General features: G+C 34.1%; 5 protein-coding genes across 11 annotated transcripts in view; 1 reads left to right on the top strand and 4 right to left on the bottom strand.

Moving 5' to 3' along the window:
* Window positions 1–1,807: 1,807 nt before the first annotated feature.
* On the bottom strand, window positions 1,808–4,714 carry LOC108474536 (probable protein phosphatase 2C 42). Of its 2 annotated transcripts, none has more exons than XM_017776489.2 (4): window positions 3,803–4,714; window positions 2,955–3,325; window positions 2,518–2,754; window positions 1,808–2,258 (listed from the first exon to the last, which is right to left on the bottom strand). In XM_017776489.2, the coding sequence occupies exons 1-4, from the start codon at window positions 4,131–4,133 to the stop codon at window positions 2,046–2,048; spliced, it is 1,152 nt and encodes a 383-aa protein (XP_017631978.1). In that variant the 5' UTR covers window positions 4,134–4,714; the 3' UTR covers window positions 1,808–2,045. The 2 variants fall into 2 exon arrangements, with proteins under 2 accessions (XP_017631978.1, XP_052881881.1); XM_053025921.1 differs by having other exon boundaries at window positions 2,955–3,342; window positions 3,803–3,931.
* Window positions 4,715–31,214: 26,500 nt separating this feature from the next.
* On the top strand, window positions 31,215–33,385 carry LOC108476247 (uncharacterized). The gene is made up of 4 exons (XM_017778398.2): window positions 31,215–31,496; window positions 31,590–31,645; window positions 32,914–32,980; window positions 33,071–33,385. Exons 1-4 carry the CDS (start codon window positions 31,368–31,370, stop codon window positions 33,149–33,151), a joined length of 333 nt encoding a protein of 110 aa, XP_017633887.1. The 5' UTR covers window positions 31,215–31,367; the 3' UTR covers window positions 33,152–33,385.
* LOC108476245 (uncharacterized) lies at window positions 33,376–38,628 on the bottom strand. Of its 6 annotated transcripts, none has more exons than XM_017778395.2 (13): window positions 38,512–38,628; window positions 38,013–38,426; window positions 37,401–37,818; window positions 36,721–37,315; window positions 36,495–36,535; window positions 35,792–35,892; window positions 35,570–35,648; window positions 35,301–35,399; window positions 34,889–34,957; window positions 34,741–34,790; window positions 34,527–34,608; window positions 34,235–34,329; window positions 33,376–33,905 (listed from the first exon to the last, which is right to left on the bottom strand). In XM_017778395.2, exons 2-13 carry the CDS (start codon window positions 38,408–38,410, stop codon window positions 33,779–33,781), a joined length of 2,154 nt encoding a protein of 717 aa, XP_017633884.1. In that variant the 5' UTR covers window positions 38,411–38,426; window positions 38,512–38,628; the 3' UTR covers window positions 33,376–33,778. The 6 variants fall into 6 exon arrangements, 5 of the variants coding, with proteins under 5 accessions (XP_017633884.1, XP_017633885.1, XP_052881882.1 ...); XM_017778396.2 differs by having other exon boundaries at window positions 33,376–33,662; window positions 33,758–33,905; window positions 38,013–38,619; XM_053025922.1 differs by having other exon boundaries at window positions 38,013–38,622.
* Window positions 38,629–56,619: 17,991 nt separating this feature from the next.
* LOC108475265 (uncharacterized) lies at window positions 56,620–58,962 on the bottom strand. The gene is made up of 2 exons (XM_017777239.1): window positions 58,427–58,962; window positions 56,620–58,360 (listed from the first exon to the last, which is right to left on the bottom strand). Exons 1-2 carry the CDS (start codon window positions 58,960–58,962, stop codon window positions 56,620–56,622), a joined length of 2,277 nt encoding a protein of 758 aa, XP_017632728.1.
* Window positions 58,963–69,144: 10,182 nt separating this feature from the next.
* The window catches only part of LOC108475264 (uncharacterized), a 5,120-nt gene continuing 2,175 nt past the window's right edge, over window positions 69,145–72,089 (bottom strand). The window contains exons 5-13 of the mRNA XM_017777238.1: window positions 71,425–71,493; window positions 71,189–71,289; window positions 70,969–71,047; window positions 70,698–70,796; window positions 70,266–70,334; window positions 70,117–70,166; window positions 69,903–69,984; window positions 69,601–69,695; window positions 69,145–69,271 (exon numbers count right to left, since the gene is read on the bottom strand). Of these exons, the coding sequence (XP_017632727.1) occupies window positions 69,145–69,271; window positions 69,601–69,695; window positions 69,903–69,984; window positions 70,117–70,166; window positions 70,266–70,334; window positions 70,698–70,796; window positions 70,969–71,047; window positions 71,189–71,289; window positions 71,425–71,493 (771 nt within the window). The remainder of the gene's footprint in view (window positions 69,272–69,600; window positions 69,696–69,902; window positions 69,985–70,116; window positions 70,167–70,265; window positions 70,335–70,697; window positions 70,797–70,968; window positions 71,048–71,188; window positions 71,290–71,424; window positions 71,494–72,089) is intronic.

The raw sequence follows: 72,089 nt of genomic DNA on the forward strand, positions 1-72,089 counted from the left end.
CAGATAAAAGTTGTCTGACAAATCCTTCTCAAGTTTTAATTTCAGTAAGATGATCTAAATTTGCATTTCCTAGCACAATAAGATGGATAACAACATGGTGGAGGTTTTGTAACAATCAAAATAATATGGAAAGTAACTACACAAGCTTGGGTCCTCCTATACTGAGAGCTTTTCCTGCTAATGCGGCTGCAATTGTCACCTGAGAGCTAGCCATGAAGCTCTCGGAATCAAGAACAACTGAGGAAGCTAATAATTAATTCATGGCTTCTAATTCATCTATTTTATATTTATTTTTAATATTTTTTTACTTTTTAGAATTATTGTTAAAAAACCTTTTAAAAAAAATAAAATGATATTTTCACTATAATTCAAGGACTAAATTAATAATTAATCATTAAAATTAATATTTCAAGTCATCACTTAATCGAAAAATTTAAAGTAAGGGCTAATTTGTAATTTGCCCAAATTTTCAGCCTAATACCTTATCCCTTTACTTTTTCTTCTACGAAATTTTAGCAAAGATTTCTGTCTTTTTTTTTTTCTTCAAAGTTTCCTATGGAGAAAATTTCCAGAAGCTGCCTCTTGATGGGGTCCCTGTAATTTGATGATCATAGTTATAAGGGAATTTTACCCATCACGTTTGTTCTTCAAAGAGGCATATATTATTTGCAGGAAATTGAGTCGCTTCGCCTTTAATCTTTGTATTACCAGGTGCAGTGAATAACATCCTGCTAAACCCATTTTTCTTTTTACACCCAATTTTACTGAATTTTTTTCTAAAAATTTTTTGTTTGAGTTTTTAAAATTAAGGGGAGCTCCAGACCTGATCATGTATTTTGTTTGATGAAGACTACAAGCAAAAACACCGAGGATCCCTTTTTTGCAAAAAAAGGAGGAAAATATTGGTTTTGGTTTTGAGTTTATAAAAGCCTTGTTTCTAATACATGGTAATTATGATGACGAAATATGCACTGAGCTCTCAAGTTTAGTAGTTCTATTGAATTGCTTGCAGCCTACAAAGCTTGTCTGATCTGATCTACTTCACCTATTTCAGTTTATGACTAGTTTGTTCACAACAGTGAATATATATATATTTTTCTTTTTTTTTTTTTATGAAAATTCAAATAAAAACTTGAGTTAGGTTAAAAGATTTTTCAAAGTTGATGTAAACTCAAAAATATGATCTGATTTTGATCAAAGTCAGATTACTGGAATTTGTCCCGCATCCAACTCTGAAACGATTTCATCATCAACAGTTGGAGTAAAAATAATTTGAATAAATATTTCAAATTAGTTGAATTTAAAATGATTCAAACATGTAATAACCGAAATTTGAGTTTTCAAAACCTGGAAGTCGGGTAATATTTTTTAAAAATTCAATTATTGGTTCATTTGATTTAAAATAGAATAATTAATCAAATTAACTGAATTTAATAATTAATAAATACAAATTATATATAATTTTAATTTAATTAATTTAGATAATTCGATCAAATGGACATTATCAATTTAGAATTTTTAATATGTTTTTATACTTGTTTTATTTAAAAAATAAAATCATATAAATTTTAATTAATTTAATTAACTAACCAAATTAATCGAAATATTTCGATTTGATTAATTATTTTGAAAAATTTCAATTCAGTTAACGATTAAAAGATTAAAAAAATTTGATTAATACCGATTAACCAGATGACAAAATGACCTAAACTTGAAATCTAACTTAATTCTACAAATTTACATGATCGAAATTAAAGTAGACATGCAAGTTACTGTTTGAGCTATTTGAGTCTACTGCAAATGTTGATTCGGGTCAATATAGAATAAATCAAACACCTATATTCATGTTTCATCTTATAAAGCACTGTCACAAAATGTTTCTGCTGAATTAAGTAGAGCATTACATAGAATTTGCACTAAATCTTGGCCTGCTTACTCTCTTTTTAACATTTTACGGCAGTTTGCCAAAATAAAGGTTCAAGTTCGATTTCGAATCCCCAGAGCAAAAACCAGAGGAAGCAGAAATCTATTTGGTTTATAAATCATCAGTGTTCTAGTGCACTCCGAATCGATACTGGAGGGTCTTGGACGGCACCTCTGGATATAAGATCGTGATTAAAGAATAACACAATAACGGTAATATCATCGTGAAAATGCCGTCGAACCTTCTTGTCAATCTTTTGAAGATCCGAATATCTCATTTCTCGTTTCCGGGCTGCTTCTTGTAGGGCAGCTTTGACAAGCCTTTTGGCACTCCCCTGCATTTGTAAAAGGTTCATCAGCAACACCTTAAAAACTCATCGATTATCTCTCGTATCCTAATAAAACTCAACTTCAAACAATTCAGTTTGTGAATGGTGAACTCATGATTGAACATAAACAGAAATTTAGTATCGATACATTATCACATAAAAACACAGATTCCTGCATATACAAGAGACTAAAACTGCAATGGACAGAGAGCTTTATTCCGAGAAATTATGACTGATGAACAGAGAAATAAGGGCAAAATCTTACCGCACGGGGATGACTGTGGACAATATCCACAGCTTTTTCATTACTCAAGTGTTCCCATAGACCATCGGATGCAAATATAAGGAAAGAATCACTTGGGTGGAGAGGATGAGAAATGATAGTTGGATTGGCACTCAATAAAGGCATGTTCATTGGTTCAGGAAGTCTAAATTTAGCATTAATCGGTTCCCTGTTATACTGTGCATGTTTCATATAAAGATCGCCTATAGATCTTGAAACCTGCATCAAATACAGTCATGAAATTCATCACATCACATGATAATTTATGAAGGAGGTTATGAAATCGAGAAACAAGACATATGATGCTGCTTCATCTAATCGGTTCCAAAAGATTTACATGAAAATCCAAACACTCAAGAATATTATATTTATGCGTGCCAATGATAAAAAGTTATACAATATGCAGGTGTTAATGTAACCTGAATAATGCCCTTTACTCGCCAAACCCCATGCTTGAGGACCACGATTTGACGATCATTTGGGTGTAATTCCTTGAGTTCGTGCCTGATAGCCTCAATGTTTGCATTGTGTTCAGTTGACAACTGCATAGCAGCAATTCCGCCAGTATTGCCAACTTTCTTGCCCAGAACAACACGTGAATCACCAAGACTCGCGATAAAAAGTGTTTGCTGATATATTACTCCAACCAGACAGCATGTACCAACAGTTGCCATATTGGGTCGAGAACCCCATAATTCCGACACAAGCGTGGTAAACCCTTCTTCTGTTTGACGAAAAGCTCTTTGAATGGTCTCAGCAGTCACAACTCCATGCGACTCAGCTGTTATTGCTGCATAAACACAAAGCCTAAGAATGCCAACATAAGAACCGCTTATTTTCTAGAAATAGTCCGAGAATCGAAAGAAGAAACAGCATAACACAAAGAAGAATTTAAAGCAATTAAGGGGAATTCCTTCATATTAAAGGCATGTAGCAAAGCACAACAAATTGCCCCATAAAATCCTTTGATCTCAAAAACTATTACGTTCGACTGATTAAAACGTTCTGACAGAAAAACTAAGCACTTACCCTATCTTCAAGATTAAATATTTCATTGATTTTAAGTTCTAAAAGCATCGAAAGAACACCTTAAATCTGGGTGTAATTTAAGCCAGAAATAAGAAGAAACAACATAAATAGTTACTAAACACTAACCAAAGTACCAAAAGAGTTCCCAAATATCAATAAATCAAAGTTAACATTTCGTTTTTCTGAGTTGGGAAAGCTTTTGAACTTATTTTAAAGAACCCAAAAGAAAGTGACGAACCTCCAAAGTTGCTGAACAAGTGATCGCAAACGTAACGAGCCGCTTCGGGCCCGCCATGCCCATCATAGATCCCAACAAAAGTGCCGAATTGACTGGACTCGATCTGGCTTTGATCCTCAAGCACCTGATTTGCTTGGACCACGGCCATGGAAAATTCCCCGGAACCATATTTTCCTATATCCCGAAACCAAAGCAAGCCGTCTTTACCTTCTCTTGAACCACCAGTAGTACCGCCGCCGACGCCAAGCACGCCGTTTGTCTCGTGATTTTCCCCGTCAGGCCCGAATGGCTTCCAGCAGAGCGAGAACAGATTCATCAATCCCCGGAGCATCAGACATCTCTCGTCAAAAAAACACCCAAAACCCAAAATCCGACACCGCCGTCCAAGATTGTTTACAATCCGATGACGTGATCTGAACTTTTTAAGCCGAAAAGAAAAGAAACCCTTTTTCGTGTGAGACCCTAAAAAGCAAGGAATCAAAGAATGATGTGGTAATTGATGAGAAATATATGAGATTGAGGAGAGCTAAAGAAGTGCGCAGGATAAGAGTTGGTTGGGGGGGGGGGCGTATGTTAGAGGGAAGTGAAAGGTGGGTGTTCGGTGGTAGAGAAACAGGGGAGGGGTCGGTCGTTTTGGGTGGTTTTCTCTTTTGAGACGATGGGTGTTCAATGTCTTTTCATCGTCAATATTATTGTACAATACAACAACAAGCGAAGTTTTACTTCAGTCAACTCGCTATTTCATACTGCTTACTTTCTTTCTTTGTTTTTTTTTCAAAAAAAAAAAAAACATTTTGGGGATAAAGATGACACTGCATGATCCGATCATAGACAATCTACATAAGAAAATTCACAACCGGACTCAATAAAAGAGGTCACAGCATGATGGTCAAAGCCACATACATCTAATTAAGAAATTAATAACAACTCAACCTTGTGGCTAAGTTAGCCATATGTCAAAAAGAAAAAAGAAAATTTATTTTTTAATTTGATTTTTAAAATTTAAGAAAATATTTTGTTTTCAGAGAAGATTGTACTTTTTTAAGTTACATTTTTTAATTTTTAATATAATCAATTTTTATTAGATGATTAAATATTAATGCTTTTAATATATTAGTTCTTTTAGTTAAATGGTTCAATTTTTTCTTTTAAATACATTTATAATTTTTATTTTATGTTGTTTTAAGTTTTTTTATTTTTAATTAATAACATTTTTAATCATAAAATCAAATAATAAATATGTAATTATATAGTAAAAATATATATTTTATATATATCATTATTTTTAAAAATATTTGAAATTAATAACTCCTTTATATATAATATAAACATCAACTAATTTTTTGACATATTTTTATTTTATATATAATATTTATATGTCAAATATTTATTTTTTCACATATATTGTGGGTATGGTAATTTCTAATATTATAAAATGAAATAATTATTTCAAATATGATTATTATTTTTATATGTAAAATATTTCAAATATCATTACCTTTATCATCTACATTGTGGGTATGATATTTCAAATATTTTTATATGTGAAATATTTCAATTAATTATTTCAAATATCATTATGTTTATATGTGAAATATTTTAAATACACAATACAAAAATATATAATACCAAAATTTACTACACTCATGATATAAATTAAAAATAAATATTACACATACAAAAATTATATTTATTAAAATAATCATATTTTTAATAATTATTTAATTTTATGAATAAAATAATTATTAATTAAAAGATGAATTAAAAATAAAAAATTGAAAATAATATATTTATTAATTAAAAATAAAATTAAGCTTGAAACAACATGAAATAAAAGTTACAAATGTGTTTAGAAGAGAAGACTTGAACCTAGACCTTAAAGATGAAATCATTATTATTTAACCATTTAACAAAATGAGTTTATATGTTAAAATATTAATTAAAAATATAAAAATTTTAAATAATGAAAAAATATAAATGTGAGTGAGAGAGGAATTAAACACGAGATTCAATGATAATACCACTAATATTTAATCACCTAAACAAAAAAAAGTTAATTATATTAAAAGATTCAAAAATACGATTTTAAAAGAAAACATATCCAAATTAGGCGTGCTTTCCTACCCTCTCTCAAAAATGACATTTTTTAAAAATTTTAAAAATTAATCTATTTAACCAATAATATTTCTTTTGGCATGTGTAACTAATTTAAGATTTTATTTTATGGGGAGTGAAATGTAAATATGATGTAACTATAAAAGGTATCTTAATGCTTTTTAAATATTAATGTAGTTTACTTATAAAGAAAATATAAATCAAAGTAATTAAGATATAACACTTATTATTTTAAACAGTATTGTTTGGTTTTATTTAAATTGAAATCATTGATAAGAGTATTCATTGAAAATTGTTTGATTTTTCTTTCTCGATGTATGCTATTAAGTAAGTTGATGTTAGAGCTATACCCTTCTTTTATGCATGTCTTTTGTTTTCATTTTTAAAAATTATTTTGGAGTGAGGAGAAAGGTTAGAGAAATTAAGTCATTTATGATAGATTCGTATTCTAACTTAAAAGAAAGAAAAAAAAAAAGAAAAAGAAAAAGAATTGGTTGCAAAATATTAGAATTAATTATAAACTATAGCCTAATAAAATAATTGGGTGTTATATCTAAAAGAAAACCCCAATTTTCATTGGTATATATATTTTTTTTTTGTCAAGTCAAAAATGAAAAACTTAAGAATGAGAATAAAAACTCGTCTGAAATAAAATGCAAAACACCTAAATACAATTAATGCCTACTTTGAAAAACGCCAATTGGATCCTAACAAATAAAAGCGAATCATCCACGAAAGAAAGGTCCAGGTTTATCTTTCGCATCTTCCAACCCAATTGCTACAAAATACTTTTTTTTCCCTCACTTACTCTATTGCCTCAATAGTTTCTCCACTTGGGATGTAAAAACGGATCTTATTAACTTGTTCTGACCTAAAGTAATAAGTTCATGGGTTTTGTAATGGCTTAAATTTAAGGTTATCGGAATAATGATTTCGTAACTATAGATCTGATTTAAAGAAAAATTTATTTTAATATTTTTGCTTGAAAATTTATATGATAGGAAAATCGTATGAAAATATTGATAGGAAAATTTTATCGATTTAGTGATTAGTTAGAAAAAGAAATTATTGAAGAAATTGGGTAAAATAAGGTATCGGGACCTCTATCTCGTAAAACCGAGTCAAAAATAATTTTATAAATATTTATGAAATTTTATTAATGTGGTATTAAAATTTCGTTAGGAAATTTTAATGTGTGGGTAGTCAATTAAATGAAAAGGACTGAATTGTAATAGGTGTAAAAGTTGCTAGAGTGATTAAATAGCTTATTAGTCTAATGAGAAAGGATTTAAAAGGCAATTAGACTCAAAAGTTATTTGGGCTGGACGGCAAGGGTATGCAATCAGCAGAAAAATTGATAAATTAAGGGTAAAATTGGAATATTGCAAAATTAACTAAATAAAACTAGGACTAAATAGGAAATATCTAGATTTCTCTTCATTTCTCTTCAATTCCAGCAGCTAAAAACGCCATAGGAGGGTTCTCTAAGCTGGTATTTCATAATTTTGCACCAAGTGAGTTAATCCTTGCCTTTTTCTTGTAATTTTGTGTTTCTAAGATTTTTACAACTAGATCCTACTATTAAATTCATTAGTTTTTGATTTCATGGATGAAATTTAAAGTCACCATGGTTGAGTGCTGTAAGTTTATGATGAAATAGAATGAAATTAAAGCTTTAATTTTTTATGAGATGATTTTATTAGGCAATTTCAATGGAAATTGATTTTGGGACCTAATTGTGAAAATGTTTGGAATTAAAGTCTATTGCTGAAATTCTGATTCCTAAAGGTTGTAAACTAGTTTAAGGTGATAGAATAAAATGTTAATTGAGGAAAATCAGCTCAATTGAGAGGCTAATTGAGTAGGGACGAAATTATCATTTATTAAAAGCTTAGGGGAAAAATGGTAATAAACAGCTTGCACTAAAACAGTTTGGACAGCAGCAGTAGACTAACTTTGAAAAATCACCAAAACTTGTAGGAATCGAATTAGAAGATGAACAAAATATGTAATTAAAGCTTATTGAGTCTAGTTTCTCATAGAAGAAATATTGTAAGCAATGGATTTGTAAATTTTTAGATATAATGAATTTTGTGAGACAAGGTCAGAATGAATTCTGGTTCCCCTGTTCTGACTTTGAAAAATTATAAAAATTGAATAAAAATAATTAGGGACTTAAATTTATATGTCTAGAATTCTGAATGAGTCTATTTTTAATAGAAATAAACAATAACATCATTTGAATTCTGTATAAAGAGATAATTTATTTTTAGCGAAGAAGGGTCAGAATTGTTAGACAACAGAACAGGGGTGACTTTGAAGAATAAACTGTACTGATTGGCTAAACTAAAAATTATGAAAATTTTATGGTAAAAATATATATGAGTTTAGTTTCAGGGAAAATTAACGGATCTTAATTTGGAGTTCCGTAGCTCAAGTTATAAATAATTTAGTGACTATGACTCAAGTAGACAGCTTTGAATGAACTATAAATAATAGTTGAATTATAGAGAATGTTGCATATGAACATGAAATGTATTAAATTGATAATTAAATTTATTTATTTAGATCCAGAAGATTCAAATACAAAGCTAGATCGAGGAAAGAAAAAAGTTCGGGATTAATAGATTTTTACTGTTTACAAACAAGTATCAAGGTAAGTTCGTGTAACTTGAATTATATTCTTAAATGTTTGAAATGCATGTTTTTGATCTGAATATGATTTGAATGTTCATTATATGGAAATTTATGAAACATTGATATATTTGATAAAATGGGAAGAAATCCAGTTTGAATGAAAGGAAAATTCGATGGATCTCGAAAAGGAATTGACGGTAAAAGGATCTAGCCGGACGGGTGATCCTATCTGATATAGCCCTCCAAAGAATATGTGTAAAATGGATTTAGCCCGGACGGGTAATCCGAATTAGGTCTGAATTTAGCCTCGACTGGTAATTCAGATCCAAGCTCATTAGAGTAATTGTCGTTGCGAGGATTTAGCTCGGACCGGTAATCCCGACAATACTCTATGAGTTTATATTGCGAGGATTTAGCTCGACCGGTAATCCCGCCGCAAGGTTGAGGTTCATGGAGTGTGCTCTCTGAAATGGAAATGTCGCACATGAATATGAATTGACGGACCGGAATTGTACACTAAAAGTGTACCTCTGAAAATCCATCGAAATTCGATAAATTCAACGGGATAAATATGAAAATAATAAGGGAATGAAAATCATGGTATTGATGAGTACATCAATCATGGTATATATATATTATTGATACATGGAAATTATTGTACTAACTTGAATGTTGAGTTTGTGCATGTTAGGGTAATAATGCATTGAATGGATATATGAATGTTTATTATATTGTATTGAAAATATTAGGTAAGTATAATTCTTGTTACATGAGCTTACTAAGTACAAAGTGCTTACCCGTTTCCTTTTTCCTGTTTTGTAGTGTTAAGAGCTCGGAGGTCGGATTTGGTCGAGACACATCACATTGTCAACCTCAGATTTCGGTATATAAAGAAACTTTATTTTGGAAATCAATGGCATGTATAAGCTAACAAAGTAAATGTTAACGTGAAATGAATGTAAAGTTAGCCATTAGTATGGTTAACAAACACAGTTATAGATATGTGATGACGTTATTTTATATAAATGCATGAATCTATCATAAAAATATGTTGAATTGATTTGGTTGATGTGGATTGGTCTCGATTTAATATTACAGGGGAAGGTTAGATATTTATAAAATGGCTATATTGAATATAAAAAAATTAATTAGTAAACTCCCAGAATGCCTCGCACCTATTCCAAGAATGAATACGGGTAGGGTATTACATTTATTGGTATCAGAGCTACGGTTTAGCCGGTTCTAGGACCGATGTAGCAAATACGGGATTAGCTATACATGCCATTTAAATTATTATTGAAAGTGTGATATCTCCTGACCATTTAAAATGTGTTTTTCTTATAGTAATGTCATCCGACCGAGCTCAATCTGAGGAAGCTGGGAGTCATGCTCCGGCTTCAGTACAAAGAGAAGAAACTAGCAGTAGAAGGCCCGAGACAGAGGGTCGAGGGGAGGAGGCAAAAACAGCCTTCTTTCAAATGATGAATGAATGGTTTAATCAATACTTAAGAACTAACCTCAGTAGTGCAAACAAGTTCAAGCTTCCCTCCCGCTCCTTCACCAGTTCGAGATCCCACAAGGTACAGTCTTGAATCACGAAAAGGGAAAGCTCCAGTAGATAAAATTCGAAAATATGGGGCCGAAGAATTTCGAGCAGCAGTTGATGATGATTCCGAACGGGCTGAATTCTGGTTAGAAAATACTACTCGGGTTCTGGAAGAATTATCTTGTACACCAGAAGAATGTCTGAAATGTGCCGTCTCACTGCTAAAAGATACAGCTTACCATTGGTGGAATACTAAAGCTTCAGTTGTTCGAAAGAAGAAATTACATGGGAATTCTTTCGCATCGAGTTCGAAAAAATATATCACCAGAGGTTCCTTGGCCGTAAAAGAAAAGAATTTCTTGAGCTAAAACAGGCAATAGATCAAGATTCCAATATGAAAGAGAATTTGTTCGATTGAGTAAATATGCTCGAGAATGGGTACAATGTCGGTCGAAATGTGCAAACGATTCAAGAAGGGTTGAATGAAGACATTAAGTTACTTGATCGAATTCTTGAAATTCGAGTTTGCTACATTGGCAGAGAGAGCTTATAAAGCGTAAGAATTGAGCAAAGAAAATAAACAGTGAGAGGAAGCTCGAATTTTAGTAAAAGACCGATGGGAAAATCCGGTTTTGCGCTTCAAAGAAATTGAAGAAATATCGGGATCGTTTACTCCAACCATTGGGTATTCGGGCAAAGAGCGAGGTTCTCAACGCACTAATCCAAGGCCTTCTACTCCATCAAGTGACAGGTGTTGGCGGTGTTGGCACTCCTAAACCGAGATGCCAAGATCTTGTAATAAAGCTCATTTTGGTGAATGCTTGATTTAAGAGTGGGGCTTGTTACCGATGTGGTTCTTTTGACCATTTCCTCGAGATTGTCCGAAAGGGTTGAAAAGAAGTTGAACATATATCGAAGTCGAGTAATCTAGTTTCGAGGGCGACCACCTCGACCATCCCAGAATGTCGTTGGTAGTCGAGGAGCTACAAAGATACTATAGGTAGGCACGAGGTACGAGCACTGCTAGGACATATGCCATTCGTGCGAGAGAAGATGCTTGAAAGACCGATGTTATTATCGGTACATTTTCTTTACTTGATACTTGATATTATTGCATTGATTGATCCCGGTTCTACGCATTCATATATATGTGTTAAACTTGCAATTGTTAAAATTTATCTGTTGAACCTCTGAATTTGTGGTTAAAGTCTCAAACCCCCGGCGGTCTGTGTTAGTGGATAAAATTTGTAAAATTGTCCACCGATGGTAAGAGGTTATTGTTTCCGGTGATTTGATGTTACCGCCATTTGATGAATTTGACGTGATATTGGGTATGGATTGGTTAACCCAAAGATGATGCGGTAGTAAATAGTAAACAAAATATATTGTGTTAAAATGTCGAATGGTGAGTTGCTCGGTGAAATCTGATCGAACAGAGGGTTATCGATATGATTTCGATAATGGCGACAGGTATGTCAAAAGGGGTATGATGCTTACTTGGCTTATGTACTCGACACCAAAGTATCTGAGTCAAAGATACAGGCAGTTCCAGTGGTATGTGAATTTTCTGATGTGTTTCCAGAAGAATTACCAGGATTGCCACCAGAAAGAGAAGTGGAATTTTCTATAGAAAGAGAAGTTGAGGTTATATCATCTGCCCGATCTGAATCATTAAATGCTAATATAGTTATGTCATGATGAATTATTCCTTTAAGGTACCAATGAGATTATGTTGCGTATAAAAGACTACTCAATTCTTGGTATCAAACTATTGAAGCTTGTTTCAACCCATAAATAGTTGTACAGTTTACAAATATGACGTGGTCTTTCCTTATCAACAAAACCAGAAGGTTGAACTATATAGATTCTTTCATATAATCTACTTGAGAAAAAGGCACTGTTAACATGAAAGTTCGAAAAAGGTATTGTACAGGCCTAAATCTACCTACCCAACAGAAACCCATTTTCAAACCCACCTAGCCTAACTTAAACCTAAAACAAATAAAAAACTAAGGCCCAAAATAATATGGCCCAGACCCTAACCCCAATCTGACCCAACTAGCCTAAAAATTTAGGGTTTCAAAATTTGAAACCCTAAATCACCTAATCCCACCACCCCCAGTCACATCTCCTGCAAGCACCGCCATTGTGCCACCGCCCCATTTGTACCTGCAGCACTAAAAGAGAAAGAACAGTGTGTAAAAGAAAAGAAGACTTGTAAAAAACAAGCTATAAAAACCACAAAGGGGATCGGGTGTAGGGGGTTTTTTTGCTCTTGATTGTCATTCTATTCAAAAGATATAAAGAAGATTAACAATCAAAAAGGCTTTGTAACACAAACACAAATCAGCAGCAAGGAGTATCAAACGCCGATCTAAAGGTCTATTTACCGTTTTTATTTTACCATTTTTTCTTTACTTTTTCCGAATATTGTTGTCACATATCACTCCTATTTTATTAAAAATAACATACATATATTAAACAAATATAAAATAGAAAAAAAAAACAGAGAAAAATTTACCCTCGGGCGATTTTCGGCCACCGTGTATAGTGGCCAAAGGCCACAAGGACGACACAAAGAATGGACTCATGGGTTCCTCACGGCTTCTCAAGGCAGAGAGAAATGAGAGAGGAAGAAATATTTTTGGAGAACAAAATGAAGAAATGAATTTTTTAAAGAAATTTTGCCTTAAATAGCCGATCAAAACGACATCGTTTTGGTCGGCCTCCTTAATGCCAAAACGACGCCGTTTCACGTGACCCCCGCGAGACCCGACCCGACGCCTGAGGGTCCGCGTGTTTCTACTGTTTGGGATAATTGATCGCGTAGTCCCTCCTTGTTTCTATCGGGTTTTAATTTAGTCTTTGACCATTTCTTAAATTTGCCTCTTAATTTTGATTTTGCTTCAATTCGGACCTGGGATCATTTGAGGATGTACATTGAATCTAAGTCGTTTTAGGTATGGGAATATTGCCCCATATAGCCCCTACATCTTCTCATGTGTTGCGTTTAGCCCCTACATTTCTTTCTCATCCTGATTTGCCCCAAAAGTTCATTTTTTAATTCAGTTTAATCCTTCTTTTCTTGTTTTTTATTTTTTGTTTTGTTTTTTAAATTTTAATACCATTTGTGCTGTTATATTTTATTATTGTTATTCTATTATTCTTGCCTATTGGTATCCCATTATTATTATTCTTACTTGATATTTATACATATATATTATACATATTATATGGTATTATTAAAAGCTTTTAATATTATTGCTTTCGTTAATATATATTTGTATGTCACACGTATATACTTTTTATATCCCATGCTACACATATGTATATCAATACTATGTATATTTCATCTTTTCTAAAAATATATGCATGTATATATTATGTATACATTTTATATATATATGTATATATATACTATGTGCATACTTTTGATCGTGTCATGTATTTGTCTTTCGGATATATGTATGTACATTATGTATATACTTTAATATATGATGTGTATATTTTGTTTCAGATATTATATATATTATGTATATGCTTTTAAATATTATTATATATCAATTTTCAATATACATTTATGTAATGTTTTTTATTATTATCATTATCATTATTATTACTAATATATATATGTACTATGTAATTTTGATTATATTACATATACATTTTATACTGCACATATGCACCTTTTAATATTGTACTAATATATATATATATATATATATATATTTCTTATAACCTCTACGTATGTACCTTAACCCATATATGTATATACTTTTATATCATTACTATCGTTATCATTGTCATTTTATTTTTCCATTTTTATATCTATTTATTTATTGATTTGCTTACGTGTTCGATTATTTCATTTTCTCCACGTATGTGTTTACATTTATATAATACTTAACCTCGTTATTGTTTCATCTTTTATAACTGTTCATGTTATTGTTTTGACACTATCATTATATTATTATATGTGTTAATACCATAATTTGCTCTTACATTTTACTATAAATCACATCATGTTTTTTTCGATGCATTAAAATAATTCTTTCATAAAAGTAATATTCCGTATTTGGTAATTCGAGATAATCGTGCCCAAACTTACTGGGTTTCGATTTTTCTCATTTAACCTAGATAACGGAATACTCTTTTGAATCGCTATACGAGTTTTGAAAATGTCTATTCCCGGAGATATGAAGTGTTGTGCCCTAACTTATCGGGTATGATACTTTGTCACCTCGAAATAAGAATTTGTTTTAAAACAAAGGCAATATTCGGTGTTTGAAAATTCGGGAAAACGTACCCTAACTTACTGGGTTTCGATTTTTCTCGTTTACTCTGAATAATCGAATACCCTTCTCACAAGTTAAAATACGCAAATTTTAGGCAAGCTCGCTCTCTAAAATTCAAGATGTCATGTCCTAACTTACTGGATGTGACATTTTATGTTTTGAGACGAGAAGGTCTTTAACATTTGAGCATTTTTTACAAAGAGGGTCGTATTTCAAAGTTTTTTCGAGTTTTCTAATCTTCGACACTAAGACACTAATTAATCAACCAGGTACCAATTTTTGGGTGTATCGAGGGTGCTAATCCTTCCTCGTGCGTAACCGACTCCCGAACTCATTTTCTGATTTTCGTAGACCAAAAATTATCGTTTTAGTAAATCTTAACTTTTATTAAAATGATTAATTTAAGGTGATCCAATCACACCTCATCAAAAAGGGATTGGTGGCGACTCCCGTTCTTTCATTTTCAAAATCTAAGTCGACCTACCCATTTTTTCAAAAAAATGGTTACGACAGCTTGACAACTCCACTGGGGACAACAAATAAGAGAGTCAAGCCACAAGTTGATTAACTCTTATCTTTTTATCGAAAATTGAAAATTTGGTTTTGAAATACGATCCTTTCATTGCATTTCATCAGCTATTTTTATGGTACAATATCTGCTGCGTTGGTTCAAGTCTTTAAATAGTTTTGCAGATTGCATTGCGTGACCGTTGTGGTCACACCCCTTTAAGTGGGAGTGAGAAACTACTCCTTCGTGAGGTTTTCACCTCCGTGCAGGATAGTGGATCGCTTTCAGGATACATCCGTACCTATGTCTTCGTGAGATTTTCATCTCCGTGCAGCCATAGGGAAATGTATTCCCTTGAACTGAACTCGGTCTGTATGAGCCTATAATGGGTGAAGATCGAGGAATCTGCTGGTTCAGGTACCATTACTCTAGAACCAAACCCCATGTAGCGAGCCTTAAGAACCCACCCTAGGTAGAGCCATTCCGAAACCCTAGTGGTTACTTGAGCAAGTGCTATATTTATTATTCTTTGCTTGCTTTGAACTGCGTATGAAATACTGACTTGCTTTGTTTTACTTTGATTGTATTTACATGGCATTTGCATCACAAAAGGTGTTGATTCGTATTCGGTTCCTAAATAGATAGCTTATCATGGAAAATGGGTTTTTTGATAAAGTAGAAGACAACGCGGTTGTCCGGATATGGGCTGAAGCAACACAACAAGAGAAAGGTGACAGTCTTACCGAGGGGTACATGTCAGAGTTATGGAATTTTACTCGGATCAGCGTAACTCAGAATAATCTCCAAGAGATGAAAGAAATTTGGGGTCAGTGGGATGACGAGGTCAAACAGCTATTCTATTGTCATTACGGTGATTTACCTTATCTGCTCGATGTCAAGGTAGATGAACACTTGTTTCGAGCCCTTGCCCAATATTGGAATTCTGCTTACAGTTGCTTCATTTTCAGGAGGGTAGATCTGTACCTACTATAGAGGAATACACGACCTTGCTCCATTGCCCAAAGGTTCAGGTTGACAGGATTTATTCCAGACCTGCTAACGTCTCAGCATTTTCAAAAAAGCTAATGAACAACACAGGGATGAGTGAACAGTGGGTGACAACCCGGATCAAACAAAAAGGAGATTGTAAATGCATTCCTTGGAGGAACCTGAGGGATCTAATCTTAGCGCACCTCGACGTGAAGAAAAGGGTAGATGTCTTCGCCTTGAGCATTTATGGACTGGTCATCTTCCCCAAAGCTTTGGGGCATGTAGACGAGGTCAAGCTTTCGATCTTTTGACAAAGCTTGGTAAAGGAACCACACCTGTACCTGTAATCTTGGCTGAAACTTTCAGATCATTGAATGCTTGTAGAGGAGCGGGTGAAGTGAGATTTATTGGATGTGTACAGCTCTTGCTATCTTGGTTCCACAGCCATTTTTGAAAAGTGGAAAAGGTCTCATATCGTATCTTCTCTGAAAATTACTCTCCACTGAAAGAGTTAGTGGCTACACTGAGGGGAGATGATGCTACAGAAGAAACTTGGATAACGGTTCTCCAAAATTTGCAAGAAGGAGACGTTGAATAGAGAGCCCCATGGATGGTTCCTGATGAAATATTATACCGATGCGGAAATTTCGATTGGGTTCCCTTGTTAGGAGTATGGGGAGCCGTCGGATATGTTCCTCTGCTTGCATTAAGACAGTACAGATCCAGACAGTTTACACCACCAACATACGGGTTAGCCCAGTGCGAGTTCGTGTTCACAGGGAATAATTAAAAAAATAAAGTTCGCGAGATATCAAATGCCTGGAACCAGACTAGTAGAATAAAAAAGTTTGCTGCCAATCCCATGACTACTCCTGAGTACGACCGATGGTGGAATCAGAGGATTAACGATAACATCCTTACATCAGATCAAGGGAATCCTCAGTCGATAGAAGAACACTTGAAAGTAATCTCATTTGAGTTAGAAATCATCAGGCAAGATTTTGAAGAAAGAGTCTGGAACTAGAATAAAGGATCGAGCAGTTGGAAGAAGAAAAGATGCAGTTAGGGTTAGATGTCGATGTCTAGAAACTAGAAGCTGAAAGACTCAGAAAAGGGAAAAACAAGGCTGAAGAGGACTTGGACAGTTTGAAAACGGACTATAAGAAGCTGCGCAGATCAATGAGAACCGCTGGGTTAGGAAAAACATCCGAACAGTGGCGACATGAAGTTAAAGAAGAACAAAGCAAAGCCAACCAGTGGGAAGAAAAATTTTGCGATGCTCAAGCTCGAGAAGGTGCTCTGAAAAGAAGTTTGGTGGAAAGCCAGAACGAGAAAGAAGGGTTAAAGATTCGGGTATCAGAGTAAGAGAGGTCCTTGTATCAGTATCGTTCGCGTAACTCCGTAGTCGAGTTGAAAGCTAGTTAGAACAGAATCGAAGAATTAAAAGAGAATATAGAAGAACTCAAAAAAGTGCTGCAAAATCGTGAACTTCAGATAGAACTTCTCGAGGTAAATAACGAGTGATGGAATGAGCAACTTCATCAATCTCAAGACCAAGTCAGAAGCAGGGACTACGTTATGGGTGAAGCTTTGACTCAAGTACGAGAAGTGGCTGATCACTTGCAAACATTAGCAGTACAAGCTGATGTGCTGAGTTTAAAATACGAGTCGAAATCGGACCGAAGCTGAGAGTTAGCTTGGCTTCTTAGGCAGGTCAAGGCCTTAAGTATCAGGGCCAAACCTTATATGTAATTTATTTTATATAAAGAAACTTATTTTCTAGAAAAGTTACTCTAATGAAATCGAATTGGGATCAACGCTTTTTTGCATTCATCGCATTCATTACATTCATGCATCAGCATTGCATCATACGCACTAAAACTCACAAAAACCCTAAAAATCATGGCAGTTACCTTGGAACATCGTTACGGTACAAGAGGAAAAAAAAGAGCTATGGACCAAAGGTTAGAGAGGTTGGAACAAATGCAAAAAGAGATGCAAGATCAATTACAAACACGTATGCAAGAACAGCTTGCCAAAATCCAGCAAGATATGAGAGACCAGATGCTGGAGTCCCAGAAAAGTATGATGGACGGATTAGGAAAAGAGAAAAGCCCTTTGATCAATGCGGGAGATGATAATGAAGATCCTACCTACCCTCCGGGTTTTGCCCCTACGGACGTTCAGACACAACCTGACATGTACCCAAGAAATCTATCGGTCGCAATTAGGCCCCAACCATTTTAGGCTGGTGCCTCGGCACCGATGAATTATCAGGCTAGCTCGGGCTCCAATCCGAGGGATAACCCAACTAACCCTGTGGTCCTCAATCTCGATGAAGTAACAGAGACAAAAAAGACAATGATAGAACTCCCGAGAGAGCTTGAAGAAATGTGTAGATGGTTAGAAGAAAAATTTAAAGAAATGGAAAGCACCAACTATCGAGGTGGAATCGATGCTAAGGAATTAAGTTTGGTTCAGGACCTGGTACTCCTTCTCAAGTTCAAAACTCCAGAATTTGAGAAGTACAACGGGACTAGCTGTCCCGAAGCTCACATCACTATGTTCTGCAGACGAATGACAGGCCATGTCTATAATGACCAACTATTAATTCACTACTTCCAAGAAAGTTTGGTTGGGGTCGCTTCTAGATGGTACAACCAACTGAGTCGCGCCCAGATCGGTTCATGGAAAGATCTAGCACAAGCTTTCATGAAGCAGTACGGTCATGTGGCAGACATAGCCCCTGATAGAATCACTTTACAGAATATGGAAAAAAAGCATAATGAGAGCTTTAGGCGATCGCCCAATGATGGAGAGAGGTGGCCACACAAGTCCAACCCCTCATTGGAAAAGGAAACCACTATGCTCTTCATCAATACCCTGAAGGCACCTTTTATTAACCACATGCTGGGTAGTGTAACCAAGAGTTTTTCAGACATAGTAATGTCTGGAGAAATGATAGAAAATGTGATAAGATGTGGGAAAATAGAGGTTGGAGAAAACGCCAAGAGGTCAGCGCCGAGGAAGAAAGAGCACGAAGTGAATAATGTGAGCTCATATTCGAAATCGATCACCGTAAGCCAACCAAGGTCGACAACTACTGGACAGTAGGGCCCACCCAGACAAGAGCCCAACACAAAACAAATTAGGGAGAAACTCCAATTTACGCCCATTCTAATGACGTACAAAGAGTTATACCAAAGTTTATTTGATGCACATGTCGTGTCTCCCTTCTATCTAAAGCCAATGCAACCTCCATACCCCAAATGGTATGATGCAAATGCCCAATGCGAATACCATGCGGGAGCCATAGGACACTCGATAGAAAACTGTACCACTTTCAAGAAATTGGTTGAAAGACTCATCAACATGGGGATCGTGAAATTTGATGATACATTCAGTACAGAGAATCCATTACCTAACCATGGGGATAAGGGAATAAATACAATAATCGAGAGTTCGGGGAAAGAAATTAAGATGAATATTGCAGAAGTGAATACCCCGTTAAGAGAGGTATAGAAGAAAATGGTGGAAAAAGGGTTGATAGTACAGAACTCAAAGGTCAGACCTCGAGAAGCAAATAATTATTGCGAGTTCCATGATCAAGAAGATCACGAAATTCAGAAATGCAGTGAATTCAGGGCTTTGTTACAAGGATTGATGGATAATAAGGAGCTGGAATTCTTCGAATATGACGAGAGCCCAGAAGAAACAGATGTGTGTGCTTCCGAAGAGGGGTCGATGAAGGATGTTTACAAAGTCAACCACCCAGTGGTTATCATATCACGTCCGAGAATGAATGAAGCTGGGGCACAAGTTGCGCCAAATGTCGTAATCCAGAAGCCAGTTGCTTTCCCTTACAAGGATAGCAAAAGGGTACCGTGGAACTATAGCTGCAATGTGACATTCTCGGGAGAGGAGACCCCGATTAATGCATCAGAAGAAGTTTAAGACGAGGGTTTTTATACGCACAGCGGAAGGCGTTATACCCCAAATACAAAATCGAGCAGGTTAAAGAAAAATCATTAGCAATTGAGCAAAAGAAAGAGAAACCGGCGGGGCCTGAACCAACTGTCAATGAATCAGTGACTGAAAAAGAAGCAAATGAATTCTTAAAATTCCTAAAGCACAGCTAATATAGTGTCGTAGAATAGTTGCACAAATAGCCAGCTCGTATATCGGTACTGGCCTTACTCTTAAGCTCTGAAACCCATCGCAGCGCATTAATGAAAGTGCTGAATAAAACTTATGTTGCTAACGATATCTCTGTAAGCAAACTAGACCGCCTAGTCAACAATATAAGTGCCGATAACTTCATATTCTTCAATAACGATGAGGTACCACCAGGGGGCCGAGGATCAACTAAAGCTTTGCACATCACGACTCGCTGTAAAGGGTACACATTATCGGGGGTATTGATTGACAATGGGTCTGCACTGAATGTCCTACCCCTATCTACGCTAAGTAGGTTGCCAGTGGATAGTTCCCATATGAAGACATGCCAAAGTGTAGTGAGAGCAATTGATGGCACGGAAAGGAAGGTAATGGGGAGAATTAAAATACCCCTCTTAATCGGGCCGAGCACGTACGAGGTAGATTTCCTGGTCATGGACATTAAGCCTTCGTATAATTGCCTATTGGGGAGGCCATGGATACACTCAGCAGGGGCAGTCCCTTCATCACTGCACCAGAAGTTGAAATTGGTAATCGAAGGTCGGTTAGTAACGATCAACGCTGAAGAAGATATCATCGTAGCAATAACTAGTGACGCCCTATATCTAGAGGCAAATGACGAAGCAATCGAGTGCTCTTTTCGATCTTTAGAGTTCGTGAACGCGACATTCATTACCGAAGGAAATAGGATTCTAATGCCCAGGTTATCTGAGACTATAAGAATGGGACTACGACTAACTATTGGAAAAGGGGCCCTACTTGGAAAAGGACTCGGGAGATACCTCCAGGGAAGGATTAATGCACCAATGGTGAAAGACAAACAAGACCGTTTTGGGTTAGGATTTAAGCCAGACACGAAACAAAGAAAGAAAGAGCTAGAAAAGAAGCAAGAAAGAAGGAGAGTGCAATTGAGCGGGGGAGAAATCGAATGGGAACCAATGATCTTCCCTCATATATCGAAGACTTTTGTGTCTGGAGGGGTTATTCACTCCAAGCGGAAGACGTCGGGAAAAGAAATCATGGAAGGAATAATAGAGAGTTTGGACATCAACGCCACATATGAAGAAGGAACTGGGATAGAGGATTTGTCGGGCATTCGCCCCTATGAGCCGAGAAGTGTTCTGAATAATTGGACTACGGAAGAGATTCCTGTAGTCTTTAGAACTGACTTAGAGTAATGTCCAAAACATACTTATTGCTCTAGGCCTAGGAGTAATAAGTGTCCTTTTGTGAAATAGGCTTATGTTCGAAATCGTTATTTCAACGAAATGCATCCTTTTGACTTATTCTGTGTAAATATTCTTTTATTCTTTTATTCATGATCATACCATACATATCATTGTTCTTAGATTCTCTTATTCTTTGTATCTTCCTTCGCACCTACAACAGGTCTCCAGATATCAATGATGTGAGTGACGTTGCTACTAATTCAGAGTCTCATTTTGAGCGAGATATGTGTCTAGAGGGATCTCAGGACTTTGAGGATGACAGAGACTGTAACTTATGCCCTGATTTGTTAAGGATGGTAGAACACGAGGAGAAACAGATTTTACCCTACAAAGAGACCGTATAAGTCGTGAACTTGGGAGATGAACTAGAAAGGAAAGAAATAAAGATCGGAACTTGCATTACCACAGAGACAAAGTGGGACCTTATTGAGTTACTCCAAGAGTTCAAGGATGTCTTTGCATGGTCATATCAAGATATGCCTGGGCTAAGTACTAACATTGTGGTACACAAGCTCCCCATCAAAGAAGAATACAAGCCAGTTCAGCAAAAGCTTCGAAGGATGCAGCCTGATGTTTTGTTAAAAATAAAAGAGGAGGTCAAGAAGCAATTTGATGCTGGCTTCTTACAAGTAGTTAAGTACCAGGAATGGGTAGCCAACATTGTCCCCGTCCCTAAAAAAGATGGAAAAGTACGGATGTATGTAGACTACAGAGACTTAAACAAAGCCAGCCCAAAGGATAATTTTCTGCTGCCTCATATTGACACCTTAGTGGATAACACGGCAGGTTACTCACTCTTCTCTTTCATGGATGGTTTCTCGGGGTACAATCAGATCAAGATACATCCTAAAGACATGAATAAAATCACATTCGTGACCATGTGAGGAACTTTTTGCTATAAGGTGATGCCGTTCGGATTGAAAAATGCGGGAGCAACATATCAGAGAGCCATGGTAACCCTATTCCATAATATAATGCATAAAGAAATTGAAGTCTACGTCGATGACATGATCGCCAAATCTCGAACTGAAGAAGAGCATGTGTAAGTCTTGAGGAAATTATTTTTGAGGTTGAGAAAATTCTAGTTGAAACTCAATCCAGCAAAATGTACCTTCAGGGCCAGGTCAGGAAAACTGCTAGGATTCGTGGTCAGTGAAAAAGGGATTGTGATTGACCCATATAAAGTCAAAGCCATTCAAGAGTTACCTCCACTACGTACTTAGAAGGAAGTTCGGGGATTCTTAGGAAGATTAAATTACATCGCTCGGTTTATTTCACAACTAACCGAGAAATGTAACCCCATATTCCGTTTCCTTAATAAACACAACCTTGGTGTTTAGGACGGGGAATGCCAGAAGACTTTCGACAAAGTTAAGCAATATTTGTCTAATGCCTCAGTGTTGACACCATCTAGTCCAGATAAACCACTGATACTGTATTTGACGATATTTGAAAATTCTATGGGATGCGTGTTTGGCCAACACGATGAATCAGGAAGGAAAGAAAGAGCGGTATATTACCTCAGTAAAAAGTTTACTGAGTGTGAGACGAGATACTCGTTCATTGAAAAGTTGTGTTGTGCCTTAATCTGGACAACTCGAAGACTGAGACAATACATGTTGTACCACACAACTTGGCTGATTTCTAAACTGGATCCTCTGAAGTACTTAATGGAATCAACTGCTTTAAATGAAAGATTGGCCCGATGGCAAATTATACTTTCAGAATTTGATATCTTCTATGTAAATCAGAAAGCTGTAAAAGGGAGTGCAATAGCGGATTTTCTAGCCAGTAGAGCTCTAGAAGATTACGAGCCTCTGAACTTTGATTCCCTAATGAAGATCTGATGTACATGGCAACCACTGAAGAAGACCCTCAAGAAGGTCATCATTGGAAGCTAAACTTCGACGGAGCATCAAATGCTGTGGGTAACGGAATCGAGGCAGTCTTAGTATCCCCAGACGGTGAACATTATCCCTTCACTAGTAAATTGGATTTCGACTGCACAAACAACATGGCAGAATACGAAGCATGCATTATGGGAATACGCACGGCCATAGAGCGTAAAATTAAGGTGTTAGAAGTATATGGAGATTCTGCGTTAGTGATTTATCAACTCAAAGGCGAATGGGAGACGAGAGACCCCAAGTTGATCAATTACCGAAGTCTGGTCCTTGAATTAATCAAAGAATTTGATGATATCGTCTTCTGCTATCTCCCTCGAAAAGAAAATCAGATGGCTGATGCCGTAGCAACTTTAGCCTCTATGATCAAGGTGAACAAATAAGAGGATGTGAAACCGATCCAAATACGTATCTATGAGGCTCCAACTCATTGTTACAACCTCGAAGAAGAAGAGAAAAATGATGATCACCCTTGGTACCACGATATCCTGCGATATGTGAAGAATTGTGAGTACCCCGACCAAGCTACTGAGAACGACAAGAGAATGTTGAGAAGACTGGCCAGTGACTATGTCTTAGATGGGGAGATCCTATACAAAAGAAGAAAGGATCAGGTGCTGTTAAGATGTGTAGACGCTATTGAGGCTAAGAAAATATTGGAAGAAGTCCATGAGGGCGTCTGTGGGACACATGCTAATGGCCTTACAATGGCCAGGCAAATTATGAGGTTTGGGTATTATTGGTCCACCATGGAAGGAGACTGTATTAACTATGCCAAAAGATGTCATAAGTGCCAAATTTATGGAGACAAGATTAACGTGCCTCCTTCACCTCTACATGTTATGACTTCTCCATGACCTTTCTCAATGTGGGGCATGATGTGATTGGGCCAATTTCACCAAAAGCTACAAATGGGCATCGATTCATCTTTGTGGTAATCGATTATTTCACCAAGTGGGTGGAGGCCGCTTCATATGCCAATGTTACAAAATCGGCAATTAGCAAGTTCTTGAAAAAGAAAATTATTTATTGATATGGAATGCCGGAAAGGATCATATCTGACAACGCATTAAATTTGAACAACAGCACGATAGCTGATGTCTGCAGTCAGTTCAAGATCAGACACCACAACTCTTCACCGTATCGCCCAAAAATGAACGGTGCAGTCGAGGCAGCTAATAAAAACATTAAAAAGATTGTGGGGAAAATGACTGAGACTTATAAAGACTGGCATGAAAAGCTACCATTCGCCCTCTATGCTTATCGAATGTCCGTCAGGACCTCCACCAGGGCAACACCTTTGTCATTGGTTTATGGAATGGAGGCAGTTTTACCTATCGAGCTCGAGATTCCTTCCCTCAGAGTTTTGTTAGAGGTAAAGTTGGATGAAGCAGAATGGATCCAATCCTGATACGATCAGTTGAATTTGATTGAAGAAAAGAGGCTAAGAGCTGTTCACCATAGTCAGATGTACCAAAAGCGAATAATGCGAGCTTACAACAAAAAGGTTCGTCCTAGAGAATTCCACGAGGGAGACCTAGTATTGAAAAAGATCCTGCCCATACAAAAGGATTTCAGAGGAAAATGGATGCCGAATTGGGAAGGACCTTATGTGGTAAAGAAAGCCTTTTCCTGTGGAGCATTGATATTGGCTGAAATGGATGGCAAGACTTTACCCAATCCTGTGAATTCAGATTCGGTTAAGAAATACTTCGCCTAAAAAAAAAAGTGGGAGAGGCCAAGGTGAAAACTCGCAAAGGGCACCTTGAGACCAAAGGGGTTTTGAATTGAAAACCCGTAAAGGGCGGTTCAAATTTTGATCAAAGGTGAGGCATGCGATGGCCTTATGATACCTAAATTAACAAGGAGAAGAGATGTTACATCTTGGGGCATCTACGAGGGTACTCTAGATCCCCTAAACACATATTGAGCAAAAAAGGAGTCCTCAAGAAGTTAGTACAGAGAAGCTCACGCTGCGATATCTGGGGCACTTATTCCTTTTTTATTCATTTTGTATTCTAGTAATGTTTGTTGACTGTGATTAATCTATTCCCTTCAAATTTTGTTTCTGACAAATTTCAATTTTGACATTGTTATGATCATTTTCAAGCAATTTGCATTGAAATGATGATTAATGGACTAAAGCCATTTTCGCAAAAAGAGTTCTGCGTATTACTCTGAAAGTTTCTAAATAGTACAGGAACTTGGAACAGGGCTATTATTTAGGACTAACCAAACTTAAAGATTGGAAACATTTGAGAAGAAAGAGTTTAAAGTAGGACTACCTTTTCGGATTTTCGGTTCAAAGATCTGAGCTGAACAAGAAGACATGGTACCATTTTAGTGAAAGAACCTTGATGAATAAAGAGTAATGGCAACCTAAACATTAAAAAAAGGATTCATGCTCACAACATGCTGCACGCATGCATTTATAGATCATTTATAACACATCTAATTAGGAACATTTGATTCATTTCAATCATAGCATCCTAATTCTTTGGCATAAGCATAAACACATGGAACTGATTCTACAGGTCATGTCCCTAGAATCGGTGAGTTCACAGGCTTTAACCCCCTAAGCAGTAGGGTAAGAAGCTGAATTTACAGATCTTAAACCCCTAAGCAGTAGGGAAACAGATCGAGGATGGTGAGCCTAAACCCCTAAGCAGTAGGGTAACAGGCTGAAGATGTACAAATCTTAACCCCCTAAGCAGTAGGGAAACAGATCGAAAGCAACAAGCTTTAACCCCTAAGCAGTAGGGTAACAAGCTAAATTTTAAAGATCTTATCACCCTAAGCAGTAGGGAAGCAGATCAAAAGACGGTGAATCTTGTCCTCCTGAAATTGCAGTGAAGCAGATTCAAACCACCAAACCTTAAACCCCTAAGCAGTAGGGTAACAGGTTAAATTTATAAGATCTTAACCCCTTAAGCAGTAGGGAAACAGATCAAAGGCAATAAGCTTTAACCCCCTAAGCAGTAAGGTAACAAGCTGAATTTTAAATATCTTATCACCCTAAGCAATAGGGAAGCAGATCAAAAGATGGTGAATCTTGCCCTTCTGAAATTGCAGTGAAGCAGATTCAAACCACCAAACCTTAAACCCCTAAGCAGTAGGGTAGCAGGTTAAATTTACAAGATCTTAACCCCATAAGTAGTAGGGAAACAGATCGAAGGCAACAAGCTTTAACCCCTTAAGCAGTAGGGTAACAAGCTGAATTTTAAAGATCTTATCACCCTAAGCAATAGGGAAGCAGATCAAAAGACGGTGAATCTTGCCCTCCTGAAGTTGCAGTGAAGCAGATTCAAACCACCAAGCCTTAACCCCCTAAGCAGTAAGGAAACAGGCTGAAGATCTACAGATCTTATCACACTAAGCAGTAGGGTAGCAAGCCAAATTTACAGACCTTAAACCCCTAAGCAGTAGGGTAACAAGTTGAAAATCAAATGTCTTCTCCCTGAAACAGTAGTAGAGTTGATCCAAGCCACAGCAGATCTCCTTGAAGTTTCAGTAGAATTAATTGAAGTCACATGTCTTATCTCCCTAAAGTTGTAGCGGGGCAGACTGAAGATAACAAATCTTATTTCCCTGAAGATGCAGTGGAACGGAGTAAAGCTAAACAGACAAATCTTATCTGAAGTTACGGTGAAACGGATCAAAGCAACAGTTCCTATACCCCTGAGGATGCGGTGGATTGGAATGAAGCTACTTGAAAGAAGATGGGCACCGAAGAAGTCGAAACCCGGTGAGACCAGGCAAATTTGGCCCTTTTTAAGTCTTTACTCCATTCTCATTACACGACAACGAGCAAAGAGAGGCAGCTGTACAGGCCCAAATCTACCTACCCAACAGAAACCCATTTTCAAACCCACATAGCCCAACTTAAACCTAAAACAAATAAAAAACTAAGGCCCAAAACAATATGGCCCAGACCCTAACCCCAATTTGACCCAACTAGCCCAAAAATTTAAGGTTTCAAAATCTAAAACCCTAAATCACCTAATCCCACCTCCCCTAGTCACATCTCCTGCAAGCACCGCCACTGTGCCATCGCCCCACTTGCACCTGCAGCATTAAAAAAGAAAGAACAGTGTGCAGAAGAAAAGAAGACTTGTAAAAAACAAGCTATAAAAACCACAAAGGGGATCGGGTGTAGGGGGCTTTTTTGCTCTTGATTTTCATTCTATTCAAAAGATATAAAGAAGATTAACAATCAAAAAGGCTTTGTAACACAAACACAAATCAGCAGCAAGGAGTATCAAAGGCCGATCTAAATGTCTATTTACCGTTTTTATTTTACCCTTTTTTCTTTACTTTTTTCGAATATTGTTGTCACATATCACTCCTATTTTATTAAAAATAACATACATATATTAAACAAATATAAAATCGAAAAAAAAGAGAGAAAAAATTACCCTCGGCGATTTTCGACCACCGTGTATGGTGGCCAGCGCGGCAGATGACACGGCGGCGGATGACCGGCTCCTCGCCGATTTCTGGGCTGGCAGAGAGAAATGAGAGAGAGAAGAAATATTTTTGGAGAACAAAATGAAGAAATGAATTTTTTTAAAGAAATTTTGCCTTAAATAGCCGATCAAAACGACGTCGTTTTGGTCGGCCTCCTTAATGCCAAAACGACGCCGTTTCACGTGACCCGCGCGAGACTCGACCTGGCGCCTGAGGATCCGCGTGTTTCTACTGTTTGGGATAATTTCTCGCGTAGTCCCTCCTTGTTTCTATCGGGTTTTAATTTAGTCTTTGACCATTTATTATATTTGCCTCTTAATTTTGATTTTGCTTCAATTCGGACCTGGGATCATTTGAGGGACAGACATTCAGAACTGCGTCGTTTTGGGTATGGGAATATTGCCCCATATAGCCCCTACATCTTCTCGTGTGTTGCGTTTAGCCCCTACATTTCTTTCTCATCCTGATTTGCCCCAAAAGTTCCTTTTTTAATTCAGTTTAATCCTTCTTTTACTGTTTTTTATTTTTTTGTTTTGTTTTTTTAAATTTTAATACCATTTGTGCTGTTATATTTTATTATTGTTATTCTATTATTCTTGCCTATTGGTATCCCATTATTATTATTCTTACTTGATATTTATACATATATATTATACATATTATATGGTATTATTAAAAGCTTTTAATATTATTGTTTTCGTTAATATATATTTGTATGTCACACGATATACTTTTTATATCCCATACTACACATATGTATATCAATACTATGTATATTTCATCTTTTCTAAAAATATATGCATGTATATATTATGTATACATTTTATATATATATGTATATATATACTATGTGCATACTTTTGATCGTGTCATGTATTTGTCTTTCGGATATATGTATGTACATTATGTATATACTTTAATATATGATGTGTATATTTTGTTTCAGATATTATATATATTATGTATATGCTTTTAAATATTATTATATATCAATTTTCAATATACATTTATGTAATGTTTTTTATTATTATCATTATCATTATTATTACTAATATATATATGTACTATGTAATTTTGATTATATTACATATACATTTTTATACTGCACATATGCACCTTTTAATATTGTACTAATATATATATATATATATATATATATTTCTTATAACCTCTACGTATGTACCTTAACCCATATATGTATATACTTTTATATCATTACTATCGTTATCATTGTCATTTTATTTTTCCATTTTTATATCTATTTATTTATTGATTTGCTTACGTGTTCGATTATTTCATTTTCTCCACGTATGTGTTTACATTTATATAATACTTAACCTCGTTATTGTTTCATCTTTTATAACTGTTCATGTTATTGTTTTGACACTATCATTATATTATTATATGTGTTAATACCATAATTTGCTCTTACATTTTACTATAAATCACATCATGTTTTTTTCGATGCATTAAAATAATTCTTTCATAAAAGTAATATTCCGTATTTGGTAATTCGAGATAATCGTGCCCAAACTTACTGGGTTTCGATTTTTCTCATTTAACCTAGATAACGGAATACTCTTTTGAATCGCTATACGAGTTTTGAAAATGTCTATTCCCGGAGATACGAAGTGTTGTGCCCTAACTTACCGGGTATGATACTTTGTCACCTCGAAATAAGAATTTGTTTTAAAACAAAGGCAATATTCGGTGTTTGAGAATTCGGGAAAACGTACCTTAACTTACTGGGTTTCGATTTTTCTCGTTTACTCTAAATAATCGAATACCCTTCTTTCAAGTTAAAATACGCAAATTTTAGGCAAGCTCACTCTCGAAAATTCAAGATGTCATGTCCTAACTTACTGGATGTGACATTTTATGTTTTGAGACGAGAAGGTCATTAACATTTGAGCATTTTTACAAAGAGGGATCGTATTTCAAAGTTCTTTCGAGTTTTTTAATCTTCGACACTAAGACACTAATTAATCAACTAGGTACCAATTTTTGGGCGTATCGAGGGTGCTAATCCTTCCTCGTGCGTAACCGACTCCCGAACTCATTTTCTGATTTTCGTAGACCAAAAATTATCGTTTTAGTAAATCTTAACTTTTATTAAAATGATTAATTTAAGGTGATCCAATCACACCTCATCAAAAAGGGATTGGTGGCGACTCCCGTTCTTTCATTTTCAAAATCTAAGTCGACCTACCCGTTTTTTCAAAAAAATGGTTACGACAAGTATTACCCCTAATTTGCCTAGATAGAGACATAAACAGAGTTTATATATATATATATATATATGAGTAAAAGTATTATAAAGACTATTGTACTAGAAGTTAGATAATATTTTACTCCTTTCACTAAAAAATATGTAAACTAGTCCAGTATATATAGGTCAAAGTACCAATTAAGTGACTATTTTATTTTACGATTAATCATATATCACGTCACATTAGAGTAACTTAATCAATATGTCAAATTAATAAAATTTGTCAGAAAAATTTTAAATAAAAAAATAGGAAGACTTTTTTTTAAGTACAAGGACTAAATATTATTTTTTTATAAAAGTAGAAGGACTAAGAATATATTTTAACCTTATTTTATATATATATATATATATATATATATATATATATATATATATATATTCACACTCAATTCACAAGTTACACATTATGAAATCGTTAGAAAGAATGTTGTGTTACATCCAATTGCAACATAAAATGAATGAATGAAAACAACATACTTAGGTTGCTATAGAAAATAACATCCGACTAACTGATTGCCATTATTTCATTTTTGGTGGAAAATGACATCTCAGTATTGTATTTCATAATTTGAATTTCACTTTTTTATATTATTAATTATTATTGTATTAAGTGATAAAAATTGAATCTTTCATAAATAAAATTTCAAAGTTGGAATTTTATGAATTGAAAAATAATGTAAAAAGAGTTTTACACTAATTACAAATCTAATCTAATTTAATTTTAAATTTAATCGAGTTTAATATGATTATTAAATACGAAAATTTTATGGACAAACAATTACTACATATTTAGAAAGAAAAAGTTTTAGCGAATGAGTATTAGTAATGTATTTTTAAATTATTATTTTTATATTAATCGAAATAAATAATATATATTTTTAATTATTAAAAAAAGAAAATGAACCTTAGCAATTTATTTTTATTTGTTTTATAATTATTTTAACCAAAAGATAAAAACATATAAATTTCGGTCAATCCAGTTAATCGATCGAATTAATCGAAATATTTCGGTTTGGTTAATGTATTTTAAAAAAATTAATTCGATTAACGGTTAAAAATTTTTACATTTAGGGAAATTCGGTTAATAGTAATTCGGTTCGGTTAATAATCGAACTGACTATTTGAACACCCCTAGTTATGGATAATTTTAGGTATTGTGTCAAAAATAAATAAGAAACTATAAGGAGATTATTAAAAAATAATTTAATTTAGATAAAACCAATATACTGACCTGAATTTCGAAAATGGGCCGAAAATGAATTTTGAAATTATAAGACGGGCCTTGAAAAACCCTCGACATAAGTTTCCAATTTTGAAGGATTTGATAATCGCTCTCTCTTTTTCACTGTTTCTTCAACTGAAAACTCAGGTCGATTCAACGAACAACGTTAGGGCTTTTTACCATCTGAAGCTTAACCAATAGCCGACAATGGAAGCCGGAGATGGAGGCGTTGACGTAGTCGTTGATTCTAAGGATTTACAGCAACAGAGTAAAGCCTTCGATAAACTCACCGATCGTGTCGAAGATCGCCAGCTCGATTCTTCTCGTGCCAAATCGGTCCCCTTTCGATCTTTAGCTTACGCTTCTTTTGTTCCTTTTCGTTTTCTTTTGCTTACGGGATTCTTTTTCTTTTTCTTTTTTACGTTGCAGGCCATGGCATCGATTGCGGCATCAGCTGAAGCAGAAAAGAATGCAATGAGATTGAGGTTTGATTTCTTGAATATTAATTATCTAAGTTTAATTTTAGTCCAATTTGGTTCCTCTTTGTAGTATGTTTTGTTACATTCGTTGAATTTTGATGGTTGGATTTGAATTTGCAGAAATTTATAAAGATATTAATATCTGACACTATATGATCGAATAAATATATGAAAGAATTTATAAAGAAACCGAGTATATTCATATCGAAGACTTTTTTTTTTTTTTTTATGTGTGTGTTTTGTCATTAAAATTGTCAAAAGCTGTGTATAAGGTAATTTGAGGTAGGTCATAGGGTAACCTAAATAATTCTAATGATGCTGCTGCTAAAACCCAGAAGCCATATCATTTTAGTTGTCTTTTTTTCATGTATTTGGAAGGTCATGCATTCATTTTTGAGTCTAGATATGCATTGTACACAGTTGTTGAACACGAATCTTTCGAGAAACATGAAGAGTCGGAATGACATAAGCATATGAATATATACCAATGAGATTGATATAATGCAATCTTAATCTACAATCATATTTGGTTTTAATTTGCAATATTAGGTTACCTTTCATTTCTTTTCCGTAATCCTTGTTTTCTTCTTCAGCCGTGCTATTATATGTTCCTTAAATCTTTTTGCAGAATAATAATTTGTAGGCCATATTGAAATGTAAGATTCAATGTCGTAATTTCTCAATCTCAAAACTCACTTGCACTTTTAATTTCTCGACTTGGTTATCCAAACTTACGACTGCAGAACTCGCCCAGTTAGTTTGCAGAATATGCAAATTTATAGCTAATTGCTCTAGACATCCTAAAACTCTTAGCTTCTAAATTGGTACTCAAACATCAAAACATTAGTCAAGTCTTCAAAGTATCAGTATTGTATCAATCAACTACTTTCGTCAACCTTGTCAATAGCTTAGTCATTTAAGTACCAACTCAAATTGCAAACATGTATACACACACTAACGAGTTTTTTTTTTTTGTTTGGTAAAGAAAGTAGCTTTCCTACCATTTAATGACTATTTCTTTTAAAAATTTGTCAGATTCAACTTGTTCGTATGACAGACACACACTTGTTTACAATTTAATTCAACATGTTTTAAAGATGTTTCACATTTTATTTGTACTAACATTAAGCACCTAAACTGATGTTTAAGTTAATGAAATGACTTGATTCTTGTTTGTGAACTTAAAGATTTTCACGCGCTGTATCAAATAAATTTCCTATATATTCGATTTTGTGCTTTATTTGAACCGGACGCTATATTTCTGTTCTATTCAGAGAGAAAGAATTAGCTGCAGTAAAGATCAACGCGGCCGATGTGGACATCATCGCAAACGAACTAGAGGTTGGCTTCTTTTTCTTCTTCTTATGTCTCTTAAATATCTCTGTGATATGCCAAAGATGCTAATACTTCGATCTTTTGCACCGGAAAAAGTTGGACAAAAAGGTTGCAGAGAGTACACTTCGCGAGCACAAAGGTGATGCCGTTGCTGCTATTCGGTCCTTGCTTCATTAAACCGGACCCAAGTCAGTGAAATAAAACGATATTTCTCAAAGTTTTTGACAAAACCCTTTGTAAGATGGAGGCCATATGACAGGCACAATTAACTTCAAATCGCTTAAACTCAATTTTAATGGTGACTATGGCTGTGCTTACTGTTCTCCCATTAGAACCTAGCGTTAGAAGAGCACATTGGATGCTTCTTTAACTTGTTGAGACATGAAAGATTCAAAACCTAGTTATCTGGAATGTTCCGAGTTTTCTGATTTCTCAGTCTTTAGTTCATGCTCGATACAAATTCCGATATAGAAGAGTATGATCCACAATATAAATATATAATATACCTTTATTGACATTCCCTCCGAAAAATTTCCAGGCTGACATGAAAAAGAACAAGCGACATTCACTAACAACCAATCCAATCACCATGAAATTTGGGGTTGCTCACACGGTAAGTGCCGTCTCCTTTTCATCTTTGTCCAGCCTGATATTTTCAACGCCAATGTCGCAAGTCTAGGCGGCAATTCTGCATTCCACAAGCGGCAATTGAGTGTAAATGTTAGCAAAAAGAATGCCCATGCTTCAACCAATCGAGAGCTTTTGCTGAGGGAAGAAATGAACCCAAAAACACTTGGATTTGATTCATGATCCCTTTTGAGAGCCGTCTCCAGTCGAGTTACGGGCCTGCTGAAATTGGATGGTGCATCGTCTTTGAAGCTCTCTAAGCTTGTCCATCAGTTCCAGAAACGTTGGCCGACTTCGAGGATCACTGGTTTCGGAAAAAGTTATAGTTTCACAGGTCAGATCACAATTGAAAAGTACAATGACTACATGAGAAACAAAGTTTGCTTTAATCCTGAAGACAATCGGATCAAAATTAATAACTAAGCTACTACCAAAGTCGATTGTGTAAATGGTTCTTAAATAATTAGGCCATCACTTCTTATTGTACGTAATTTGATAAAAATATCACGCGATGCTTGAGGCTTGTAATGGTATGTGGTTCATAATATTGAATTAACTAATGTACCGTTATGCTACAGCTCGATATAAAAAAAATGAAACCAAACATGAAAACGTTACGAGGAGATAACCCACCTGAGCCAGCAACTCTCAATTATAGAAGCCCACAGTGGATCTAAATCCTTCGGAATCTCAAGCTGTTGGTTCATGAACCCGACAGTTCCAATTACCTACAAGTATCCTAAACACACTGTTGTTCATATATGCAGAGCTACAAGACTTGCAATGCTCAGTAGTTTCTAAAGTGAAAATATTGACTTAAAGATGGGATCCAACATAGGATCAGAGAAGCAGATGGACTGATGATGATAGACTCTTCGCATGCAAATATCTTGCATTTTTTTAAATCAAAAGTTGAGAACTATACCTGTATTGAGTTGAGATTCTCCCAAGGTATCTTTCCAGTAGCAAGTTCCCATAATATGACTCCAAAACTATAAATATCGGACCTATGTGTTTCCCAGAAAGAACAAGAAATATAAAGTCGGCAGAGAATAAAAATTGTGAACACGATTGGGCTCTGGGATGGGGATATGTTGTGTGAAGTGAAAAAGAGAGGAGAAGAGTCATTTGCAACATACTTCTCATCGGAGGGTTCATTGCGAAGAACTTCTGGCGCCATCCAATGAGGCTACAAGAAAATTCAACCAAACTATTAAGTTATGCATCCTCTCACAATGATTTAGACTTAGATTAATATTATTGATGAACTAAAGTTTCAGTCAATACCGTTCCTTTCCCAGTCTTAGTAGTGAGAAACGTTGCATGCTTGAGACGTGACAAACCAAAATCGCCAACCTGGTCAAATAAAAGGTAGCCCTAAAACAAGTATCTTTGAAACTCTAATGCAAAACTGAAACTAGATCTCCAATCAGAGGCGGAGCAAGGGGGGCTGGCAGAGGCTCTGGCCCCCCTAAAATGATATTTTTTTCATTTAAGCCACTTTATACAATTTTAAATTAATAATGGTAAAATTGCACTATAAAATTTGATTTAATCCTTTAAAAATATAGACTATTAAAATAGTGAAATTGCATTTATAATATCATAAAAATATATAATTTAATTTCGGGTCCCTGATAAAATTTCTAGCTTCGCCCCCAATTCCAATTAGAACAGATGCACATAACTAAAGGCAAACCTTCACAGTCCAATTCTTATCAACTAGGAGATTTGAAGACTTCAAATCGCGATGAACGATAGTCGGATTGCAATGGTGAAGATAATTCATGCCTCGTGCCTTAGCAGTTCAATCAATAAGATGAATTAATGAGGGCAGGGCAGGGCAAACAAGAACAGATAAAAAAAATGCAAATTGAGGCATGATGGCACTACACCAACCACAACTTGAAGAACATCCCCAAGTTGCAAAAAAAAAGAAAAGAGAATCCAAAATTACTTGATACTCACAATATCCAAAGCCATATGAACACGCCGTTTCCTATCTAATTTTGCAGCATTCCTCTGTAGCAATCGAAACAAACTCCCACTACATGGACAAAATATAAATAAGCATTCATAAACGATGAAGTAAATTAAACCAACAAATCTACTGTTTCAAAAAACAATAGATATGCAATGTTAATGTTCCATAAATACCAAAAAAAGAATTTCAAAAGGTGGTGATCGAACCGTTGAAGGAATTCAGTAACAATGCAGAGACGTTGAGGTGAAGTGACAGCTCCCATGAACAGCAGAACATTTGGATGCCGCAGTCTTTTCATCAGAGAAACCTTCAAAGCAGAAGGGAAATAGTCGGAGCAGAATTAGAAGAGGAAGAAAGAAACTCAAAACGATAACAAATGCAGTTATCTTAGCCAGTTGGTGACTGCAAAGCAATAAAAAAGTAATTTTACAATAAAGCACACCTCCTGTCTAAAGGAATGTATGACATCATCTGAATATTCCAGGTTCGGGAATACCTTGACAGCAACATCCTTCGATGAACATGGTTGATTTACACAAATAGTAAGTTGATTTACATTTTTTTTCATGCTTCCTACCATTTCTATGTAAAACCAATATAAATAACTAACGAGTAAAACAGCTCATGTATAGCAATGACATCATGGCTTCCATTAACCGGAATGGACTGCAAGTATGGCATAAGATCCCAAAATGAACTCCGGATTTTTCATATTGCACTGTCTATATTAGACTTATGGATCAATGTAGGTGATGAACCTATAATACTCAACACCATATAGAACAATTGACTGATGGGTTTGTCACCAATTTTCCAATTTATACGAAATCAACACCATATAGTACCATCAATAATGTGTTTATTCATCCTCCCAAAAAATAAGGCAGTGAAAGGAGTAAGAGAACATACTGATGCATACCACAGACCATGATATACTGTTCCACAAGAACCTACAAGGAAAGCAAAGGAGAATTAAGTATGTACTTAAATAATTCATGTTGTGATATTACCCACGACATCAAGTAAGAATGAAGTAGAATCAGTAAAGAGTTTTAACATAAAGTAATGGCTCCAGTTATAAACAAGTTCATAACTCCTTCACGTCTCCCAGTTGCTGTTAACTGAAGGAAATTACCTTGCCCAATTTGCTCTCCGATCGTCAATTCTTCCCACAAGATTTCATAATCTACACAATCAGTGTCCATATCAACTCTATTAACAGGACTACCACCAGTACTCCCCGAGCTGCTGGTACTGCTTGTGCTGTTAACATTAGCAGAAGATGATGAAAAACCTGATGCCTCATTGTTGATAGGGCTGTCATACTCATTAATATGGTCTTCAAGTTTTTTACCCAAATATGGGCCCTTTAGCAGAAATGTTTCATTCTGTTGATCATTACCCTCACAAGGCCTTATGGAATGAGTAGTCTTGGCCTCTGATTCTTCTTGACTGTTCCCTTTCCAAGGCAAAGATATCCCTGTCTTAGCTATAAAGGACGTAAATTTTTGGATTGCAGGTTTTCCTTCATTCTCATCACCAAAATCTATAGAGTTCATTACAGTGGACACGTTATCAAAAGGATAAAGTACATCATGGGAGGGTGGCCACATATCTTCCTTCGGTGTACAGACTCCACTGTAAGTTGCGTCTTCTTTATGATCATAAGGATCAACACGATTCTCGCCTGTCCTAATTCTGGATTTCACTTTGTTGCTCACCTTGGACGCCTGCTTTGGTTAACTCGTGAATCAGCCCAAATCAAAACAAAAGAAACCAAACATAAGCATATAAAAAGAATTAAGAAACTAATACCAAATTTGATATTTTTGATACAATTGCAGCTTGCAGAGGCTGCTGAGGATCAAGACCAAGTTTAATCGAGATGGCGTTTTTAGACCGGGTAAAGGCTGAAGAATCTCCTTTCGGTTGCCTTTCAGCTGAAAATTCAAACTTGGTTTCTTTAAAAGGCCGCGAATCACAGGTCACAGAAGTGATTCCCACCACGGAACCCTTTTCATCATAAAAAGGAGTAACAGTTGCAACTACAAAAATATTCTCCCCTAGTCTATTCTTAATAGGAAACAGCCCAGTCCAACTCTCCCCAATAATAACCCGTTGAACTATATTAACTGCAAACCCGAAATCCTTTGGATGACAAACAAGCTTAATAATATTTTGTCCTAAAGCTTCTGCTTCTAAATAACCATAAAGTTTTTCAGCACCTCGGTTCCTGCAAAAAAACACACAATTTTAAGAAAAATGAACCCTACAGGGATGATAATCCTTACCTTGTATATTAAGAAACAAGATCAAATCATATCGTTAATCTAGAAAAATAAATCACGAACATTGCAACTGAAAAAGAAGAAGAAGAAGAAGAAGAAGAAAGGAAAGAAAGAAACCCTATTTAAAGTTTAAACTTACCAAAAGAATACACGGCCTCTAAGATCATATATATAAATAGATTGTCCCATAGACTGTAAAATATTTAAATACTGACTGTTAGTCAAATTAGCGGCAGCTGTCCGTGAATTCCCGGTTCTTGTTCTTCCTGCGTCGCCACCGCCGCCATTTGTGGTGCCGCAGCTCCCGCTCTCTATTCGTAACGGAAGTCGAACAGAACCAGAACCGGCAGCAGCCGCAGCGTCCCCGAGAAATAACGGCCGTTGAGGGGAAGTACGGCGGGATCCTCGACAAGTTGAGTCATGAATTGACTCACCGCAGGATTGTTTTAAACTTGACATTTCTCGCATGAGATACGCATGTCCTACTTCCAGTTCTTGGATCTTCCTCAAAAGCTCCTCCCCTAGCGGCGTTTTCATTGTTTGCTTTCCCTTCCTTTACACAATCAGTTTGAAAAACACGCGAAGCTTCAAAGCTTTGACAATTAAATAAATTAAAATTCAAAGATTTTTTTCATCACCTTCTTCCACTTCAAAACTCTCCTCTGCTAAGGAAAACAAAATTAAAAGAACTCCACCCATTTCCTTTTTCTTCCTTTTGGCGGTTTTCTCTTTTTATTTTTAATTTCATAATTATCAAATGAATTTAAACTGTTTGGTGGGTTAAGTTAGTGTCACATGTCCGACACCTGTCTTTGTGTAAATTATTTTTAAATATAATTTTAATTATTTTTAATATTATTATAATGGTTTTTTAAAAGCGTGGAATGACATAAGCATGCCAATGAGATTGATCAATATTAGGTTTTTTTAATAAAATAACTTAAATAATTTAATTAATTATCAAAATGACCCACCTTTTTAATTAAGTATAAGAATACCCTGAAATCTGCACTAAAAGTTGGTGGAGCCAAATGATTTAGTGCTACCAACATGTCACATCAGCATGGAGCATAAAAAAATTAATTTTTTGGTGGAGCCATATAAAATGACGCCACCTGTATAAATACTAGTAAAATACTGAAATTTTTGAAAATATGGGGAGACTTAAAAAAATTAACCATTTTCTGATGGAGCTAATTAATATGGCGACACCATATTCCCTACCTGTCATGTCAGTTTCTTTTTTTTTTATTTACTTTTTTGACTTTTTTTATGTTTAATTATTTTATTTTATTTATTATTTTAACTTTAAAAATTTAGAATATATTATTAATATATATATTTCTAAATTTTAAATATATATTTTAAAATTACTTTTTTAAATTTTAATTTTAATTTTAAATATTAAATATACATTTAATAATATAAAATATTTAAATATTTTAAACTTTCAAATTTGTTATTAGTTTTATAATATTTTAAATATTATTTCGACCCAAAACAGTAAAAAATAAAAAAAATAATGATTTAAAAGATTTAGGAACTTATTATGCATTTTTTTTATTTTTGAATGGCTACTGAAAAAGAAGGGCAAGGGTGCCGCCTCACAGTGTGGCGGCACCAAACTTTAATTTGGATAATTTCATTTTAAGCCCTCCTTATTCAAATTTTATTTTTATTCCCCTTCAACTCACTATATTGTGTTTAAACAAACCATTAATTTTAATAATGCATACTTTATTTGGATGGAGTATGTATTAGCAGATTCACTAATATGATTATATATATATATAGATATTTACGCATGTATCACATTACAAAACAAAAATTTAAATAATTATACCTAATGAAACATGTATCTCATTACAATAATAGTTATTTTCCAAATAACATATTGTTTTATAATTTTATTTCTTATTTAATATTTTAATTTAATTTTAATAATACATACTTTATCCGGATAAATTATATTATAAAACTAATAACAAGTTTGAAAGTTTAAAATATTTTAATATTTTATATTATTAAAAATATATTTAATATTTAAAAATAATATTTAAAATTTAAAAAAGTAATTTCAAAATATATATTTAAAATTTAGAAAATATATATTAATAAAATATTCTAAATTTTTAAAGTTAATAATAATAAATAAATAAATAAACATAAATAAATAAACATAAAAAACAAAACATAAAAAAGTCAATAAAGTAAAAAAAAAAAGGAAATTGACATGGCAGCTAGGGAATCTGGTGGCACCATATTAATTGGTTCCACTAGAAAATGGTTAATTTTTTTTTAAGTCTCTCTATATTTTCAGAAATTTTAGTATTTCTTTAATATTTATACAGGTGGCGCCATTCTACATGGCTCCACCAAAAAATTAATTTTTTTATGCTCCCTACTGACGTGGCATGTTGGTGGCGCCAAATCATTTGGCTCCACCAACTTTTACTGTAGATTTCAAGTCATTCTTGTACTTAATTAAAAATGTGGGTCATTTTGATAATTAATTAAATTATTTAGGTTATTTTTATAAAAAAGCTTCAATATTAGCTTACCTTTTATTTCTTTGGCATGCTATTATATGTTCCTTAAATCTCCTTGCAGCATAATAATTTGTAGGCCATATTGAAATGTAAGATTTAATGTCCTAATTTTTCATTCTCAAAAACTCACTTCACTTTTAATTTCTCCAGTTGGTTATCCAAATTTAAGCTAATTATATTCCACATTTTCAAACTAGATTTCAGCTTTTAAATTGGTATCCAAACTTTAAAAGTCTTCAAAATATCAATATTGTATTAATTCAATACCTTTATCAGCCTTGCCATTAACTTAGTCATTAAGTACCAACACAAATTGCAAACATGTATACACTATCACACTAACGAGTTCTTTTTTTTTTTTGTAAAGAAAAGCAACCCTCCTACCTTTTAATGATTTTGTTTATTTTTTTTTAAAAATTGTTAGATTTAAGTTGTTTATATGATAGATACACACATGTTTACAATTTAATTCAGCATGTTTTAAAGATGTTTCACATTTGATTTGTACTAACATTTAGCACCTAAATTGATGATTAAGTTAATGAAATAACTTGATTGATGCAATGTTTATACTTAAAGGGTTCAATTAAAACATTTTAGACTTCAATTTGGGCAATAGTTTAATTATTTGAATCTTGTTTGTAGACATAAAATTTTTCACGGACTGTATCTGTATCAAATAAACTTCCTATATGTTTGACTTTGTGCTGTATTTGAATCGAATGCTATAATTCTATTCCATATAGAGAGAGAATTAGTTGCAATAAAGTGGCGGATGTGGACATCATCGCAAATGAACTAGAGGTTGGTGATCTGCTACAAATCAATATGGCAAATTAGGCTTTTTTCTATGCACTTAAAGAGCTTTTTCTCGAGCAAAATAGCATATTTAGCGTAGTTTTTCATTATTTTCGTATTTTTTATTAATAAGTGAAAATGTCTCGTTTTTGTCTATTTTGTGATCCAAATTGGTCAATAGCATCATTGAGGGCCTAATGTGTGTTTGAGTGATGTAGAGACATGTTGGAGGTCGAAAACGAGCAAGAACTACACCAAGGCAAAAGGCATTGTAATTCCAAGATATGGATATCGCGATACCTCTAACAATATAGGAGAGTGAAGACTCCCTTCAGTGGTATCGCAATATCCACCTTCTAAGGAAGACCCCCAAGGCTCAACACTGCTCGAGATATCGTGATATCCTCTTTTGGGTATTGCAATATCACCTTCGTCAAGGGGACAAACTTGGACAAAAAGGGTAGTCTTTGTCTACCCGGTCCACCATTCACACGAAGCCCATGTAGAGACATTTTTTACAACAAAAAATTCATCATCAGAATACACTTCAAAACAATCAAAAATTTCTAAGGAAGAGAGATACACATATTAGCTTAGTTTTAGGTTTAGTTTTCTCTAGGTTTTCTTTAGTTTTTCTCTGCACTTTTCTAGTGTTTTTATTTTTCTCTTCTTCTACATTAGATTATAGTTTATTTTTTTGGATTAACTTCTTGTTCTTATTATTTTAATATTAGTTAAATTAGCTATTATTGTAGCTAATGTTTATTTGCATTCTAGTTGCTTTCAAAACCTTTTAAACTTAAGTTTAATGTATTTCAATTTATTTTATTTTCAATCTATTAAAGCTTATTCCTTTTATGTTTATTGCTTTAGATTTTCCTATTAAATGCTTTTGGTTTCATGCTATTTAAGTTTTCTTGCATAAAAATATCAATTTTTACATTTTTCTTAAGCTTTATTTCCATGGCTGCCGTGTTTTACATTTTTATGTTTATTTCTTTGACTTTGAGCATGAGTAGCTAAACCTCAAAGGAGGTTGGTTGATGGAGACGTGAGTAAACTAAAACTTTTGGACAAAGGACTAAATCATAATAAATTGGACTAAATCAAATAGAACTAAGAACTTAGGTAGTAACGCCCCTAAAGGAATATCAAGATAAAGTGAGACCTATTTCGTCTAAGTCAATGAAATTGATATAGGAAGATAAAATGGAGCCACTTGGTCATTTACGCGATTTATATCCCTTGTCTGAGGTTCAGTGAATCACATTGAAGTGAACCAACCCCCATTAGTTATTTGTTGAATAATCCTTTAGTTTTACATTTCTTGCAATTTACTCCCTAGAATAGAATATTTAATTTTCTTACAAACTTATCTTGTTATGAATTGTCGTACTATAAAATCGCATTAGTAGCCGCTTAGACTCTATTGTGTATGCTAGTTATTTCTCAATCGCCTTTTCCTTTGGTTTCGACCCTTTAAAATGCTTCGTGTTCTGTCAAAATTATAAACATTGCAACTGACACTGTATGCTTGCAGTAAAATTGGGCTTTCAAATTTGTTATATAAATTCGTTGTTTTAATGCGCACGCGCGCAACTGGTCAATTGGCTTCTTTTTCTTTTTCTTTTTCTTTTTCTTCTTTTTCTTCTTCTTCTTTTTCTTCTTCTTCTTCTTCTTCTTCTTCTTCTTCTTCTTCTTCTTATGTCTCTTAAATATCTCTATGTGATATGCCAAATATGTTAATACTTCAATCTTTTGCATTGGGAAAAGTTCAACAAAAAGGTTGCAGAAAGAACACTTCACGAGCACAAAGGTGACGTCGTTATTGCTATTCGATCCTTGCTTCACTAAAATCGGGCCCAAGTAGGTGAATGTTATGAGTTAAAAATTAAATTAAAAATGATGCGTAGTAGTACCAAGTAGAGGTGATCATGGGCCGGGCCGGGCCCAAATAAAATTTTAGGCCCGTCTACTAGGCCCGGGCCTAGCCTGGCTCGAAATATGGGTCTAAAATTTTGCCCAAGCCCGGCCCGAAATAAAATTACTAAGCCCGAGCCCTGCTCAACCTACCCATATTAATTTTTTTTTCTTATTTCATTAAATAAAAAATTTAAAAATATAATAAATCAAATATATTTAAAAACATAAAAATAAATATTAAAACAAATAAAAATAATACTAAAACAATTCTTAAAACAATACACAAATTAACAATATAATAAAAATAGTTATATTAAAATTTAAAATAATTAAAAATAAAATAAAAAATATATTAATATATAATTGGTAAAGGCAGCAAACTTAAAAAATCTTACCCGAGGTCTGACACATTTTTTTAAACAGGCCTCGTTTTTTTGCCCAAGCCCATTTTTCGGCCTATATTTTACCCAAACCCTCCCATTTTTCGGGAGGGCCTTGAGCCGGTCAGCCACCCGACCATGATCACTCTAGTACCAAGTGAAACGGGGCATATAAAAGCTTTAGTGGGCGTATAGAAACTTTAGTGAAACAAGGTGTTTTGATCCAAGTCAACTTTGGTAGTAACCAACTTTGGAGCTGTTGTTATTTTTTTCTCTTTCTTTCTTTTCTTTTTAACAAATGGTTGTAACAAGGAGAATGCATGAATTGGGTATTGTGAAAATTATCTCTCCATTTTCTCTCTCTTTATCTTTTTTTATAACATCCTCCAAAACCCCATTGGTCGTAAATAATATGAGATAAAATCTTAGCAAAATAAGGTATAAGATCAAAGAAAATGAGAGTTGCAAGATATCAAAAGGGATTTAAATCAAAAAGCATGACATGATGTATTAGATTAAGAAAGGGAATAAATTGTAAATATGCAAAAGTTCTATGGCACAAGTATAAATGTAACATCCCTAAAATTGATATATAATAAAAGTAATAATAAATTGAATAATGTATAATTGATTTTCGGTAAAATGAGAAAATAATATAAATATGATAAAAGAGAATATTGAGAAGTATTAAAAAAATAATAATTAAGAAGTAGGCTTTAGCATATTGATTTAAAGTAAGGACTAAATCATAAATATGTGAAAAGTTTTTGGCTCAAGTGTATATATTCAAAATTTAGGGGATTGAAGTGTAAAAATGAGAAAATTAAAGGACCAAAAGTGAATAAAATCTAATTTACTATGATATGGAATTGGCATGCAGAGACCAATTTGAATAGGTGAAGAATTGTGAGGGACTAAATCGTAAATTTACTAAATTAAGTGATGGTTCAAGAATGGAATTTTGAAAGATCATAAAGGGCAAAATGATCAATTAACATGAGGGAGAATTCTAGAATGTAATGATGATGATGATATTTTGGTGGTATTTTAATTAATTAATTAGTTAAATATTATTTTATTAATATTTTACTTAGATATTTATTAATATTTTATTTAGAAAATGGTGGTATAAAAAGAAAGGAAGGATGAAGGAAATTTATCATCCTTCCAACGTGAGTAAAAGGATGAGAAAAGAAGTTTTCTTTTCTTTATAATTTAGTCCTTTGCCATGAAAAACCTACCTTTTTACCCAAAATTTTTGAAAATTTCCTTAGATATTAAAGAGAGAAGATGAAGTAGAGATTCTAGAGATTATGTTCATCAATTTAGAAGCAAGCAAATAGTAGATGAAAGTGGAGAAAATGAGAAGAACAAGGAAGGAAAGTGGTGAAGATGAGAAATGCATGGAAATGAAGAAGAAATGAAGAAATTCTTTACAAAGGAGGTAAGTTTCATACTAAACCTACTTGTATTTCAATAGTGGTGAATATCTTGCATGGTATGTTATTTTCACCCATTTTTCATGTTTTCATGTTTTTGCGATCGTTGTATTGATATCTAGTTAGTTTAGGGGCTAACTTGTAAAGTTGTCAAAGTTTAGAAAAATTACCATAAATGTTTTTGAAGTATTTTTGATGTTGTTCTTGAGCATGAAACTTGATGATAATATTGAACTAGTTTGTAAAGTGATTTTTTATTGATTTTCATGTTTAATCATTAAATTGAAAATAAATAAAAATGGACATGGTTTTTCTTAAAAAATTCTGAATTTTAAGGTTATTTTAGAGTGGTTATGTAGCACCCCAAACCCGGCCCAGAAGTTATGGCCGGATCTGGCATGCCACATCAAAAACGTAAAAAAAAATTTCCATTCTAAGTTCAGAAAATTGTACTTGATGTTCAAAAGATTAATTCATTAAGGGTTAAAGTGAATGGAAGCTGGCACCAGGTAGGAAACCGGAAAAGAGGTGGTGAGTCCATCGGACTGCTTAAGTACCAAGCTCCCTTCGGATCCAATCCTAGACATGCATACCGCCATTGCCACACCTTAACGTCATGGATATTTCTAGGAAACCGATTCGATTAAGTCATTTTTAGGAAAAGTGATTAATTTTGGAAAATACTTTCATTATGGAAGCTTTGCTTGTTGTCGTGTTATTTTGAAATCAACTGTTGTTTTTGAAAACGCGCCCTAAAGCTATCCAATTTCAACAGTTAAAATAAGTATTACCTATCTTAGTAATACATATTAAAAACCATCAAAAATAAATAAGCGGCCTTATTACATTTAAAAGCCCAAAACCTCAAACGTAATTAAAAGGATGTCCAGTTCACGGAAGAAAATCAAACTTTCGAGCGGTGGCCACTCAAATTCCCTCACGACTCCAAGCCCACTATGGTTGGGGATTTCTGCGTGGATGAAAATAAAAGGGTGAGTTTGGGGAAACTCGGTGTGTAAGGAAAACCCATTCAAAGTCCAAGTCACTCAAGCCTATTGGGCCTAAGCCCATTCAGTAATGATGGTCTTGGGCGAGCCCTTTTCAGATTATAATAAACCGGGCCTTAGCCCTTATTCAGATAATGATGATGGCCCATAGGCCCATTTCAAAATACATGCAACATCAAGAAACATATGCAAGCCCATTTGGGTAATAGTGGTACTAGGCGAGCCCTTTTCAGATTATAATAAACGGGCCTTAGCCCTTATTCAGATAATAGTATGGCCCATAGGCCCATTTCAAAATACATGCAACATCAAGAAACATATGCAAGCCCATTTGGGAGACTACTCAACCCACCAACCACTACACTCCACCCATTCCAGCCATACACTCCATGTGGGGATAGCTCAACCCATCCAAATTTAACACTCCACAGTTGAGCATTCTTTGCTCGATTAACGATAAATTGAGGCAAAGCCTCCAAGACGTGGACAAGCCACTTTCAAGACTTCCTCCGTCAATATCCCAATCCCATGCATCAGATAATAACAACATGGCATGCAGTAAATAACAACAGTCAAACATGCATTTAAGTCAATTTAACCCTAGGGGTATTTCGGTAATTAATCTCCTAGGGGTAAAACTGTAAATTTTCCACTTTTAAAGGTATTTCAGTAATTTATCTATTTTAGGGTTTTTCATGCATTTTCTTACTTTTCACGTACTAACAGAATCACGTACTGAGGGTTCTTACCGAATTGGGCCCGTTGGCCCATCATTCCAATTTTGGCCCATTAAGCCCAAAAATATCGAGGGCACAGAAATCATGCACTTTGCAGTCCAAATTTTGCAGCTTACCAAAAACATTAATCGATTTACCTCACGAGCATTCGCTTTTCGCAAATCTACAAAATACCGGTTTTCGGCATTTCGACTTTTCGACTTTTGCCGATCTAGACTAAGAAAGAGGGTGTTAGTTACACACTGCTTATGACGATATCTTGACGAGATCCACACACGAACTGCCTACAATTGGATTACTAACACGTTAATCTAACTATTCAAATACAAACTACGTATTAACCCCTTACAATATTCGGCCAACCACACCTACAGATCATAGTAAGCTTATAAGAAATCAATAAGCAACTCGTTAACAAATTTTTGTCAATGTTTACCACATAATCATAATTTCACTGCAAGCTATCTTCTTGAGCAACAGTCACTAAATCATTTATAAATGGAGCTACGAAACTCCAAATCAAGTTCCGTTAATTTTCCTTGAAAATAGACTCATATATCTTCTATCCATAAAATTTTCAGAATTTTTGGTTTAGCCAATCAATACCAGATTTTTCTCAAAGTTTCCCATGTTTCACTGTTTGACTAATCTGACCACTCTTCATTACGAATCAAATTTCTCATTGTACAGAATTCAAAATATGTTCTTGTTTATTTCATTAGAAACTAGACTCAATAAGCTTTAATTACATAATTTATTCAGCTTCTAATTCATCTCCCACAATTTATGGTGATTTTCCAAATTCACGTTACTGCTACTGTCCCAAGCAGATTTATTACCAAATCACACTTTCATACACCTATCTTGCATGCATGTTATTTAAACATGTATATCACCAATCAATCATCACATATCTATGATTTTTACTTAAGCATAATCTCCATTTCATCATTTCAAAGCACAACATGTTAGCCGATTTTTCCTTTAGCATCTAAGGCACATGCATGCTCATTTGTTTGGCTCAACTTCACATATCTTCCATTTTTCATCAAAAGAACATGAAACAACAACCATTTCCTTCATTTTAATTCATGACCAAATGCTCACAACACAACTAAAAATCAAAATATACTTCAAGAGTTAAGGTAGAATCAAGAAGAACTCATGAACCCCAAAATAGAAGCAAGGTACCAAGAACTTACCTTCAATTTTCCTCCTCCTAATGACCGAATACTCAAGAGCTTTCTCCTCTCCTTTCTCTTCTCTAACTTTCAGCTATGATGAACAAAGATGGACAAAACTTTGTTCTTTTCACCCTTTTTCTTTTAATAAAACTTCATATTTCATCCATTTAATTCTTTAATACAAAAGACATGATATTCTTATTATGAAACATTTACCTAACCCATTATCATGAAACATTTACCTAACCCATTATCATGGAACATTTACCTAACCTATTATCATGAAACATTTACCTAACCCATTATCATGGAACATTTACCTAACCTATTATCAATTTGTATCAATTTGTACCATAAATTATGGATATCAAGTGTACATTTTGTCTACAACAACATGATGGTGGCCACTTCATGTAAAATGGGAGGTTTGTCATGCAAATCCTCCTATTTTGCACTCCTATTTATTTGGCCACTTCAATTTAGCCTATAGCATTTTCAAACATTTTCACATAAGTCCTATTTCATAATTTCACTCCCTTTTTCTTATGGAACAAAAATTAACTAAAATTACCGGGTTCTATCTTAAGCTTGGGCCTTCTAGAGGCCCACAAACATAATTAAACCTATGCCAACATTCACAGAATTCCCAAAAATTGGGGCGTTACAGGTTAAAGATTAGGTTCCATGGGTTTAAAGTTAATTGTGAGAAATAAATTTGTTTTGGTCTTAAGGACCAAATTGAATAAAGTGCAATTGATTGGGGCAAAAATGAAAAGTTGTAAATAGATTGAAATATGTACTAAAGTGTATATTATATGAAATTAAAGTTGATAATTGAAATAAACCATTTTATAGATCAAGAACAAGTTGATAACCGGGGAAAATAGAAAGTTGCTGAATAGTCCCTGAACTTTTATTGTTCTGCAATTTGACCCTGGTAAATTTGTATGGTTTAATTTTAGTATAATTTAAACAATTAATTAATTATGAAATGGAATTTGTAAATGACTTAAAAGTGTTGAATTATAGTAAGTGGGTGGATTTGACACAGAAATCATATTGAATGTTGTTATTCGATAACTAAGTAAACCATTGAACGTAAGATAGGATAGGATACGATTGACATGCCAATAGGTTATATTGCGCAACATACATGATTGATTGATGTTGAGATGATATTCTATTTTATTCTTGTTTACTGAATATATCGAAGTTCAGCATTTGTTGTAAACTATCGCGTTATATTACAATGATTCAAGTGTGTTCCGGGGGCGGATGTAAAGCCTTCGGGCTTGACACTCAATGTCGAGGTGTGTTTCGGAAGGATGTTAGCCTATGGGCTTGGCACTTGGTGCCCAAGTGTGTTCTCGGATGGTTAGTTCATTTAAGCGTTTTGGTGTGTTTGGATGGTTAACCATGTATTTGAGTCTGTTATAAAGTTCATCGGGTTTATTTTCAATGGTATAATGTAATTGATTAGATTATTCCTGATATGTTAATTTTTGCTGCATGTATTTCTCTTTTGCATGTGTTCAATCTTACGATCAATTCTTTCGACAATTTATTCAACATTTGAGCCTTAAAACCTCATACTTAGTCGATTTAAGCAATTGGGCAAATTTCAAATTAAATGTTTAAGTATATAGATTGGTCGACATTTAGGTTTTAAAATTGGTATATGTAGCTAGAATTTTTCGCATGAATTGATTGATTGAATAAAATATGTTTGCTTGTGCATAAATAAATTAATAAAGGTTTAGGCTATGAATGAAGTTTCGAAAACGTGACCGAATTGAGTAACCGGGGCAGGGTGCTTGGGTTGTCATCTTGTCTCGCGTAAAAAGGTTCGAGTGACAAGTCGATAACTTACAAACATTCCGCTAGCTGAACACCCCATAAAATAAAAAAAGAGAAAAAATAATACATAATAAATAAAGACTGTTTGAACTGAGTAACCGGGATAGGGTGCTTGGTTTGTCATCCTAGTTCGCGTAAAAAGGTTTGATCTTGTCTATTAATTTTCTGATGTATAATTAATTAATAATGCCATGCAAATTATGGGATTCAATCTCAATTTAGCGAAATTGTTTAGTTGACATATTTCAATTTTATGACACTTGTTGATTAAAATGTATATTTTGAACATTTATTTCTTTTTTCCTATGTTGTTTGCATTGATTGAGGATATGGAAAAGGGGGCTCGATTTTTAATAAATTGTGGAATTAATTCTAATGTTTGAAAGAACAACATGCTTGAGGTCAAGAATGAGCTAAGTAGGGGGGATATCCAAAACTGATGGTTGTCGATTCCACCAATATAAACCTACACCTAGTTTGCAAATTAAAGCAGTAAAGGGAGTAGGGTCGATCCCACAGAGACTGGAATTACTGAAAATTGTTTGTTTCTTGACCAGATTAGTGTCTGGGCAGTTGTCATGCCCGCGACGTTTAGGGGGGAAATAAAATATGAAACCTGAAATAAACACAAGAAAACGTAAAAAGTAAAAAGTAAAAAGTAAAAGATGAAATAAAAATAAATAACAAAATAATTTAAAGGAAAATCAATAAAACTTAGCTCAGCCTTAAGCACGGGTTTTCCCGTCTTTGACCCATTCCTCGAAATTAGGTGAACTCCTCTTTTTTGATAAGCTAGTTATAGCTACCAAGGGCGCCTCGGACACCAACTCTTCCTTGTGTAAATTAGTTATGGAACGTCCTATAACTAACCCTTACCGATCGAACAACCTACGAAACGTTCGTGATTTAGAACTCCGGCACCTTTGCGTTCTAGAAGAGCCTAGCTCGAACCAATGCCCTCAAACGTTGAGACATTTAAATCCGATTACTACTTCCCTTGACGGAACCAAATAGCAATCCCCACTTGGCACGCCAATGTGTTCACGGAAGAACAATTAGACAATCGATCCTTTCGGAATTCCAACTGTACGTCTAGCCACACTAACTCAAACGACGTCTTTTTTGACTTAGTATTGACTTGACTTTGTGAGTTGACAAAGTCATACTCTTAATCCGGAGAAATAATAAATATCGAAAGTTGGGAGTTAGACAGCTCGGGTTCATAACTCACGGGTATTTTGACGGGGTTAACACCGACTTAAAGCTGAAAGGGGCTTAGTGTGGCATGAATTTAATCATGCTTGAAGGTTATGGAAATGATAGAAATTATATGAAAAAGGTAGTGGAAATGGATAGGAAAAATTGCAAAGAGAATTAGACAAATTTTGTAAAAAGAAGACAAAATAATCTAATGCTCAATTGAATTAAGAAAAAGAAAACAAAGTGGATAATGGGATTCCAAAATGAAATAGGAATGTAAAGACAATTGATTAATGGATAATTTCCTAAGAACTAAAACCCCCTATTTATATAGATAGGGTTTACTAAAAATAGCTTAAGAAAATTAATATAAAATCTAAAATAATAATAATTAAAAATAAATAAAATTAAAATAAACTTAAAATAGAATTTCCTATTTTTGGCTTTTTACAAAGTCAAATTTATGACTAGTCCTTGGCTTGCTCCATCTTTTCGCTTTGGCCCATTCCAATAATTTTCTTCTAATTTGGCCCCTTTTCAGCTTGCTTTTGATCAATTGCATCCCTGACAAGAATTAAATCATAAAAACACTTAATTAGCAGGATTCAGTTCATCAATAAACCAAATTAAGCATAAAAAATATGCAATTTGACATGTTTATCAAATCCCCCCTACTTAGCTCATGCTTGCCCTCAAGCATGTTGTTCTTTCAAACATTAGAATCAATTCCACAATTTATTAAAAATCGAGCCCCTTTTCCATATCCTCAATCAATGCAAACAACATAGGCAAAAAGAAATAAATGTTCAAAATATACATTTTAATCAACAAATGTCATAAAATTGAAATATGTCAACTAAACAATTTCGCTAAATTGAGATTGAATCCCATAATTTGCACGACATTATTAATTAACTATGCATCAGAAAATTAATAGACAAGATCAAACCTTTTTACACGAACTAGGATGACAACCCAAGCACCCTATCCCGGTTACTCAGTTCAAACAGTCTTTATTTATTATGTATTATTTTTTCTCTCTTTTTTTATTTTATGAGGTGTTCAGCTAGCGGAATGTTTGTAAGTTATCGACTTGTCACTCGAACCTTTTTACGCGAGACAAGATGACAACCCAAGCACCACCTTGCTTACTCAATTCGGTCACGTTTTGAAACTTCATTCATAGCTTGAACCTTTATTAATTTATTTATGCACAAGCAAACATATTTTATTCAATCAATCAATTCATGCGAAAAAATTCTAGCTACATATACCAATTTTTAAAACCTAAATGTCGACCAATCTATATACTTAAACATTTAGTTCGAAATTTGCCCAATTGCTTAAATCGACTAAGTATGAGGTTTTAAGGCTCAAATGTTGAATAAATTGTCGAAAGAATTCATCGTAAGATTGAACACATGCAAAAGAGAAAGACATGCAACAAAAATTAACATATCAATCCAACCCCCCTTAAACACATGCTTGTCCTCAAGCATTTGTTATATGCAATAAAGTTTAGTAACTCAAACAACAAGCAAAGAGAAAGGTTAAGTGTAATACCCCGAAAATCTTTACAAGAATATATTATCCTTGATATAATAAAATAAGAAAATAAAGTGATAAAAGGGAAGTTTTGAGTTATGGCAACATTGGGAAGTAAATTATGATATCTTGATTCGGAAAGGACTAAATTGTAAAAGTCGAAAAAGTTTTGTTGCCTAAGAGTAAATACTCAAGACTTAAGGGTTAAAGTGTAAATATGAAAAGTTGAAGGACCAATAGTGTAAATATTTTAAGGGTAGAATGATCTAGAAACTAAGGAAAATGGATAAATTAGGACCAAATTGAATAAGTGAAGAACTATGAGGGACTAAATTGCAATTTTACCAAATTAAATGATGACTCAAGGATGGAATTCTAAAAGATCATGAAGGGCAAAATGGTCAATTAGTAAGAGAGAGAATTCTAGAATGTAATGATTATGTTGATGATATTGTAAATTAATTAATTAGATAAATATTATTTTATTAATATTTTATGAGATATTTAATATTATTTTATTATTATTTATTTAGTATATAAGGAAAGAAAGATGAAGAATTTTCATCATCTTTCCTTTCCATGCAAACCAACGTGAGAAAGAGTAAGAAGAAAAGAAGTTTTCTTTCTTTACAATTTAGTCCTTTCACCAAAAATTCATTATTCTCACCTAAAAATTGAAAGAATTTCCATAGCCATCAAGAGAGAAAGATAGCAAGGAGATGATGGGGAGCAAGAATATCAAGTTGGGTTCAAGAAATAGAAGCTGGAGGAGAGAGAAAAATCAAGTTAAAGATTGAAGTTAATAAGAAAAGGTAAGAACATTAAGATTTCAATATATTTTTAAGTCTAATATTGTTGAAAAAGCATGGAATTGATGTTAATGTAGAGTTTTCTTTTATATGGTTCCATATTTTTGATATATTAGTGAAGGGAAATGAGAGAAAATAATAGGAAATATGGTAGAAAATGGAAATAGGAGTGTTATAAACTTGGTAATCAATATGTTGCACTAAAGTAGTTTTAGACAATAGTAATAGGCTAACTTTGAAAAAATCACCAAAAATGATAGAAATTGAATTAGAAGCTAAGGATGATATATAATTAAAGCTTATTGAGTCTATTTTTATATAAAATAAATAGAGAAAGTAAAGTAGTTCTGTATTCGAGATATTTATATTTTTGAGACTGGTTCAGAATGATTTCAAGATCCCTTGTTCTGAATTGGAAAAATCACTAAAATTATAAAAAATAATTTTGTTACATAATTTATATGGTTAAATTCCTTAATGAGTCTATTTTATAAGAAATAAATTATAACATCATTTGAATTCTGTTTAAAGAGATAATTAAACTTTAGTGAAGAGTGGTCAGAACTGTCAAATAGCAAAACAGGGAGACTTTAATGAATAAACTGTACTAATTGGCTAAACCAAAAATTCTGAAAATTTTATGGTAATAATACATGTGAGTCTAGTTTCAGAAAAAATTAACGGATCTTAATTTCGAGTTCTGTAGCTTAATATATAAATAATTTAGTGACTATGACGCAAATGGGCAGTTTTGAATGTACATATAAGTAAATAGTGAAATTATTGATAATGTTACTTGTTGCATGTTATATAAATTAAGGATGTGGAATGGAGAGGAGGAGGAGGAAAATATGTATGAATATTCATCTAGCATGGCTAATTTGCATGTTTTAGGCTTCGGGACTAAATTGAATAAAAGTAAAACTTTATGGACAATTTTGTAAAAATGTCAGAAATGACTAAATTGCATGAAATAGATTATTTTATTATTTAAATTACAAAATTTAACGAAATTATCAATTCAGTTCAAGATCGGGGGAAAACATGTTTTAGGGATTAAATTGAAAAGTGTTGAAATTGTGAAAAATTTTGATATTTTATAGAATTCATGGACTATTATCAATATGTATGATAATAATAGCTGGAAATAAGGATTAAATTGCAAGAATTTTATTTTCTTGACCCTAAGGATGAAATCGTCATTAATTAAAAGTTTAGGGCAAAATGGTAATTTTGCTGGAGCATTAATTAAATGCATTAGAATATGAAATGAATGAAAATGATGATCAAATTTATTTATAAAGATCCGGAAGACACAAATACGAGACTTGATCATGGAAAAGAAAATATATTAGAATAATGAAATCATAAACACGAACAATCAATGAGGTAAGTTTGTGTAACTTGAATTGTATTTTAAACACTTGAAATATGTGGTTATGTAATGAAAATATGATTTGAATATTCAATTTATGATAATTGATGAAATATTGGTAAATACTCGATATAACTTGAAAATAAATCCTGTTGAATGGAAGGAAAATTCGATGGATCTCTAAAAGAAATTGACGGTAAAAGGATCTAGCCCGACGGGTGATCCTATCTTGATATAGCCCTCCAAGAATATGTGTAAAATGGATTTAGCTCGACGGTATCTCAATTAGGATCTGAATTTAGCTCGGACTGTAATTCAGATCAAGCTCATTAGAGTAATTGTCGCTGCGGGATTTAGCTCGACCGGTAATCCCGACAATACTCTATGAGTTTATATTACTGAGATTTAGCTCGACCGGTAATCCCACCGTAAGAATGAGGTTCATGCGAGTGTGCTATCGATAGAAAATGTGTAAGACCATGGTTGAAAGATACCATGGCAACCTGATATGAAACTTGTAAGACCATGGTTGAAAGATACCATGGCAACCTAATATGAAATGTGTAAGACCATGGTTGAAAGATACCATGGCAACCTGATATGAAACGTGTAAGACCATGGTTGAAAGATACCATGGCAACCTGATACGAAATGTGTAAGACCATGGTTGAAAGATACCATGGCAACGTGACATGAAATGTGTAAGACCATGGTTGAAAGATACCATGGCAACGTGACGGAGAAATGAATAAGACCATGGTTGAATGATACCATGGCAACATGACAGAAAATGAGTAAGACCATAGTTGAAAGACACTATGGCATCATGTTGAAGATAAATAAGATCGTGGAACAGAAACGCTAAGATATCTGTTGAACAACTAACAAATGGTTAAATGAATTGGTTATACAAAATGGTAATGTGAAATGTTTACAGGAATTGGTCATATGGAAATAAATGTACAAAATAGTTGTATGAAATAATTTATAAGATAGATAAATGAAATAAGTATAGGTACATGGAATTTAAATTATGTTAAGTTTAATACGAACCATTACCGAAATAAATATACCTAAGATATAAGGAAATGATAGTGCATGAAATGTTGATATAATGAAATGAATGATATATGTTATTAAAGAAACGGTAATAGAATGATATGTATCATGACATGTACATATGAGATTATCTTTTATATGTTAACATAAGGAAAATATGTAAGTTAAAGACGAGTATTAAATTCAAATATGACATATTGAGAAAATAAGAATTTATATGAAATATGTGTAAGTACACTAACAAGTGTTGTTGTTGATGCTTAGGCAAGTGCCAAGCCATTAATTGAATGGTAATATATTTATTGATGCATTGAATTGATAAGTATTTAAGTGAATTTTTTTTTAGTGATTTGCAAGTGGTAGTAATGCTCCGAAACCCTATTCTGGCAGCGGATACGGGTTAGGGGCGTTACATTAAGAATACTCCCCATGTGCTTCAACTGATGTTATCGGTGTTGGGAAATAATTGTCAGCATTTAGCACGGCGTGCCCACGCTACCATCATTATCTGACTTTTGTAAAATCTCTATTACGTTCCTGAAAATAGCAAATTCACTAGATTAAATAAAAATTTATTTATTTACAACCTAAATCTTACTAAAACTCAAAATTAAATAAATGAAAATAAATTTGGGTTGCCTCCCAAAAAGTACTTTTGTTTAACGTCGTTAGCTTGACGACCTTAAATGTTATCCTTTGGGTTTATTGAGAATTAATTTTCCCATCTTGTGCACTTGGATGTTCTTGCAGAAAGGTTTCGACCTTTTTCCACTATTCTTGAAGCATTTCTCGGATTCTCCTATCATTTGATCTTCTTCGTTCATCTTTACATTTTCCTCTATTGGAATCCTTGTATGTTCTAGAAACGGTTTGATTTCCAATTTCTAGGCTTTCATCACATCTTCATGTATTGGTTTTTGGATCATCGATAACTCCTCTTGCTTAAAATTGAGATCCATATTCCTGCAAGGCACAATTTGTAACTTATCATTTGAATGTCCCATATCCTCATAAACACTAAACCTAACCACGTCACCGTCAAATTCCATGGTAAGTGTTCCATTCCAAACATCAATTTTCGTTCGTGCAGTACTCAAGAATGGTCTCCCAAGAATTATGTCAGACGAATTAGCAAAATTGTCATCCTCCATGTCGATAATGTAAAAATCTGCAGGGAAAACTAGTTTGTTAACTTTAACAAGGACGTCTTCAAGCAGCCCTTCAGGATAGATGACTGTCCTGTCCGCCAACTGGATTATTACTCCTGTCTCTTTTAAAGGACCCGCGTTAATCAGTTTATAAATTGAATAAGGCATAACATTAATGGAAGCCCCTAAATAGCACATGGCTTTCTTAATGCCTATATTGCCTATCTCACAAGGAATAGCAAACATACCTTGGTCTTTGTATTTGGGTGGAACTTTCTTTTGCAGCACTGTGGAGACATTTTCTCCTACATTTACTCTTTCGTTACCTATTAACCTCCTTTTGCTAGTACACAATTCTTTGAGGAATTTTGCATAACGAGGGATCTGTTTGATAGCGTCGAGTAAAGGGATATTTACCTCCACCTTCCTGAATGTCTCGAGGATTTCTTTTTCCTCATTCTCTTTCTTATCCCTTGCAAGCCTCCCTGGAAAAGGAGGTGGCATCACAACTGGTTTCTGAACTTCCGATTCTAGCCTTGCTGTTGGATCTGAGATCTGCTTTTCCCGTTCCTTTTCTTGCCCATGATTTTTGGTTGGAACTGTTTCTAGAACCTTTCCGCTATGAAGAGTTATTGCACTGACATTCTGCCGAGGGTTCGGCTTTGTTTGAGAAGGTAGTTTACCTTGAGACTCTAAGCGATTAACTGCGATCGAGAGTTTACTAACTTGATTAGTTAACTCTTGTATTGATGCGTCTGTCCTCTGTTGATGTTTTGCAGCATCGGCAGCAAGTCTTTCCACGATAGCTTCTAGAGATGTACTCGGCTTGTGTTGTGGTGGTGGTTGCAGAGGTCTCGGTTGGTATGGTGGATTATATTGGGGATTAGCTTCGTAATTTAGGTTGGGATGATCCTTCCACCCGGGATTGTAGGTGTTGGAGAAAAGATCATAGTGTCTTTGCGGAGGTCCTGAAAAACCTCCGATAGCGTCAACATGTGCCGTTGAATTGTCGTTAAGGATTGGGCACAAATTTGTCGGGTGTTTAGACGTAGTACAAATTCCACATAGTGGGGTCAAACTCTTCTTTTCTGTAAGCAAAGATTGAACAACATTCGTAAGCTTATCCAATTTATCTTCTAAAGTTGAAACGTTTACCCCATTAACCCGTCTTGTCGGTTCTGAATTTGGCCGATATTGTTGAGAATTTTCTGCCATGGTGGATATTAGCTCTCTTGCCCTTTGAGGGGTCATATTGACAAGCGTTCCTCCGCTAGCAGCGTCGATCATCTTCATTTCCATAGGGAGCAAACCCTCGTAGAAATATTGAAGAAGTGATTGTTCGGTCAACCCATGATGAGGACAACTTGCACATAGTTTTTTGTACCGTTCCCAGTAGTCGTAGAGCGATTCACTCTCCAATTGGCGAATTCCCACTATGTCCCTCCTAAGCTTGGCTGCTCGTGACGCTGGGAAGAACCTGTCAAGAAATACACGAGATAAGTCATCTCACGTTGTGATAGAACCGAGAGGTAAGTAAAATAACCATTCTTTTGTTGTATCAACTAAAGAAAAAGGAAAGGCTCGAAGTTTGATCTCATCTTCGGGTACTCCCTGGGGTTTCATGCTTGAGCAAACCATGTGGAATTCTCTCAAGTGAGTGTGTGGATTTTCGTTCTTCAGGCCTCGAAAAGTGGGTAAAAGGTGAATCAAGCCCAACTTCAATTCGAAAGGAGTTCCTCCGATTGGATAGTTAATGCATAATGGTGTTTGCTCGTTGGGAGCAACAGCTAGTTGACAAATGGTTCGGTTGGCCATCCTTTCTAGTTCACCGAGGTTGCCTTTTGTTTCAAAGAGTGGTTCGGTCTCAGGTTCAACCTCTTTTACTTGTTTCCCACGTCGAATTGCTTCCGCACGAATTGCTTCGCTCAATTTTTCAACGTCGGATTCTAGGATCCCCTGTCCTAACTCAATTCCTGATTTACTTGCACGTTTAAGAGCTTCTGTCTCTTTTCGTCGTGCTCGCGCTGATTTCTCGATCTCTGGGTCGTATTTGAGATCTCTGGATGAAGATCTGGTCATAAAGACAATTTAAACAATTATAAGTTTTGCCAGTCCCCGGCAACGGCGCCAAAACTGATGGCTATCGATTCCACCAATATAAACCTACACCTAGTTTGCAAATTAAAGCAGTATAGGGAGTAGGGTCGATCCCACAGAGACTGGAATTACTGAAAATTGTTTGTTTCTTGACCAGATTAGTGTCTGGGCAGTTGTCGTGCCCGCGACGTTTGGGGGCGGAATAAAATATAAAACCTGAGATAAACACAAGAAAACGTAAAAAGTAAAAAGTAAAAGATGAAATAAAAATAAATAACGAAATAATTTAAAGGGAAATTAATAAAACTTAGCTCAGCCTTAAGCACGGGTTTTCCCGTCTTTGACCCGATCTTCGAAATTAGGTGAACTCCTCTTTTCCAATAAGCTAGTTATAGCTACCAAGGACGCCTCAGACACCAACTCTTCCTTGTGTAAATTAGTTATGGAACGTCCTATAACTAACCCTTACCGATCGAACAACCTACGAAACGTTCGTGATTTAGAACTCCGACAGCTTTGCGTTCTAGAAGAGCCTAGCTCGAACCAATGCCCTCAAATGTTGGGACATTTAAATTCGGTTACTACTTCCCTTGATGGAACCAAACAGCAATCCCCACTTGGCACGCCAATGTGTTCACGGAAGACCAATTAGACAATCGATCCTTTCGGAATTCCAACTGTACGTCTAGCCACACTAACTCAAACGACGTCTTTTTTGACTTAGTGTTGTCTTGACTTTGTGAGTTGACGAAGTCATACTCTTAATCCGGAGAAATAATAAATATCGAAAGTTGGGAGTTAAACAGCTGGGGTTCGTAACTCACGGGGTTTTGACGGGGTTAACACCGGCTTAAAGCTGAAAGGGGTTTAGTGTGGCATGAATTTAATCATGCTTGAAGGTTATGGAAATGATAGAATTTATATGAAAAAGGTAGTGGAAATGGATAGAAAAAATATTTGCAAAGAGAATTAGACAAATTTTGTAAAAAGAAGACAAAATAATCTAATGCTCAATTAAATTAAGAAAAAGAAAAACAAGGTGGATAATGGAATTCCAAAATGAAATAGGAATGTGAAGACAATTGATTAATGGATGATTTCCTAAGAACTAAAACCCCCTATTTATATAGATAGGGTTTACTAAAAATAACTTAAGAAAATTAATATAAAATCTAAAATAATAATAATTAAAAATAAATAAAATTAAAATAAACTTAAAATAGAATTTCCTATTTTTGGCTTTTTACAAAGTCAAATTTATGACTAGTCATTGGCTTGCTCCATCTTTTCGCTTTGGCCCATTCTAATAATTTTCTTTTAATTTGGCCCCTTTTCAGCTTGCTTTTGATCAATTGCATCCCTGACAAGAATTAAATCATAAAAACACTTAATTAGCAGGGTTCAGTTCATCAATAAACCAAATTAAGCACAAAAAATATGCAATTTGACATGTTTATCAATTCCATTTGTAATTAAGTTTAAACTCACTGTGATTTGATTATGGATGATGGGATTATGATTTATGACTTTTTTGTATTTTGTATTAGATAAGTTTATTTGGTAAGTTAATTGTTTTTAATCCGTGGAACTTACTAAGCTTAAGTAAGCTTACTTGTGTCTTTTTTTTATTATTGTTTTCTTGTAGATATGTTCTTATAGAAATAGGCGACCGGATCGACTCAAATAATCACACTATTTGGAAATCTTGTGGTAGTTTTTGAATGTTTAATTTGGGTTATATGACATGTAGTAGGTGAATTGAACTTATGTTGGTAATTTGGAAATTTGTTAAACTTGAATGATACTTGTCTTGATATAGATTTTGAGTACTTTTAAATATGTTTTGGTTGGTATATATGTATGTATGGCATTTGTTAGTATTTGTGGTATAAGTTTTATATAAAAGTGTGTTATGACAATTTAAAATATGGATTGATAGGAGTGGTGTTTTGGTATGAAATGCTAATGAGGTTTGAGTACTTTGAGTGCACATACTATGGTTTGAAATGTGGCATTGATTTAGCAATTGAATTGTGGTGTCAATGAGGGCACATTGGTTAGACACTTATGTTGAATGATTTGACATGTTTTGAGCTTGTTTAATTGAGTTTTGAAGAGGTTTAAGTTATGGTAATTGAGTTACTTGATGTCTAAGTCATTATTGTTTTATGTACAGGTTTCACACGGTTTGTGACACGGCCGTGTGACCCAACATCAAATGCACACACGGGCTGGCACATGACTTGTGACACGGCTATGTGCCCATAATTCGAGTACTCATATGAGCAGACATACGGGCTGAGACACGACCGTGTGTCCTGACTTTAATGTCCACACGGTCTGGGCTATGTCACAAGACCTAGACACACGACTGTGTGACCCCTATTTCTCAAAATTTTCAAAAAGTTTTTGTTTTGTTTCAAATTGATCTTGGATTGATCCTAAACTGGTTTTAGGGCCTTGTAGGCTTGATTTAAGGGTCGTATTAACTCTTTTGCTATATTTAAATATGGTTAGTTGATGATAGTATTTAATTTGTATAATAGCTTCTGTTTTAACATGGAATGTTCTGTTTTGTATAGTAACACTCTGTAAGTCTAATCCGACGATGGAAATAGGTTAGGGGTGTTACAAGTACCCAGTAAAACAGGGCATCTAAAAGCTTTAGTGAAACAGGGTGTTTTTATTCAAGTCATCTTTGACAATAACCGAATTGTTATTGGTTTTCTTTTCTTTTCTTTTTAACCAATGGTTGTAATAAAGAGAAGGCATGAATTGAGTATTGTGAAAATTGTCTCTCTCATTCTCTTGTTTTCTTCTCTATTTTCTGTGAGTTTTCTATTTTCAGATTTGTGGTTTATCAATGAAATAAACTGATATTTCTCAAAATTTTTGAGAAAACCCATTGTAATATGAAGGCCATATGACAAACACAATTACCTTCAAATCACTTAAACTCAATTTTAATGGTGATTATGGCTATGCTTATTGTTTTTCCATTAGAACCTAGCGTTAGAAAGGCATAATGGATGCTGCTTTAACTTATTAAAACATGAATGATTCAAAACCTAGTTATTTGGAATGTTTCGAGTTTTCTGATTTCTCATACTCTTTAGTTGCTACTTGTGGAATTATGCCTCATATTTTTCAGCTTTTCTTCTTTTAGTTAAACTCTACTTTAGTTTCCAACTTAAACTCCGATTAGTGTATGTTATTTTAATATTAGTTGACCTATAAATTTAGCTTATAAATAGACCCTTTTTCCACCCTAGAAAGATAGCCAATTACACATTTAGGTATTTTTACAAGCTTTTAGACAATTTTGTATTTATGTTTTGAGGGTTCTTATTTCAGGGTATAGTTTTATCTCCATCTTTTGTACTCCTCATTTTTTTCGTTTTAGTGAAATTATCTTTGCCCGTGGTTTTTATCCTCTTCGGAGGGATTTTTCCATATAAAATATTTGTATTTGATCTTTTCAATTTTATTTGTTATTTTACTTGTTCGTTGCTTAACCGGGTTTATCACCAATAAATTGGTATCATAGCTAGTTTGATTCTTGCATCAACCCGTTTAGAGATGGTAGCAACAATGTTTGATATTGATAAGTTTAATGGCATCAAAAATTTGAATCTGTGACATGTTCGGATGACAATAATTCTAATTTAGAGTGATCTTCAAAAGGTCCATACAGAGAAGAAGCTTGCAGATATGGATAAATTAGAATAGGATAAGTTAGATAAAAAAGCTTTATCCACAATTCAATTATGTCTAACAAATAATGTGTTGTAGGAGGTTTTGATGGAAAAAATGACATTCACCTTATGGAAAATGTTAGAAATCCTCTATGCGACAAAGCCTCTAGCTAACCAATTAGTGTTGAAAAAACGTCTATACACGTTCTGCATGTACGAAAGTGAGCACCTTAGAGATCACATCAGTCAATTTATTACTCTTTTGAAGGCTCTTTTTATAAAAATAACCCGAAATCTTTTATTTATTAAAAAATGACCCATTTTTTATTATGCACGTAAATGACCTAAAATGAATAGTGAAAGTTGGTAGAGCCAAAGAGATTGGTGCCACCCACTTGCCACGTCAGCCAATTATTGGCTGCTAGTATTAAAAAATCAAATTTTTTTTGTGGAGCTAATCTATTTGACGTGACCACTCTAGTACTGATATTTATGAATATTTCGGGGGGCAGAGAATAAATAATAGTGGTGGAGTGGTAATACTTTAAAATGACATACTTTTATGCGTTAATTACATATATATTTTGAGTACAATCCTACTAATTTGGGGGCAAAAAGCATGAATTTAAAGACAAAACGGGTCAACATGAGAAATAGGGAAGAAGTGGTGCCAAAAATTCAAAGTGTGAAAGACTTGGGGAAAATTTCAAAGAAGAGATTTATGAACATAAGATTTTATTTAAAATTGAATTTTATTTTTAGGATTATTGTTAGGATTATTATGATATTGTTTAGATTTAATTTTAAATTATATTTGTAATGGCCTAAATTCAAGGTTATCGGAATAGTGGTTTCAGTAACCACAAATCGATTTAAAGAGAAATTTATTTTAATATTTTTCATGAATATCTATATGATAGGAAAATCGTATTAAAATATCGATAGAAAAATTTTACCGATTTAGTGGTTAGTTAGAAAAAAAAGGAATTATTGAAGGAATTGGGTAAAAACAAATTATCGAGACCTTGATCTCGTAAAACTGAGTATAAAATATTTTTATAAATATTTATAAAATGTTAGTGATGTGGTAGTAAAATTTCGTTAGAAAATTTTAACGTTTGAGTAGGTAATTAAATGAAGAGGACTAAATTGGAAAAGGTGTAAAAGTTGCTAGAATGATTAAATAGCTTAAGTGTCTAATGAGAAAGGATTTAAAAGGCAATTAGAGCCAAAATTTATTTGGGCTGGACGGAAAGGGCATGAAATCAACAGGAAAATTGATGATTTAAGGGCAAAATTGGAATATTACATAATTAACTAAATAAAGATAGAACTAAATAGGAAATATCTAGATTTTTCTTCATTCTCATCAGCCAAAATGCCATAGGAGGGGTTCTTTAAGCTAGTATTCCATAATTTTTGCACCAAATCTAGAAAATTCAAATACGAAGCTAGATCGAGGAAAAGAAAAAGTTTGGGATCAGTAGATTTGTGTATACGAACAAGTATCGAGGTAAGTTCGTGTAACTTAAATTATATTCTTAAATGCTTGAAATGTATGTTATTGATATGAATATAATTTGAATGTTCATTGTATGAAAATTGATGAAACATTGATATATTTGATAAAAAGGGGAAGAAATTCCGGTTGAATGAAAGGAAATTTCAATGAATCTCTGAAAAGGAATTGACGGTAAAAAGGATCTAGCCCGAATGGGTGATCCTATCCTGATATAGCCCTCCCGAAGAATATGTGTAAAATGGATTAAGCCCGGAAGAGTAATCCGAATTAGGGTCTGAATTTAGCCTGGGCTGGTAATTTAGATCCAAGCTCATTAGAGTAATTGTTGTTGCAGGGGATTTAGCTTGGACTGGTAATCCCGACAATACTCTATCAGTTTATATTACAGGGGATTTAGCCTGGATTGGTAATCCCGCTGTAAGGATGAGGTTTGCGAGAGTGTGCTCTCTGAAATGGAAATGTGCTCACATGAATATGAATTGACGGATCCAGAAATGTACACTAAAAGTGTACCTCTGAAAATCCATTGAAATTTCGAGAAATTTAACGGGATAAATAAGGAAAAATAATAAGGGAATGGAAATCATGGTATATATATTATTGACACATGGAAATTATTGTACTAACTTGAATGTTGTGTTTGTGCATGTTAGGGTAATAATGCATTGAATGGATATTTGAATGTTTATTGCATTGTATTGAAAATATTAGGTAAGTATAATTCTTGTTACATGAGCTTACTAAGCACAAAGTGCTTGCCCTATTTCATTTTTCCCTATTTTGTAGTGTTAAGAGCTCGGAGGTCGGATGTGGTCGGAGACACATCACACTATCAACTTTAAGATTTCGGTATATCAAGAAACTTTATTTTGGAAATCAATGGCATGTATAAGCTAATAAAGTAAATGTTAATGTGATATGAATGTAAGGTCAGCCATTGGTATGGCTAACAAATCTTAGTTTTGGTATGTGATGAGGTTATCTTATAAAAATGCATGAATCTATCTTGAAAATATGTTGAATTGGATTGGTTGATGTGGATTGGTCTCGGTTTAATATTGCAGGGAAGGTTAGATATCTATAAAGGGGCTATATTGAGTAAAAAAAAATTAATTTGTAAACTCCGGTAATGCCTCATACCCTATTCCGGCAATGAATATGGGTAGGGGGTATTACAATATCTTTTAAATATTATCATCTAGAGTTTAAATAGGAACAAACTAGGTTTTTTCATGTATTATAAATAGGGGATGGAGTGACATGAATATTCACTCATCACTTCTATAAAAAAACTCCTTCCCCCTAAGGCTCTTAGCTTTTTTGTTTCTTTTTAAATAAAATTCCATTCCACTAAACTTATGTTTCTTTTCCTGAAAAGGATGAGTAACTAAACTCATCTAGCCAAAGGTTATCAAGGCTCCTCCAAAAGAGTTCATGAGGCTTAGAACCTACACTTAGCTTTTCTTAACGAGTATTCATTATTTCTTCACATTATGAGACTGACACTTCCGTCCATATCCTTCCAAAAGTAATCTTTTCAACTTGTGTAAGGAACGGTCGCTTTATATGTTTTGGGAAGGTTGCCTAGTCAGTTTGCTAACTTACTATGTTAGAGGTTGTTGAGCCGAAGAGACGAAATGGCGTGGCATTCGCCATTGAGAAATGATGATCTAGTGTAAGGCAGTCCCACAAAAGTGATAGTTGGTTAGATTCGGGTTCCTCTAGATCGTAAGACTATAACCTAAATGGAGTTGATGGTCGTAGGTGTCCTCTTCCACTATAACTGGCTTATTCGATCATGAGAAGGATCACCTAAAATTCTATGATTGAACCAAATGAGGATCAAGATAACCGGAGGCTGCAATCCCTCAATTATAAAACCCCTTTTTCTTAATTTTGTTCCTTATCACAATTACGATTTCAATCTATTTAATTTTGACTCATCCACATTTTTAATTCTATTTTATTTTATTTTATTTCCCAAGTCAATTGTTTTTCCTGGGTACGACTGTGCCAAGGATTTCGAGAAATAAAGAGCTGTGGCGATCCAGTCCTTGAGGATTTGACCCTACTCCCCTATACTATTTCTTTTCGTTATTTAGGGATAGGATATTTTTAGTGCCTTCAACGACACACCATGGAGCCAAATAGATTGACAGCACCACCTTTATTATGTCAAATTTTTTTTATAGTGATTTTTTATTTTTATTTTTATTTTAAAACTGAAATTATTGTTTTACTTGGTGGAGTCATAGAGAATGGCATGAGCACCATGCTACCATTAATTTTTGAGGTTTTTTAAAAATTATTTTTAATAAAAAAATAAAAATTTTATAAAGTGGTGCCATTGAGAATGGCATGACCATCATAAAAATGAATTTTTTATTTTGGTGGAACCATTCTCTTTATCGATATTTTTACCCAAGATCATTCCGTAAAATAATACCACAACCCGGGTTCCCGAAAGAAGAGGCGTGAACATTTTCAACCTTTCTCGAGCTTTTATAACTAACATTGTTCAGAATTTCATCAAGATCAGGGTCACTAAAATCTTTAACGTCATGATCAAAATCTTCATCATTATGGGTAAAGAGAATGGCTCTGCTAAAATATAAAAAAAATATTTTTTATTCAAAAACAATTTAAAAAGCTCAAAAAAATGGCAACATGATACTCACACCATTCTTTATGGCTCAATCAAATAAAAAAACAATTTTAATTTTAAAATAAAAATAAAAATCACTAAAAAACATTCTAACATAATAAAGGTGGTAACGCTAATCTATTTGGCTCCCCCATTATTATTTATTCTCTTGCCTCCGAAATATTTAAAAATACTAGTATTAGAGTGGTATTTATACAGGTCACGCCAACTAGATTGGCTCTACCCAAAAAATTGATTTTTTAATTCTAGAATCTAATGATTGGCTAACGTGGCAAGTAGGTGGCGCCAATCTCCTTGGTTATACCAACTTTCACTATTTATTTCAGGTCATTTACGTACATAAAAAAAGTAGGTCATTTTTATAATTAATAAAGAATTTGGGTTATTTTTATAAAAAAAGCTTCTTTTGAATGATTTAAAAAATATTGAGGTTCAAATTGACGATGAAGATCAGACTATGCTATTATTGTGCTCTTTACCCCCTTTATACATTCAAGGAAACCCTGATTTATAACAGAGATAATCTCTCATTTGAAGATGTGAAGAGTCATCTGTTGAGTAAAGACAAACTTGAAAATGAGTTTGGTTTGGATAGCAAGTTAGATAGGCAAGCCTCGATTTTGGTAGCATCAACAAAGCTATACAAGAGATGTCGCTATTGTAAGAAGTTAGGTCATGTCAAGGCAGATTGTTACAAATTGCGAAATAAAAGGGGTTACTGAGAACAACAAGGAATATTTAGTTGGTGCTCATTTGGTCAATGACAAGGGTGATGATTCTTGTTGGTGTCAACAAGTGAAAACTCTGAGATTATGTCTGAGTGGATCCTGGATTCGTAGTGTTGTTTACATATGTGTCTCTACAGAGACTAGTTCTCCACATATAATTCAGTTGAAGGTGGAGCTGTGTGCATGAGAAATGGTTCACCAGTAAGATCGAGATTTGGTACTTTTCAGATTGGGATGCATGATGAGACAATTAGGACACTATCAGATGTCAAGCATTCTGACTTAAAAAAAAATCTCATCTCCTTAGGAAATTTGGACTCAAAGGGTTATAAAATTAACATTGAGTCAAGTGACATTAAGGTATCCTGTGGGGCTCTCGTTTGGATAAAAGGTAAAAAGATTTGTAATCTTTATGTTTTGGAATGATTAACGATTACCGGTGAAATAAGATGTCCCTCATCTGTTAAGGAGTTGAAGTAGACTCGTTTGAAGCGAATACAACTTGGTCATAGGAAGGGGAAAATGTATGACCTTTTCGTAGAAGAGAGGTTCTCTTTTGGATGCAAGGTTTTGAAAGATAGGGCACTGTATTCGTAAAAATCAAACCCGGGTTAATTTTGATTTGACAATGTACAAGTCAAAGACTAGAAGTCTTCTAGCTTCTAAGCATAACTTCGACTCAGTTAATATCCTGCATAATTCGAGAAAAGCCCGTGGTGGGCTTTGGCAAAGAAGGCGTTATAGAAATACGGGTCAAGGTGGAGATTTGTGAAGTTATACCTTGTATTTTTTTACTTTTCTTCTCTCAGTTAAACTCTGTTTTTAATTTCTCACTTAAACTTTGATTAATGTAGGTTATTTTAAAATTAGTCGACCTACAAATTTAGCATATAAATAGACCATTTTCCACCCTAGAAAGATAACCTCATTACACATTTAGGTATTAACTTTTACAAGTTTTTAGAGAATTTTGTGTTTACATTGTCAGAGTTCTTATTTCTGGTTTCAGAGTTTAGTTTTATTTTCATTTTTTATACTCTTCATTTTTTTTCGTTTTAGTTAAATTATTTTTACCTGTGATTTTTATCCTCTTTAGAGAAATTTTTTCACGTAAAATATTTGTGTTCAATATTTTCAATTTTCTTCATTATTTTACTTATTTCTTACTTAACCGGGTTTATCCCAAGCTCACTACAAATTCCAATATAGAAGAGGATGATTCACAATATATATCTAATATGCCTTTATTGACATTCCCTGAGAATCAAATAATATTAAAAAAATCCAAGCTGACATGAAAAAGAACAACCGACATTTACTAACAACCAATCCAATCACCATTAAGCTCGGGCTTGCTCACATGGTAAGTACCGTCTCCTTTTCATCTTTGTCCAGCCTGAGATTTTCATCGCCAATGTCGCAAGTCTAGGTGTCAATTCTGCATTCAACAACCGGCAATTGAGTGTAAATGTTAGCAAAAAGAATGCCCATGCTTCAATCAATCGAGAGCTTTTGCCGAGGGAAGAAATGAATCCAAAAACACTTGGATTTGATTCATGATCCCTTTTGAGAGCCGTCTCCAGCCGAGTTACGGGCTTGCTGAAGTTGGATGGCGCATCGTCTTTGAAGCTCTCTAAGCTTGTCCATCAGTTCCAGAAACGTTGGCCGACTTCGAGGATCACTGGTTTCGGAAAAAGTTATAGTTTCATAGGTCAGATCACAATTGAAAATTACAATGACTAGAGGAGAAACAAAGTTTGCTTTAATCCTGAAGACAATCGGATCAAAATTATAACTAAACTACTACCAAAGTCGATTGTGTAAATGGTTCTTAAATAATTAGGTCATCACATCTTATCGTACGTAATTTGATAAAAATATCACGCGATGCTTGAGGCTTGTAATGGTATGTGGTTCATAATATTGAATTAACTTATGTAGCGGTATGCTACAGCTCGGATCTAAAAAAACTGAAACCAAACATGAAAACGTTACGAGGAGATAACCCACCTGAGCCAGCAACTCTCTATTATCGAAGCCCACAGTGGATCTAAATCCTTCGGAATCTCAAGTCGTTGGTTCATGAACCCGACAGTTCCAATTACCTACAGGTATGCTAAACACACTGTTGTTCATATATGCAGAGCTACAAGACTTGCAATGCTGAGTACTTTATAAAGTGAAAATACGACTCAAAGATGGGATCCAACATAGGATCACCTCTTTAGAAGAGATGCAGATGGATTGATGATGATAGACACTTCGCATGCAAATATCTTGCATTTTTTAAAATAAAAAGTTGAGAACTATACCTGCATTGAGTTGAGATTCTCCCAAGGTATCTTCCCAGTAGCAAGTTCCCATAATATGACTCCAAAACTATAAATATCGGACCTAAGTGTTTCCAAGAAAGAACAAGAAATATAAAGTCGGCAGAGAATAAAAATGGTGAACGCGATTGGGCTCTGGGATGGGGATATGTTGTGTGAAGTGAAAAAGAGAGGAGAAGAGTCATTTGCAACATACTTCTCATCGGAGGGTTCATTGCGAAGAACTTCTGGCGCCATCCATTGAGGCTACAAGAAAATTCAACCAAACTATTAAGTTATGCATCCTCTCACAATGATTTAGACTTAGATTAATATTTTCGATGAACTACAAGTTTCAGTCAATACCGTTCCTTTCCCAGTCTTAGTAGTGAGAAACGTTGCATGCTTGAGACGTGACAAACCAAAATCGCCAACCTGGTCAAATAAAAGGTAGCCCTAAAACAAGAATCTTCGAAACCCTGATGCAAAACTGAAACTATATTTCCAATCAGGGTCGGAGCCGGGTTTGTAGAGGCCCAGATCCCCTTAAAATAAAAGATTTTTCATTTAAATTTTTTATGATTTATAAAATTTTAAATTAATAATAATAAAATATATTTTGATTTAAAAATAATAAAATTTAATTTATCCTTTTAAAAATTATAAAATATAAGTTATTAAAAAATGAAATTATATTTATAATATCATAAAAATATATAATTTAATTTTGGAGCCTCAAAAAAATTTCTAACTTAACCCTAATTCCAATTAAAACAGATGCACAAAACTAAAGCAAACCTTCAGAGTCCAATTCTTATCAACTAGGAGATTTGAAGACTTCAAATCACGATGAACGATAGTCGGATTGCAATGGTGAAGATAATTCATGCCTCGTGCCTTAGCAGTTCAATCAATAAGATGAATCAATGAGGGCAGGGCACTCCAGCGGTGCAAACAAGAATAGATTAAAAAAATGCAGATTGGCGTGTGATGGCACTACACCCACCACAACTTGAGGAACATCACGAAGTTGCAAAAAAAAGAGAACCCAAAACTACTTGAGACTCACAATATCCAAAGCCAAATGAACACGCCGTTTCCTCTCTAATTTTGCAGCATTCCTCTGTAGCAATCGAAACAAACTCCCACTACATCGATAAAATATAAATAACCATTCATTAACGTTGAAGTAAATTAAACCAACAAATCTACTGTTTCAAAGAACAATAGATATGCAATGTTAATGTTCCATAAATCCAAAAAGGAATTTCAAAAGGTGGAGATCGAACCGTTGAAGAAATTCAGTAACAATGCAGAGACGTTGAGGTGAAGTGACAGCTCCCATAAACAGCAGAACATTTGGATGCCGCAGTCTTTTCAACAGAGAAACCTTCAAAGCAGAAGGGAAATAGTCAGAGCAGAATTAGAAGAGGAGGAAAGTAACTCAAAACGATAACAAATGCAGTTATCTTAGCCAGTTGGCGACTGTAAAGCAATTTAAATGTAATTTTACAATAAAGCACACCTCCTGTCTAAAAGAATGTATGACATCATCTGAATATTCCAGGTTCGGGAATACCTTGACAGCAACATCCTGCGATAACATGAAAATGGTTGATTTCCACAAATAGTAAGGTGATTTACATTTTTTTTCATGCTTCCTACTATTTTAGTTGAAATTTTGACTTTTAAAAGTAGTTTTGGTGTATTTATTTTTTCACCTTTCAATAAACATAGTAATTTTATTTTTTTGTGCTTAATTGTAAATATATTAAAATCATTAATTAAAAATAAAAAGTATTTTTAAAATATTAATTATAAATATTTAATTGTTATATTTAAATATTTAAAATATAGTTTATATATTCTAATTAAATTTTATAAATAATTAATATTTATTGCTTAAAATATTTAAAATTTATATTTCATATATTAAATTATTAACAAGAAGTTATAATAATTTTTTGTATTCTTACTAAAATATAATAATATTAACTAATTTAAATATTATTTAAATGCATGTTTGTTACATGATAATAATATGTCTAAACATTTTATTTTCCAAAAGCACTTTTTAATAGTAATGTTAACATTTAAATTTTAAACTTAAATTTTTTAAGAGCACTTCTCCATATCACTTTTCAAAGGCATTACTAAACTAGCCCTAAAAAACTTATGTATATCAATGAC

Source organism: Gossypium arboreum, chromosome 3 (genome assembly GCF_025698485.1).
Source record: "Gossypium arboreum isolate Shixiya-1 chromosome 3, ASM2569848v2, whole genome shotgun sequence".
Taxonomy (NCBI): Eukaryota; Viridiplantae; Streptophyta; class Magnoliopsida; order Malvales; family Malvaceae; genus Gossypium; species Gossypium arboreum.

What these genes read in the sequence shown, in the direction of transcription:
- LOC108474536 (XM_017776489.2), bottom strand. Translation starts at nt 4,133, where the DNA reads ATGCTCCGGGGATTGATGAATCTGTTCTCGCTCTGCTGGAAGCCATTC. An exon ending in GAGTAAAGGGCATTATTCAG is followed by an intron (nt 2,755 to 2,954) that starts GTTACATTAACA and finishes TATTTGATGCAG; the next exon opens with GTTTCAAGATCTATAGGCGA. An exon ending in TCCACAGTCATCCCCGTGCG is followed by an intron (nt 2,259 to 2,517) that starts GTAAGATTTTGC and finishes TTACAAATGCAG; the next exon opens with GGGAGTGCCAAAAGGCTTGT.
- LOC108476247 (XM_017778398.2), top strand. Translation starts at nt 31,368, where the DNA reads ATGGAAGCCGGAGATGGAGGCGTTGACGTAGTCGTTGATTCTAAGGAT. An exon ending in ATTCTTCTCGTGCCAAATCG is followed by an intron (nt 31,497 to 31,589) that starts GTCCCCTTTCGA and finishes TTTACGTTGCAG; the next exon opens with GCCATGGCATCGATTGCGGC. An exon ending in TCATCGCAAACGAACTAGAG is followed by an intron (nt 32,981 to 33,070) that starts GTTGGCTTCTTT and finishes CACCGGAAAAAG; the next exon opens with TTGGACAAAAAGGTTGCAGA.
- LOC108476245 (XM_017778395.2), bottom strand. Translation starts at nt 38,410, where the DNA reads ATGAAAACGCCGCTAGGGGAGGAGCTTTTGAGGAAGATCCAAGAACTG. An exon ending in GTTACTGAATTCCTTCAACG is followed by an intron (nt 35,649 to 35,791) that starts GTTCGATCACCA and finishes TTGTCCATGTAG; the next exon opens with TGGGAGTTTGTTTCGATTGC. An exon ending in AGAATCTCAACTCAATACAG is followed by an intron (nt 34,330 to 34,526) that starts GTATAGTTCTCA and finishes GGATACTTGTAG; the next exon opens with GTAATTGGAACTGTCGGGTT.
- LOC108475265 (XM_017777239.1), bottom strand. Translation starts at nt 58,962, where the DNA reads ATGACCAGATCTTCATCCAGAGATCTCAAATACGACCCAGAGATCGAG. An exon ending in GTTGATACAACAAAAGAATG is followed by an intron (nt 58,361 to 58,426) that starts GTTATTTTACTT and finishes ATTTCTTGACAG; the next exon opens with GTTCTTCCCAGCGTCACGAG.